The 72,089-nt window shown below is 33.8% G+C and overlaps 1 protein-coding gene and 2 pseudogenes across 1 annotated transcript; 2 read left to right on the top strand and 1 right to left on the bottom strand.

The window, feature by feature from the left end:
* The first annotated feature begins 2,918 nt into the window (after window positions 1-2,918).
* LOC128173901 (uncharacterized) lies at window positions 2,919-3,772 on the top strand (annotated as a pseudogene).
* Window positions 3,773-22,205: 18,433 nt separating this feature from the next.
* Window positions 22,206-31,563, bottom strand: LOC128172092 (uncharacterized). The gene is made up of 5 exons (XM_052837863.1): window positions 31,417-31,563; window positions 26,834-26,981; window positions 26,356-26,451; window positions 25,463-25,639; window positions 22,206-22,968 (listed from the first exon to the last, which is right to left on the bottom strand). The coding sequence occupies exons 1-5, from the start codon at window positions 31,528-31,530 to the stop codon at window positions 22,736-22,738; spliced, it is 768 nt and encodes a 255-aa protein (XP_052693823.1). The 5' UTR covers window positions 31,531-31,563; the 3' UTR covers window positions 22,206-22,735.
* Window positions 31,564-70,251: 38,688 nt separating this feature from the next.
* On the top strand, window positions 70,252-71,993 carry LOC128173899 (uncharacterized; annotated as a pseudogene).
* The last annotated feature ends 96 nt before the right edge of the window (window positions 71,994-72,089 follow it).

Below are 72,089 nucleotides of genomic sequence, written 5' to 3'. Positions count from 1 at the left end.
ATTACATATGTAAAAACACTGTAAAAAAGTTTTCCTATTCTTTGTCTTAAAGTAAATAATAATTTTAAACAAATATAGTAGTCCGTTCGAAAGTCTGTTACAGTGGCCTCCTGAATGCATCCACTGCTATAGTCTGAAATCCAACAACTTTACAGATTACGTTTCTAATATCAATAATTTTCATTATTAATATTATCTTACTATCTAATGAGTTAATATGGGTCTGATCAAGACAAGACAACGTATGTTAAATTAAGGAAGTGTGCGAAAATTACAGTAAGGCAAGAGACAGATAACCTGACCTATGGTTAACATGCGAAACGTACAGTGAGTCTATCAGAAGATTTACAGAAAAACCGACAATAAGAGGGGAAACAAGATGAAGAGAGTAGAATAAAAACTAAGAAGACCTTAAGAGAATTACTCTGGGAATCCTACTTGAAATTAAAAATGATCGAGGACAACAACGAGTTGTTGAAACTCCTGCAAGTGTGTTAAGTGATTCAATCAAAAAATATTAAAAATGTCAACTTGATTTCTGTGAGAAACTTTATTAGTCTTTAAATATTGAACTGTTTAATTCCTTTTCATAGTAAATAAGTTTTATGATAATTATACCTCATAGTCTTTCAATGTTTAAGCATTGGCCGAGTTCCTGTTCAAAATACATTTTGTTGCAATTACAATGGGACTCTGGTCCTTAGAGGTACAAAAACAAGGGAGGAAATGGTGTTTTCATATTTTTTTTTTATTAACAATCAACTAAATGGACGTGTGTTTAAATGATCAATTTATCATTAACAATTTGATATTTCTTAGTAAAACCTTTAGTCAATAATTTATGTATCATGGTCCTCTGGATTTTATGAGGATAAATGACGGTAACATCTTCCAAATCATTTAAAATCATTTTCTCTAATCCCATAGTCGTTAATTAAAAGGCTCGATGATTCGATGTCCTTTGACTTTTTGTACGGTCTTTCCAGTGTCTGTTTTAAACGCATAGTTTTTATGGTCCTCTCCGACAAGAATTTAGTAATATGTCCCCGTCTAATTCATCGGTCCATCTTCCTTAAGTATTCACGAAGGTGGGATTGTACTGCCCCTCTACATGTTGATAAATGATACTATCGGTATCAAAAGAACAGGATCTCCTAATTTTGATAATATGGCTTACAAATGCAAACAAGCATAAACTGTAGCAAAAACAGCTTACACTACATTTTAAAAGGGGCAGTCTTCGATAGAATCCTCTTTTTCCACGTTATTATTTAATATCATGTATCAATATCAATAATTTAATTCCTTTCACTTCAAGGGTACTATCCTGAAAAACAAATTCTGTCAATTATTTTTCTTAGGCTAAGTATTCAATTTAAGGTAATTGGAGGCGCTGAGAATTGATCTAACACAAATTAAAAATCATTTAATATTTATTCGTTTGATGAGATATCGGCGCTTCTGATTGGTTGAAAAATTTCTTTGATACCTGCATCAATAAAATTTTGGCCGGATCTACTTTTCACAACTATTCTGATCTAACACTATTTATAGAACGGGAATTTCCAAGATAAACACTGTCAACAAAATGTAAAGTTGTGTCTGTTTTATTGTCAGCAAACAAAATGCAACCTTGTGAATATAAAAGCTTGAAAGTTTAACCTTCAAAAATAAATAAAACACATTTGATTCACGAAATAGAAAATTAAGCGTCTTCTAACGATTTTGTCTGCTTGAGATCAATCAACTTTTACAACGAGGCTGGCTGTTCTTTTCCAGGAATATTATAACGAACATATAGGCCTATAAACTTTCACGGTACGTAACACTGCTGTTCAAATTTGGTAACTATAATTTTTAAATTTACACACGTACATGATCGGTCATCAGAATAAGCGTCGTAAAGAAAAGCTATGAGTAATGCATCAACTCCTTCGGCGCATTCCAAGCGGCAGATATACCATTTAAGTACATCACTGGCTAGCTAGTTACCACAACGTTTACAAAAGTCGCTTATGCATACTATTCTTTATCGACATATCAACTATTTTCGTTCACGATCGCCTCTCCTTGGATGGTTATGTCCAGTTGCATATTCCAGCGATCTCACATGATAACTAGTTTTATTACGAATTTTTCAGCATAGTGAATAATATCACAAGCTATCGCATGTATTTTCCTTTTGTTTTCAATTCAGCCGGTTCAGATTTTAACTCACTATTTGTGTTTAATCCATTAATTCAACTCAGTAGCTCTGCATCAGCTGAAGGCGCATCCATTTTGAATATTGTTGCTGTTGTTGTTTTGTATTCATACACGCTGCTTCATTTACATTATTTACATTTTTGATCATGACACTTAACATTTTTTCATTTGAAAATGTTTTATTAAATGATAAGAAATAAAGATAATAATTTTTCTATTGATCGACGTATCAAGAAAAAATTGACCGGAAAACTTTTTCATCAATGCGCTTCATTTCTTAAATAACTTGGCAAATGTTGGCTTCCCTGGATTTTTCTCAGTCTCTTCAGGATTCAGTATTAATCACTCACTTTTGTTGAGCTTAAGTGCGACATAAGGAAACAGTAATCTTCCTTCGTTACGATAGGATAACACGAAGAGGTAGAGCCTTCGAGGGGGTAAACCTGACATCGAATCAAACCAAAATAATTAGAAATCTCCTGAAAGGGTTCTTGCGGATGATTTCTGGATGACCCATGGGAAAATGTCTAAACATGTATCCATTATATATATATATATATATATATATATAAAAATATATATATATATATATATATATATATATATATATATATATGGGGGAACATACATTTACATAACTCATGTCTTTGACACCACCCTCATAGGCGCCTGTCAAATGCATTCATTTGAACAACCCCCTTCCCCCCATCTAGATGCCTAAATCTACTACTGAGACTAAACAGCATTTCCCGTTAACAAAAACCCCTTACCAAGCTCAAATTTCACAAGTTTGTTCCATTGGAAAATACCGAGTCATTCTTTTAGAGAAGCTGCAGGTCTGTTGCTCCCGGTCTGAAAAAATTTGGATGGACGACTTGGGAGCTACAGTGCCTCCCATAGTAAAAAACTGCAATTTACGGCGCACACAAAAATACTATTTTTTTTCAGACCGGGAGCTACAGACCTGCAGTTATCTTATAGACATGACTAAAATTCACACAGTTCATTTAAAAACAACAGTCTTTATAAAAACAAGGATATACTTTTTGTGGGTTCCTCATTTTTAATTAGGCACATCAGAAAGCAACAATGTTAAATTCCTCAGATCTTGGACTTAAACATGCTCATAACACTTGGCATGAGGTATGAAATGGTTTTCCCTTGTCGAAACTGTTAATTTTCAAATAGAGGACAGAAGTCCTGATATCATTGTCATTCACTTGAGATTCAATGATATTTCTTTTCGTAGCCCACTTCCTCTTATTAAGAAAATGAACATTGTTTGTTTTTCTTCCGTTTGTGCACTGAAAAATTGAAAAATTCAAATTTAATTTTTTTTCGGAAGTTTAACCTAGGAGATTTTTGGGTAGAATTGATGGCTGGGAGGGAGAAAAGAAGAAACTGCATATTAATACAGAAGTAGGAACATTCATTGAAGAGAAGGGAGGGAAGTAGTAGGACGAAATAAAATTTATTGAAAAAATAAATCGCTGTTTAGGGGAGATGTTATTCATTTGTCTTGACAAAGGAAAAGACATTTTATAAGAGGACTGTAAGGAATGTGTAGAAAGATTATGTTGATTTTATAATTGTGTATAGTAATGTTAAATTGTAAATAATTGTAATATACACCATTTAATTTATAAGGTTTGCATGAAGTTGGAAATTCTTATATGCGTCATATGGTGTGATTAAATAAAAATGGGAAGGAACGTAGTACATGTTATTAACATCGGGTTATTCGAGACACAACTTGGGTGGGTAGAAACTTTAAGTTACCCGTCAAATCAAGGTACTACCAACACTTCACAACACTGATATAATCTGAAGTGCCACGCTGCATTGATTTACGAATAATATAACGTACAATGTAACCATCGGTAATGGAACTGTTTAAAAGTAACTCTTACTACAAATTAACAAATTTCCCTACTTCATTTCCATATTGGGAATTAAAAAAAAACATTGATTCCTATGTCCCAATGTCCTTTCATGTTGAAAAAAAAATGTCCATACATCTTAAATATATTCGTGCGAAAATATTTTCGGTACAAGCCAACTTTTAACTAAATAAACAAATTCTAATCATAATTTTTTTTCGTAACTATCACTATTTTATTTTTTTGTGTCTGAAACATTAATAAAAGAATGCAATTATTTATTTTACCATCACAAGAACATTAATTAGTTTTATAAATGAAGTACTTCTTTAAAACGATTAGATAGAATTAAAGCAATGCCATACATCACGAATCATATTTGGTCTGAGATAACTCTTTGTGTCGAAATTAACATACACTAGTTAGTTCCAGAAATAAGAACAACGTGTGAATATGAAATACAATGGCACTATCAAGGTCGGTCCTTACTCACTCAGGATTATTGTGGGTAAAGTAAGGTTTTTTTTTTCATTAATCAAGTAGAATAATACCTAACGTAATAAAAAAAAAACCCTAAAATACATGTCTTAACTACTTACTTTTATCACTTGAAGTAGGCAGGGGACAGTTTTTTTTATACAATTCACTGTAGCCGAGAGATGCATGTCTTCGGAACTCTGTAACTATATTTTCCTCAGTTCCCATTCAGCACAAATACCATTAATTCACTCTTTTTAAGGCCAATCACCAATTTCTGAAGAAAATTACTAGTCAAAACCTGTAAAATGGTTTTTATGAGATTTTGACCCTTTCATATTTTGCTAATTTTTCATGATTTTTCAGCTTTTTAGACCTCCCCCAGCTAATTCCCTGCAGAGGGTTGACCTTCCGTACCGCGTGCATGTTGCACTATCACATGTCAGAAACTTACCAGTGTATAGTTTACAATGTCCCATCCACCTACTTTTCGTGTTATTTTACCTCCCGTCTGTAACTTGCAATTTCACTGTGTAAAGTCAGCACAACAGTCATAGCCGCAGGTTTCGCATTTTACTTCTGATTCTCATGTACCTAACATAAGGGGCCTACATATTGCATATCAATTTCAACAACAGACACCCCCTATAACTAATGATAATCATTAAAAATCATTTCATGAATTTTACCAACACTCATAAGCCTTCAAGTACAGCAACTCTCAATTTTACAAAAATATTGACCGGGGACTTTATTCGAAACTGTCCCTTGCTACCTAGAGTCTCCAGAAGATGCATACCCCATCTTCGATCACATGATTTCAACCAAAATCATTATTTGGTTCATATTAAAAAATAACAAAGCAAAACAAAGTTTCAAATGTTTTAATGTATCGTTTAAAATGTAAGAAAGTAATAACAAGTGTGATTATCATCATTTGATTGATTTAAATGAAATTTTATAATGAAATGTTACAAAAATGTATTTCAAAATTTTTACATAATCTCACATTTTGTAACTTATTATTAAAATTTTATAGTTAAACACCAATTTTTAAACTTTAAAATATTAAATTTATGTATACTGCAGCTAAAAAGCAAAACAAATATAGTACTTCACATGCTTCTTTTTTCTCTACGACCTTTAGAACACATATACCCCTTATCAAATGCAGCTAAAAAAAAGTGTCCCAAACACAATTTAAAAATATATCAGAAAACAGCCTTTCATTTCGTTGCTTTAATAAACACTAAAAGTCTTTTTTCAAAACTACATATATTGAGTACAGATTATTTTTTTTTGGATAAATAGTACCTTTCCTCTGCATATATAAACACAAACATACTAAAATCTCAGTACAAAAATTCACGATTTCCAACTATTAGACCCATTGAAGATCAAAACGTTTATATACTGGTAGACATTATATACACTTGACTGCTTCTATCAAATTCAGAATTATCAAATAAAAATGAAAATATTAGATTAAAAACGGTAAATCTGATCAAATATCGTTTTCGATTTTAAAACTTATTATATCCGCTAAATTGATGACGCGTCTGAGTAGGATCTACCTTAATCTTGCAAATAACATTGAAATATGCATAATACCGTCATATGCCCCGCGGATTGTCAACGTTATTTGAAGTTGATTGAGTTTTATATACATCACAATCAATGTAGTTTAGTTAATCAGAACTTCAAGAGATATGTTTCCAGGCTCGTGGTTTTTAGCTCACCTGAGCTGAAAGCATAAGTTAGTTTTTCTTATAACATTTTGTTCTTCTTCCGTCCTTCTGTAAACTTTTCACAATTTAAACTTCCTTTCTAAAACCACTTCAGGTCCAGTACAATCACTAGATTGAGCTACATGGCTTGATTTATCGACTTAGTTTTAATAACGTACCTGAAGTAGGTGTATTTAACTTCTCAATCATATTTTTGTCTTAAATTGGCATCTGTACTAAAAGTCGCACTCAGTTGCAGCAATAATTTTCAACTTTCTGTAAACATTTTATAAAAATATCACTCTTAAATGTTGCTCCTTTTGCGCAAATGCATTCAAAGGTTTAGAAGTTTTGGGACTATTTATGACTTTTTATGTATTACCAAACAACTAATTCTTAAATGAAAAAACAAAGAAGAACAGTTTTGATTGACTGATTGGTAATAATTCAGCGCAATATGAAGTAATCACAATTATTCATGACTCATCGCACATAACGTGTCACTCAGTTATTAAAACCCTTCAAAAGCAGCGATGTTTAAAGAGACAGTATATAGCGCATCTTATAAAAAAAACCGACTTGAAAAAATTGTCCTATCGGGTTCGGTATTTTTGTACTACTCATGAATGTATAAACTGACGAGGATTCAAGCGAAGAACAGGAATTTTATTTAAATGTTGAAACCCAGACTCCTACATTTCCATCAATGTGTATTGATAATTTTGAGAAATCGATGCTGGCATTCACTTTTATACAGGGCTTGAAACATATGTTAAATTTTATATGGTTTTAAGAACCCTAGGTCCAGCCGCATATTGTTTGAACTAAATCTATCACAAGGTTACAAATATCAGTGTTCCAGATAAATTTTTCCTTGTTCTTAATGTCTCAGAAAAAAACCGGTGTCAAATGTATTCTATACATGGATTCTTTTTGTGTCAAAGCAGTGGAGAGAAGTAGACATATGGCCACCAAAATCCCTTGTTAATTATTTCTGTCCATCAGATTTTAAATTGAAATTTCTTAATACTAGAGTTATAGTTGATGGTACTGAATGTCCGATCAAAAAACCAAAACTTCAAAAAACTCAGCAAGCCACTTTTCCGACTTATAAAAATAAGAACACGGTCAAAATATTAGTTGGTGCAAGCCCTGGTGGCCTTGTGTCATGTTTCTCCAGCTTATGGTGGGTCAACAAGTGATAGACAAATTGTAGAGCGAAGTAGTTTGTTAAAGAACAAGTGCACTTAAGGTATAGAGAATGGGCCCTTTTTCAGTGCCGTTTATATGTAGAAAATATCATCAAATTGCTTTTTTCTCATAATAGTTAAGCACTCATGGATACTTCTGATTTATATGCACGCTTAAATTTACCAAAATTAGAATACAATTTAAAAGATTGAGGATTTTTAAATGCCTATAAATAATCTAAATCCGGAAAAATCGAACCGAACCTACTTGAATTGTGTCTATTTAAATCAGAGGGAGGAGACATTTAAATCAACATTGCTCTGTTGGTGGATCGATTGGCGCGTTTGCTGAATTATGCTTTATGCATTATTTTACGTCTGAAAAAAAAAATCGAATGAAGCTTTGAAGTTGCATATTACCATAGTGACCAACAAATATTCCTGACCATACAAAGATGAAGGAAAGCGATATAAAACGTGTCAATGTTTTACAGTGAGCACATTTGACAAACGTTTACCTGGATAGTAACCACGTGATTGTTTGAAATAATTTATTCCATGCGTGAGTTCAAACATGGGTCACGCAGGTAATAGATTTCGCTTGCTATAGGAAAAACCTTGAAATTTTCATACGTTTTTCATTTTTTAGGTACCAGCCTAACCGAGTACAAACTTCTTACTTTCACAGGAGTTTACTAAATGTATAATGCGTATATTGTCTTTTCCACAAATTTGTACTCGGTTAGGCTGACAGTAAACAAAGGCTTTAAAATGAATGCCTGTCCTCGATTTACTATACAAAATCACGAATGTCTGCTGACCCCTACTATGTTTTAAAGCTTCGTGCTTTTCATAAACAATAATTTCAGCGCTAAAACTTGTTAATTCTTATGGAATAGATATCAATAGATTATGTTAAGGAAAAAAATATGCTTAATTTGATTCTTCATTTTTTCACTTTTCACCGGGGCCCATAAGTGCACTCGTCCTTTGTGTAATCCTGGAGACTCAATTATGGCCGATAAAGGTTTTAATGTTTGTACATAGAAATATTCAGATAAACATGCCCACATTTTTTAAAAAGAAAAACAGAATGTCTTGTTCAACTGTTATTCAAGATCGAAAGATATCCAGTAAAAGAGTTCACATTGAGCGCATCATTGGACTTGCCAAAACTTTCAAGATTTTAGTTGAACCAATGAATGGTTCAGAAACTAAATTGTCTTCATGTGTGTTTTATGCTGTGCAAATTCAAAACTTGCATTGTTCCTTCTTATGCCTAGATAAATTTATCTTTTGCAATCATGTTCTTGTTTTACCTCAATGTAAAATACCTGTATACTAGTAATAAATGAAAGTGAAATCAAAGTTATAACAAATTTATTTTTGACAATGACAATCCTGATATAACTTGAAATAACGTTTCTCCAAAAGTGCAGGTTTAAAACATTTCTCATTAAAGGAATCCAGTTTCTTTAACATCTCTGATATGAATTGTTCACTTCTGTCAACTGTGAAAAACAAAATATCAAGAAAAGTATACACAATGAACACACATTTTTGTTTTTCTGCGCAGAATAACTGTCCTTGAATTTGGTAATAGTAATCATGATTGGTATCCAGCGAAAACGTTGTACCATTTTGACGGATGTATGGAACTGTCTGTCTCTAAATTATGCTATTTCTAGCAACATACGGACACTTAACTTCGAGTCGGTGTCCTCGTCTATGATCCCAACAGGAGATGACGCCAAGTAAGGGTGTGCTAGGCTCACACATATACCGGTGGGATGTACTGTTTGTCCAGTAATCTCTTCAAATTTTTTTACTGCCACTTTTTTAAATTTCTGTCCATGCAGGATTGGTGATGTACGAAGCCGTAGAGCCTTAGCGACTAGACTTTCTGCCAACTTTTCTGGGTTCGTTCGTTCTGTCATCTTGCATATTCTCCCAAAGACTGATGAATGGATGCGCTTGCACCTCTACTCATGCCACAAATTACTTAAAGCTTGATCGGTTGTTTTCATGTTCAGAATCCTGGCTGGCTGTTTTCATGTTCAGAATCCTGGCTTCTTCCTCCGAAATATTCGTAACATTCAATTGTTGGAAACATTCAAAACTTCCTTGATGTTGTAAATAATCATGGTCAATATCAAATTCTGTTATATTGGCTGGAGGAAATGTTTGATAAATTGGGGTTTTACTTATGCCCTTAAATGACAAGCATACATTTTGAAACCAAAACTTGTATCCTGGATGGTTTCGGAATTCCTCTGGCCTTTGATCGAGCCCCTCTAGTAAATTACAGACTTCATCACATCCTGGCATATCTAAATTCACGATTTTCACCGGAGTACCTTTATGTGGCTTCACTCTGTGGAATGTCTGTAATCTTTGGGTGCACGTTTGTTCCGTCTTTATACTGCCGTGCTGCTTAAAACATGCACAAGCATATAACGTTGTTGACATATGTTTACAATGTGCAAATGGCCCCATACCAGCTGCACACTCTCATTGGCATCTTAATACACTTCAATCTTGAGCGATTTCAATATCTATGATATACAGAATAGATTTGGACATTTCTGCTCTTATGGCACCTCTAACATACCAGTGCGAATTGTACTCAGTTGTCCTGAGGTATCTAGTAAATCCGTCATTATACAAGTTTTTCGCCTTGGATTCAATGTTCTTGTTGAATTGGGACAAGTAAGTGGTTATTTCATTCAATGGGGATCCAGGAAAACTTTTATCGCTATTTAGGTCTTGATAGGAATCAGGATCAGGCAAATCCATGGTGTAATCCTGACCAGCTGGTTCTACTCTAGAGCAATGTGCATTGCGCGCATATGCCTCAAGTCTGCAAAATTATAATGTTTCAAACACTAAGCAAGTGCAAATTTGAGATATGACAAATTTTAATTCTAAACAGCAAAGAAAATACCTCTTAAATATGTTAAATTATCTCAGTATTTTTTTAATTGAATTAAATTAAATTAAACTATCTCAGTATAACTTGAATGAACGATAGCAAATGTCAAAACTAGTTTATCGGTGAGGAAATTCGAGTGAAACTAAAACATCGTTTTTTGTGCTGTTTGTTTGTTTTCTGACCGATCATACAAGCACACTTAATTTAAATAGAATATTTACATCACCACTCATCTCATCTAGGTTTTTATGAATAGAATACTCATCATATCACAGCAAACACGGAAGATTAAGACGAAGTATGAACGTGAATATCTACCCCTCAACAAGTTCTCTTTTCCATCCCGATTTCTTTGCTCCAAACTTATCTAATTCTAATTTGAGCTGAGGGATTGTCATCGATCCATAATTTTTCGCCATTTTTTATGTTTTGCCTTCTTAATACATGTACCTCGTCTAAAATCTACCATAATAATGATGCTGATACCGTGTAGAGATGCCATATCAGCTGTTTAGGTTGGGCGGACCGCTTTATCTTGTGGCGACCCCTTGCGGTGCTAAGATAAGATAACTCACTTCGGTTCCTAATTACATGTAATACTCTGGAACCCCCCACCCCTTACACAAACACTCCTTATGGAAAAATAAACATCAGAATTCTGATAACAACGAAAGCCTGAACAAGTACTTGCAACAAAGCAGAAACATTTTTACAAAACAACATGACACCCCAAAGCAAACTCCAAGAGTTCAGTCTTCTGGGTTATTTCCTGGCTGTTTCATAGTCTTCGTAATCAGGTTGTTTTTATAAAGCCAATAACTAAAGTATCAGAATTTATTGAAAGCACCTGTATGTTGGTAATTTATATAGATGAATTTCGTTATCGATTTGGCAGTCAAGATTTCATAAATGAATCAAGTTTCCAATATTAAAACTTTATATTTTATCTTGTCCAATTTTCCTGTATCTGTCCTTTTTAAGGTGTCCTTGTCTGGTAGGTTTTTCCTCTGCATTCAATTGTGACCAAAAACAGTATTGCTTCAATAAAGAAGAAATGGATATAGATGATGGTATAATCTATCTGACATATACCTCAGTAACAATAAAGAGTTTTTAATTCCCTCATGATCAAGCTATTTTAATGAATCAAAGTATGTTGACCTGTAAAAAAGACATGGTTTTTTTGGGGTACAAATAAGCGTTAATATCTATTTCATTAGGTAAATTATGTATACATACTCCTTCAAGCCATGATTTAGGTACACATTCAACACTTTCATCTTCCACAAATTGGATTACTGCAAACATGATTTGGTCATTTATCTAAAGATCTGGAAAATACAATGTACGGATTCTAAAGATTTTAATACATTACAAACAATTAGTTCAAAAGATACCTGGTACAGCGAGTAACCAGTATTAAACCATTATTAAGGTCTTCCGTTTCCAACGGAAGACCTTGTACTGATTCTGATGGGTCTTCTTCATTATTATTTTTCTTCTTCTAGACGTTTTTAAATCCTCAATAACTTTTTTGTTGGTCATTTGATTTCATACAAATTTTCACGGTATATTGTAAATTGAATTAGGTTTCTAGAGCACCAAAAAAATTGAAATCGCAACTTCCGGTTTTGAGTTATTCCCCTTTTTCTAAAATTTTAGGGGCGTTAGTTTCCAGACAAAGGCTCCGAAATGGTCCGTAGCAAATAATTTATAGTTAAAAATCTCTATTATTGACACTTTGAATATTGTCCTCTGATTTTTAGATTTTAGTTTCTTCCAATTATTCCACTCGAATTAATCAATCGAAATCTATGTTTTAAAAATAGCAAAATTTTTCTCATGTTTTAGCTTCGTAACTTTTTAGTTTGAAATATTTCCTAAATGCATATAGAACAAAAGTTGTGCATAATGTTAAGGGCTTTCATTTGACACCAATAAAAAAGGGCTGGCCCCTTAAATTAAGGGCCAGTAGCCCTCAAAAGATTTTGCTTAATAACTCAAAAACGGTTAGGATTTCGATATTGCTGTCGCTGAAAAAGTTGTTTGTTGGGATCTCATAAAGGTCGTTACAATGTTATTTTGTAAGTGATTTGTGTAGTATGAGTGTAAAAAGCTTTACATGTTACCATGTACCTGCTTTCATTTGGCAAATTAACGAAAGTCTTTGCGCGTAAAACTGGCAAAAAGTTACCACAGAAAGTATGATGGTTTATACAGGAGGCTTTAATTCATGAGAAAAAAATTAGAACACATGCTTCTTTTTTTTATAGAAGTTAAAGTCATTGTCGTTTAGTTCTTATAGTGCACAATCCTTAAAGACGAGAATCGAAACATTCTTTTTCTTTTCTAGTAAAACACAAAATACTTATTGAAAAAAAAATTCTATGCATTACATTTTAGTTATCATACTGCATGCATTTAAAATCCACCTTGAATCAGAGATGTGTATTATTACGTAAGCTATCCCTCGCCAACGGCCGAGAAAATCTGTCACCATGGTCGCGGCTGGACTACCTAGCGGTCAGCGGTTATCTAATACACGAGAGTTGCGTCTCTCATATATGAGTTAATTTAGCTGCGAACTGAAGAATTATTTCAGTTTTGATTACACATAAAGGTTTATTCTTCAATTGGATTAAACGATAGGGTGTCAATTAAGAAATCGTTCAGTTAATTAATAAAAGCAATGCCATTCTCAATCTAATGCAATATCAGACATACATATCAATGGTGGGTTTTAAGTAAAAAAAGAATTTCTATTTGATAGAATTAAGTCATTAATTTGCAAACTTTTCAAATCTTCCTAGGTTCTTAGCTGTGCGTGTGTATGCGTTAAACCTTTATGTAATCTATCCTTCGCCCGCGGCCGAGGAAATCATCCACGGCTGCACTAGTTATCTAATACACAAGATTCGCACCCGCACACTTACATGAATATGAACGTGTTTGAGTTTATATAGCCGTTAATACACTGTACACTGCTTTAATTTTATGTTATAAAAGTTTGTTCATTTTGTATTTAGTTAAATTAAAAAATGGAGAGTAAATTAAAAAGTCGTTCTGAAAATTAATAAAAGTGATATCACTCCAAATCGGAAATACTCGTGAGACATATTTGAATGGTTGGTTTGTAAGTCTTAAATGTTTTAAAAACTGTACAAATAATGTTTTCAATCATATTAAAACCTTTAAATGATGATCATCCCTAGCTCGCACATGGCCGAGGAGATCCCGCGCAAGTGACCTCTACATGTACCTTATCACGCGTGCATGTTTGGTATTTTGTACGAACACAACTATTTTTATTATGTTTTAAACTATTATATTGGTTTAAGATGAACAGAAAAATTAATTTTACTCGTACAGTTGATTTAGCATTGATTTATACGACAGCGTATAAGGTAATTTAAAAAAATCAAATCAAATTATGATCAAAGTGCCATGTTTGCGGTAGGTGCTGACACGATAAAAGAATGCCCTGAATTAAGGCATACGGTGATTATTTTAAAGAATATTCACATGAGTTTTGAAACAAGTTTTGTTTAGATTCTATCGGTCACATATTAATAACTTCTGTAGTGTTTCTACATGCATGGTCGTTAGTTTCATTGTGAAAACGAACTTATTTCTGTGTTGCCCACCCACCGCCCCGCTGCCAAGTGCTTTTTTTTAAAATTCCAGATCTGTCGAAAATCATTTGATAGTGACGTCTTCTTATGTGTAACATTTTCTCCTGAGCGTGTTTCTCTTTCCCACCCGTTTTTTTATTCGGTCAGTCTTTGTAAATTTCAACTTTCTTTATTGCGTAAATTCAATCGCCACGTGCTACCGAAAATCTTGTGTCACTTTGAACAGCGCAATCAACTCAGAACATATATAGCCCCAGCTTATTTATGGCTGCAGATCATCAATTGTTATGTAATTAATCAACAGTTCGAAGGGTGCTTTCTTCAAAGTGGTCAATTATCAAACAACAAGACTTTCATTTTCACATTAAAGGTGCGAGATCGTAATCTGAGAACGTGGCTATAATAAATTAACATGTCGAACACGCTAAACTTCTATTATATATAGTTATGAACAGAATAATGTATATTATAATTAAAAGTTTTAAGTCAAATGTAATTTTTTCTTGGGATAATTTAAGATGTTATGAAATACGACTACATTATGCTATGCAGGTGGTCGCCATAGAAATCATCAAAGTATTGCAAGTTAGGACAGATTAGTTTACTTGACTTACAGACTATAATATAGCGACATATCTGCCTCCAAAAAATATATGCGCTTCTCAAAGTTACACTTCAGTGAGATAGACATGTGTTCTTGGGGATTTTCTTTAATATGAAAATTGATTTAAAAAAAAGTTGTATTGAAGTTGTGTGCTATGAGGATGTCATGCAACTTAATTTACTTACAAGGTTAGCTACAGCCAGTGGAATACTAATTTTAGTTCAACAATGATTACCCAATCTATTAAAATACAAGATAAATAGAGAAGGCAAATATTGCTTGTGACATGTACGTAGTTTTTTGATATATCTTTATGATAAAGCAGAGAGAAACAAAAAAAATTAAAAAATAAAAACCACAAAAAACAAACATGGAACTTGCATCAAATTTACTTCATGTACATGTTTCCAAAAATCCGACCGAATATGCGCCTTTGTCACATTTAATTAAATTAACTGAAAATAAAAACCGTAACACCATTATTTTTATTGAAGTGTCCCCCCCCCCCTTTTTTTTAAATAAATACATACGTAAACTTTCTCCGAGAGAATAACTGTTGATCCGATAAAGGAGAAAAAAAACTGAATATTATTGCATCGTAGAGAGAAGTAATATTCATTTCTGTAAATAATGTTATTAAATTTTACGGTACATAGCGGTGTCTGTATATCAGGAGTAAAATTTAGACGCTCACTTATGCATAAATTCTCCCGATGATCTTTAATAGCTGATTATTATTTTAAATGGTCAAGTCTACTCGTATTATCAAATAATATCAGCCCTGAATAAATTTTCAGAGATGCCATCAATTTTGGCTATTTACCAAATTTTGACAGCACGAAACAAATTTAAACTTGCACATAGTCTTCAAAAAATTAGAAAGATTTATTTACAGAAGTTACGTGTTTTTTATGCACGTTTTAACGTACATTTCCGTACATGAATCATGAGTACATGTAATATATAACAATCCATGCTACCCTAAAAAATTTAACTCGCCATTAAACTTCTCATTGTTTAAACCCCTGTCACACTGGAGCTGCGTCCTCACAGCGATCCCGCTTCGTAATTGAATAATGTTAAACGCCATGGTAAACAAATTAGAGTCTTCTACAGCGCCGTAACAACTCTACGGCATCTTCGTTCGCCGCGGTGGGATATCCTAGCCTAGAACATTTTAGAACGCCATGCGACGGCGCGCACTTTGAACATGCACAAAGTACGCGCCGTGGCTCTGCGTTCCGATAAACACGCCGTAGAAGTGGAGTAAGGTCGCCATGACAGCGCCGTAAAGTCTCCAACAGCGAATGTACACGCAGTCAGCGCACAGAGCACGCTGTGGATGCGCGGTAAAAACTCCTAGCACGTCATGAGCGCTCGGCGGATACCCAGCGAGAGGGCAGTCAATCGCCAAGTAGAACTCTGTGGAAACGTAGTTGGGAGCTCTGTAAGAACGCCTTTCTGAATTTTCCTTGTGATCCTACGGCGATTCCATGAATTTTACAACGCCGTGAACACGCCACGGGAACGCAACTTTTCAAAAAGTTTTCAAAACAATTAATATTACACAAACTGTGTTCGACAAATAGTTTTCCTAAAACATTTTCTTCCTGTCTTTATACAGGCTTTCAATCACAGCACGTTTTTATAAGAAAAGCAGAAGTGAAATTTTAGTCATTAGTCATTATAATCGTTTGACACCAAATCACATAAAGGACGAGTGCACCTATGGGCCCCGGTTAAAAGTGAAAAAATAAAGATTCAAATTTAGCATATTTTTCCCCCAAACATTATCTATTGATATCTATTCCATAAGAATTAACAAGTTTTAGCGCCGAATTTATTGTATATAAAAAGCACGAAGCTTTAAAACATAGTAGGGGTCAGCAGACATTCGGGATTTTGTATAGTAAATCGAGGACGGGCATTCATTTCAAAGCCTTTGTTTACTGTCAGCCTAACCGAGTACAAACTTGTTGAAAAGACAAAATACGCATTATACATTTAGTAAACTCCTGTGAAAGTAAGAAGTTTGTACTACATTAGGCTGGTACCTAAAAAATGAAAAACGTATGAAAATTTCAAGGTTTTTCCTATAGCAAGCGAAAGGTATTACCTGCGTGACCTATGTTTGAACCCACGCATGGAATAAATTATTTCAAACAATCACGTGGGTTCTATCAAGGTAAACGTTCGTCAAATGTGCTCACTGTACAATTGATACGTTTTAAATCAATTTCCATCATCTCTGTATGATCAGGAATGTTTGTTTGGTCACTATGGTAATATGCTACTTCAAAGTTTTATTCTATTTTTTTTTCACACGTAAAATAATGTATAAAGTATAATTCGTCAAACGCGCCAATCGATCCACCAACAGAATAATGTTGATTTAAATGTCTCCTCCTACTGATAAAAATAGACACAATTCAAGTAGGTTCGGATCGTTTTTCTGGATATAAATTATTTATAGGGATTTAAAAATCCTCAATTTTTAAAACTGTATGCTAATTTTGGTAAATTTAAGCGTGCATATAAATCAGAAGTATCCATCAGAGCTTAACTATTACGAGAAAAAAGCAATTTGTTGATATTTTCTACATAAAAACGGCACTGAAAAAGGGCCCATTCTCTATAGATTAAGTGCACTTGTTCTTTTCATCTCGCAGCAACAACGGAAGACCTACTCGTGGCTTTGCCACGAGCTCTGCTCTAGTTTTCCTCTCTTTTTTTAAATATAAAGAGTTTTAAGTAGTTTACGGTAGGAATCACGTCTACTGATAATACTTGATAATGATGATGCAAATTAAGTGATGATGATTTGTATTAGTAGCCGCTCATACATGTAACTACCAGTATTAGACTTAAGCAACTCTATTTGCATACCAATATTTCATTTAAATTGAAGACATACAAAATATTATTAGCAATAAGCAACAAAAATAAAGTTTATATAATAAAGCACATACCATTTGTGGTACCATTTTTTTGATGTTCTGGTTGTGTTTCAAGAGAATAAAAACAAATTTGTTGCCATGTTGCGAAGGCACCTCAGACGCCGTATGCAGCATCAATGGTTTGTATTGTGTAATTTTGATTTAAAACATTTGCATATCCAATGCTATAAGATTCACGGGGATAAATAAAGGAACATTCGAGTGAATAATACACTCTGCAGATAAATGCCTGTTTCTCTCTGCTGACAGGGCGGATAACTTCATCTGTTCGTATCTATTGTATACCATTATTAGGACATTAGACCATTATCTTTTTAACTTAAATATAAGTTGGGATGACATCTGTTTCCATGGACTCAAAAATCCTCTTCACTTTTTGAGCTGCAGAAGATTGTTGCCTCCGGGTACTTTCCGTTTTAACTGTTGCATATAGTTTTCAAAAGGCCAAGACGCACATTTCTCTAATTAGCCAAGTATATCAGCATCAGACTTTAAGTGCAACAATGCATGCACATTGTAGACACAAAAATCTCTCCGTACAATCAGCGGCAATTTTTAACAAAGTAACAAAGTAGGCGATGTGCATGAGTTGCGTAATGCAAAACAAAGTCCTCATACTCTAGACTAGTTATTGCTACAAAAATGGATATGAAATGTTCGTACGCGTTATTTGATAAAACACCTCTTAATGCATATCGTCTTCTATATAAAAGAAACTGGCGGAATTCAGATGCTTTCCATCTATCCACTTTCTCGAGATCTCTTGGTTTTCTTGCAAACTCTTGAGTTATATATTACACAAATGAAATGAGTTCGCACTAATTTGAGCAACTAGATAATTGGACAGTCGATTATTAGCTCTCGAGCCCTGCATCAAAGTTATAAGAATTTTTTTTTTCATTATTTCAAGGATCATATACATTGGAAGGTCAAGGAATGGCCAGCAAACGTGTTTGTGCATGTGTCCTTCCTATGTTTGGTTACGGAAGGACTCATGTGTTCGGTACACAAGATGTTCAGTTATTCGGTAGGTAAACTGTTCAGAATAGTGCCGCCCCTGCCCCCCCCCCCCCCCCTTGTTCACCTTTGAAACATCCAGAATACATCCAAAATACTCTGAATACTGTTTGACACACTTAACAAAAAAGCCTTTGCTGGTGCAATGCATAGAAGTTTGCTTTCAAAATGGTCTTCATTGATGTCAATCTTTCTTTTTTAGCTCACCTGAGCCAAAGGCTCAAGTGAGCTTTTCTGATCACAATTTGTCCGTTGTCTGTCGTTGTCGTTGTTAACTTTTCACATTTTCATCTTCTTCTCAAGAACCACTGGGCAGATTTCAACCAAATTTGGCACAAAGCACCACTAGGTGATGGGGATTCAAGTTTGTTTAAATGAAGGGCCACGCCCTCTTTAAAGGGGAGATAATTGAGAATTATTGAAAATTTGTTGGTATTTTTCAAAAATCTTCTTCTCAAAAACTATTTGGCCTGAAAAGCTAAAACTTGTGTGGAGGCATCCTCAGGTAGTGTAGATTCAAGTTTGTTCAAATCATGGTCCCCAGGGGTAGGGTGGGGCCACAATAGGGGGATGAATTTTTACATAGGAATATATAGAGAAAATCTTTAAAAATCTTCTTCTCAAAAACTATTGGGCCAGGAAAGCTCAAATTAAAATGGAAGCATCCACAGGTAGTGTAGATTCAAGTTTGTTCAAATCATGGTCCCTGGGGGTAGGGTGGGGCCACAATTGGGGGATAAAGTTTTACATAGGAATATATAGAGAAAATCTTTAAAAATCTTCTTTTCAAAAACTATTGGGCCACAAAAGCTCAAATTAAAATGGGAGCCTCCACAAGTAGTGTAGATTCAAGTTCGTTCAAATCCTGGTCCCCGGGGGTAGGGTGGGGCCACAATAGGGGGATGAATTTTTACATAGGAATATATAGAGAAAATTTTCAAAAATTTTCTTCTCAAAAACTATTGGGCCAGGAAAGCTCAAATTTGAGTGGAAGCATCCTCAGATAGTGTAGATTCAAGTTCGTTCAAATCATGGTCCCCGAGGGTAGGGTGGGGCCACAATAGGGGGATGAATTTTTACATAGGAATATATAGAGAAAATCTTTAAAAATCTTCTTCTTAAAAACAATTAGGCCAGAAAAGATCAAATTAAAATGGAAGCATCCTCAGGTAGTGTAGATTCAAGTTTTTTAAATCATAGTCCCTGGGGGTAGGGCGGGGCCACAATGGGGGGATCAATTTTTACATAGGAATATATAGAGAAAATCTCCTTATCAAAAACTATTAGGCCAGAAAGCTCAAATTTAAATGGAAGCATCCTCAGGTAGTGTAGATTCAAGTTTGTTCAAATCATGATCCCTGGGGGTAGGGTGGGGCCACAATTGGGGGATCAAGTTTTACATAGGAATATATAGAGAAAATCTTTAAAAATCTTCTTTTTAAAGACCATTTGGCCAGAAAAGCTTTAACTTGTGTAGAGGCATCCTCGGGTAGTGTAAATTCAAAATCACAGTCCCTAGTGGTAGGGCGGGGCCGTGATGGCGGTTTGAATTTTTACATATACATGTATAGAGAAAATCTTTAAAAATATTCTGGGAAAGTTTTTCGGTCCAAAACTCGGTTTTAGTGTGAAAGCACAGGTTATGCAGATATAAGTTTGATGAAACCATGATACCCTAAAGAAAAGTGGGGCAACAAAATAGGGGGGGGGGGTATATAGGAAAGAGAAAAATCATCTTACAGGTACAACAACAAAAGGGGCTTGGTATTTACCAAAAGAAAGAGGTGGATAAAAATTGGCAGATTTTCAAATTTTTTTTAGCAAGATCTACTGTACTTAGTTGTCAAGATATTTTGATACTGTAATGCTAATTTGATCAGAATTAAGGCAATTGTTGCTCAAATGAGCGATGTGGCCCCTGGGCCTCTTGTTTTTAAATATCACACTAGCTTTTGCCCGTGCGTACACGGGTTGACATAGCATATATGATATAGGACATTTACGAAATAGATACATCGACACGTCGTATATTGTTGACATTTGGATAACCAAGCTTTAAGCCTACAATAATGCTATTTATTTCACTACACTTTACTTAGTTGGAATAATGTACCTGGGGAAAGGCCTTCACCACAGTTAAAATGCCTCCCATATACCCGTAATGTCACAGAAAAATGCAGAATCGCCCCCAAACGACTTTGTAGAAAATTAATAAAAATGCATTGAAAATAACAGACAAATTGTTCATAACAAACCATTTTGAAGCTATTAATATCTTTCTTCCAAAAGTCCAATTCTATAATTGCAGAATTCAACATTTCTTCAACAATGTTTTTACACACCATGTTGAGACGAAACTCTTGGTATTTTTTATATAGTGAATGCACTGTGTTAGAGTTATCTCCCGTAATTTCTTTGATGAACAGGAAAAAAAAATCCAATGAAAATTTACACGCATTTGTTTTATCCTCCGAGTTTCTCCATGCAAATGTGATATTGTGAAAACATAAAATAACGAGCCTGCCGTGATTTAGGGTGAATATAATGCGCATGCGCAAGATTGTAAAATAGAAACAAATCAGATGATTTTCGAAATTTTTTGAGGAATTTTCGTTGATTTTTAATTAGCGAAATTTGATTAAGAAAAAGTAAAAACAAATTGGTAATTTTCAAGTACCAATGATGTTTAAAATATATAAAACAAAAGACAGTACTCTTCCGATAAATCAGTATTAAATCCCAAAAACTCGAGTCCATTATTTTAGTATAGTAGTATAGATATGTAAATATCGCATTATACATATGGAGAGTGAGTTATATAAATTCAACTTTATACAAATCACGCTGGCATATTTAATCTTGAATATTTAATACCAAACTATACTCGCATTATGGGACTGTAACTCGCCTCTACGTCTTTGTGTAGAATAGCGCGCAATTGGGTTTTACAAAACTTTGACCACAGGGCTTATCTAATCTCGAGAACATTGCAGAAGTAGGATCGGCTGTGAGAGGCTTGGCCATATCATCCCGCCGTGTCATTCCATTAACTCTCAATCAAATGAGAGAATTAGGGAATTAAATACCTTGTGCAGTATGAATGAATGAACTAACTGAAATGTCTTTGTTCTAAATATTGAGAAACTTTTGGTAGAAAAATGCACTTCTTATTGAGTATAGGTTTTTCTCAACTGAGTTTAAAATTGATTGCATGTATATAAAGAGTAAAATGATGTCACACGGTATAAATACTGTTAGTTAAGGTAACTTTAAGTCCTAGTAACATGTACAATTCAACAGTTTTTCTATCACGAATAAACGCTTTCTGGACTTAAACATCCGTCTTCAGGAGAACATACATAAGTGTGTTTAAAATCGCGGAACGGGAACGGAAAAATACTATGGCGTTTATCGCTTACTATTGTATAGATTGGACACGCACTATTTACTTTGTATCATTCATTCATATTTTATGCATGCTTATTATTAAAAGGTTGCTTAGCTTTTTGACATCATTCTTACGAATATCTGTCAACTAAATCAATGCATTTAATTTGAATAATACAGTGCAAAACTAAACAATGAAATGTACATACATTGTGTTTAAATAAGCTCTTAAAATTACTTTTTAATTATTTTCCATTTGTAATATTGTTGCAGTAATAATGTAGGGCAGTTGGTTGAAGCGTTTGGTTGTTGTTTTTCATGACGCCAAAATTTCCTTTGGATTTATAACTTATTTTCCAAAATTCAAACATGATGTACTTTCATCCGCATTGAATTTTTTTGTGATCCATACTATTTAAAAAAAATATTAATAGCATTATTGATATAAAGAAAGTGACCTACGAACAACATCTACTATCATTGTTGCGAGGTTTTGATGCAACATATGTTTTTTAAAGATCATTCAATCGAAAACAGAATCGTTTTATTAAATCACTGCTATTCTAATTTGGTTAGAATTTCAAAACAGGTAATATTGTTTATCTTTGATTCTTATACCATTCATTTTCATTAAGTTTTTTTAAGGATTGATTATTCATTTTTAATTTGTTATGAAATAAAATTGCAGAAAACAAAAATTATAAAACAATATCCGAACTTATTGATCCTAAATTTCACACACAAATCTATTTGAAGTCGTTGTGGGTTGAAGTGCTTCGTACTGAAAACCGCCGAGTTGAAGGGTGAGACTTAATCTGGTAGATGTAAGAGAATTTTGGGAGGTCACAGTTGAAGGCAGGTAAATTAAAGGGTTTCCACTATCATCAAACCATGTTAGGGAAGCACCTGTTCTGGTGCCTTGTATAAACCAATAAGGTAAACCCCCGGCAGCGTACGTACCTAAAATCAGGTAAAAAAAAAATTGAAAAACTCTTTCAATAACAAGTATGCGATACTTAAAATCACTGAACAGATACTTCATGAATTTCCAGTGAAATAAGAATTACATTTTTTTTTATTTTTTTGAGAACAGTTTAATTCGATAAGTTGAAGCATGCGCATGAGTATGTACATGCAATCTGGAAACAGTCGAAAAAAATACAGCTCTTAAATTATTAATTCATTTTAGAACATGGATTTAGGGAGATAAGATTCACAGATCATTGTCGTCAAATTAGTAAAAATTAGCTTTAGTCATGATGACGGTAACACGTTGTAAATGTCCAAATATTGTTTTATGTTGTACAATAAATCAATTATCATCTATTATAACCGTAAGTTGTATTTTTTAATACAATAAAAAAATCTAGAAAATTGCTCACTTAATTTAAATTTCCTACTGATATGAAAGGTTTCATTGAAATTTAATCTATGACGTCACACTATATATTCCGTTTTTTTAAATCAACATAGCATCAGTTTTAGCAAATCATGATAATCGCTCTAAATGACAACTTGTGGGAAATTTGAAACAATATCGATTTGAGACCGTTCTTTGACCTTTGAAAGCCAACCTCAAACGGAGCATGTCTATTGAAATTTTAATGCGGGTGTTTTTGTCGAAGGAATATCCGCGTAGGATTGTGGAAATTGTTTACAGATGTGTCTGCGGTTGTTATTTCGACATGGTAGTGCCGACTTTAAAGAATGTATTTTGAACATCCCGATTACAATTATAACATACTTACATTAAATTAAGTGAGCGAAGACCTTGCCCTTGGAATAAAAATTTACTGAATTTTTCAACTTTGAATGATGGCAGATTAACAGCTGTCTTTTTCTTAAAATAAGTATATGATTGTGCATAGAGGTATTTATTCTTTAGATTGACGTGTGAACCTAACAATTATAAATTTTGTTCAGTTGGATACTTGAGTAACATAAAGTCATAAACCAGCGTTTTCTTCAGAGCACTGTGTACATTGTTTATGTAAGAAAAACCGGTGAAGATGGTGCGATGTCAAAATACCATTTTTATCCCCTTGCGCAACTTGTTGCGAAGGGGATTTAGCATCGCTGCTGTGCGTGTGTGTGTTTGTATGTGTGTGTGCTCAGCTTTGAAGCAAGTTTAAAAGACCCTTTGATAAATATCCTTGCACGGATATTTATCAAACTTCATACCTATTTGGCATGGTAAGAGGACTAAATCAATTAGTTAAGTAATTTTAAATATATCGTTAAAATAACACACTTTTAAACAGAAATTTTATGTACGACTTGACAATAACTACTTCCGCTTCACTTCTGTTAAACCGAATTGAAAGTCAGCAGTTGATGTGTTTTGGATTTAGATCAAGTACAAGTAAAGAAAAAGTAGGTTTTGTAGAAATGGAGGGTTAGTAAAATGCAGTCTACTAATTTACATAACTATATATTCTAAAGTAATACATCCCCCACACAATAACTCGTGTCGCGAGGGGATGCTCCGATGGGGTGCTCTTGTTTTGGGTTTTAATACAGCGGGGTTTTACATCATGTCGGCCTACAGTAAATACGATTTCTTAGTTTTCAAACGTGCATTAAAAGCTAAAATTTGTAGTTTTTTTCGAAACAGTATAACTACATGTGATAATTTAAACTTATGAATTAAATATGATTTTGACATTCCTCCCCTTAAATAAATAATCATGGTTTTATTAAAGAAATAAGCAATCATTATGAGATGATAATTTTAGTCGGGCGTGATCAAATCCAATAAAGCCCGAATTTATAAAATTTTCAGCTATCATACGATCAAATTATATATATATTTGCATCTACTATGTGTGAATCCCTCTACTTCTTACGGACACTTATAGTCAATTCATAGCTCTATAGAAATATCCAGACTGAAATCTACACGTCCCATTTATTGATTGGTCGAAATCTACAGGGGCTGATACTGAAATCGACACGCCCTGTTAATTGATTGGTCGTGACCTACAGCGACCTAAGGAAAATCACGGACTGCACAAAATAATCATGACGATGTCAGACTCGCAGAAGACGATTTGGTTTGTTTTAGGTAACGTACTACGTTAACAGTGATTAAGTGAATTTTATTTACTTTTTATAATCAATTTTTTTATTAGTTAAAAAAAAAAGTAAATACAAATATTTATAATAAATAAATATAAATAATAAAATGCGTTCTTCCATGATTCATGCGGATTGTGAAGGTTGCGATCATTGCAGAAAAAAATACATAACACGCTAACGCGGGTTATGTATTTTTTCTGCAATGTCGCCACCTTCATATCCCAAATGAATCACCAAAGAAAGCGTTTTATTGTTAAAATAAACAAGCAAACCCCGCTGACGTCCACATTATAAGTTATTTGAAGTTATTGGACTTTAGAGTACAAAATCACAGGCAAGGACCGAGAAATGTAAATATAAGAATATAGAAACATACGTAATATAGCTACGAGAGCGTTTGCCTCTGCCTCTGAGTTGATCAGGAGTAGCCTCCCTCCGTCGTTGACACACGCTTGTTTTGCCTGGTCGTAGGTTACAAATGAGGTGTCGCTCGTCACCACGCGATAACAACCCAGCAACGGGTCGGCCGTGTAACCCGGGGCCGTGCAGGAGTCTAGAGGAAAACATTACAGTAAAAAATAATGGGAAATAGTTTTTGATCTAAAACTGATTATGAAGAGATCTGCTATGGCCTTCACATTGACTTGATTCAGGGTTTCATTTACACCATTAATCAAACTCCTCTAGTATATGCCAAAAAGGGCAGATTGGAGAGTGTGTGTATATATATATATATATATATATATATATATATATATATATATATATACAATCTTAAAATAATTTTTGTTTGATCTGATATGATTTAAACACTTGATCTACGAACATCATTCAAAGTCACTGCATACCCTTTAATCAAAGTCACCGAGTGGTTGAAGCATTAGCCAAATTCTAAACCATTCTCATAATACAGAGGGTTGGACAAATCTTGTCATTATTTGCAGACTATATAAATTTCCTTTAGAAGAGCTTTGTATAAAGCTAGATATTAAAAGATTTTTAAATTTTAATGCAGTAATATTTGGGAGTTTTTAAAATAACCGATATGCAAAAAGAAAAAAAAATATTTATTAAACGTTAAGTAGATATAATGATTTGTAAATGACAATTAAGCCTAAAATGTGTTGTTTTTAATATATACATTTTAATGATATCAGCACCGTGAAAAAAGTACTTGTTTATATACTTTGTACTTTGACAAGTTCGTTATGGTTATTTGTACTCAAAATCTGCAACATTATGACAGTAAAATAAAATGTTGAATTATACCTTGCACAGGCACAGGCGGATTCGTGGGGAAGTTGACAACGAGGACAGCGGTAGTCAGCAGGGCAAGGTCAGTGTAACTGAAGTCGTAATTTCCAGCTATATTAAATTAGTAGTATATAACTTCAATTTCAATCGTAATAACTTTATTTTCATATTGTTTACATCCTCCAAAAAAGTGTGTGTGGGGGGGGGGGGGGGGGGGCAACTCTATGATAATTCAATTTTTTATATGTAAATTTAAAAAAATTAGTTGCTGCGAGAAAAAAGGGGGGGGGGGGGGCTTGAAGGTTCCTTATTAAACGATTAGACTCGAGTACGTAATTCTGCGAAAGTAAATTATTCTTGAAAGTTTGTGGAAATAGAGATAAACACACTGCAATGTTAACAATCTAGCTTGATAGCTATACTCTTTCCCTAAGAGATAGAGGATGGATAGGAGAAAAACAGCCATTTTTAACTTTATCTGTGTCATACTCACACACTGAGGCGGCCAGGGCAGTCCCCACCAACACACTGCTCAGCAGTATACGGTTGTTTGTCGTCTCTGCGGCAGTTGTTATCACCGTGTTGAGTACCACGATGTATAACAGGAACAATTTCATCATTTTACAACCTTTGCTATTCATCTGCAATCATATCTATATACGTCACTTATAATAGAATTTGTTTGTTGCCGCTCACCGATATAACGTAAATAAAGGTGCAAAGGGGGTATTCAAAAAAGGCTGCATGAACACAATATTCATCATGTCTATTTAAAAGTCTTAAATATATTTTAGTCATAATCCTTCACTTGAAAGTTCAGTCAAATTATATATATATATATATATATATATATCGTAGCCGATGTTGAAGTGAAGAAAATCTCCACATGAAGACTATATATATATATATATATATATATATATATATATATATATATATATATATATATATATATATATATAATCTCCACATGAAGACTATATATATATATATATATATAGTCTTCATGTGGAGATTTTCTTCACTTCAACATCGGCTACGAAACTACTTGTCACGAGGCATAAACAAAGCCATCATTTAACAGAAAGTTGACGTTTGATTCGTACACAAATATCTCCAACGATATGGCATGGCCAAACATATAGCGTGTTAAAATTGCAAGCAGTTGCAATTTATAGTTGCTGAGAAATCTTTGACGAAAATTTGTTTTAAAAATTTAGGCTAAAAAACAAAGTCGTCATTTAGCAGGAAGTTGACGTCCGATTGGTAAAAACATATATCCCACAATATGGCATGCCTAAACAAATAGTGTGTTAAAATTTCAGGCATATGTAAAATCAAGTTGCTGATAAAAATGCGACAGAAAATTTGTTTGAATATTAAGGTTGAAAAAACCCAAATACTTCTTTTAAAAGGAAGTTGACGTCTGATTGGTGCAAAACTAGATCCCACGATACAGCATGGCAAACAAATAGTGTGTTAAAATGTCAAGCATCTAGCTGCAATTAATAGTTGCTGAAAAAAATGCGACTGCCACAGATATTTTTGTTATGGACAGACAGAGAGACAGACACATAATGGTAAAACAGTATTATCTCTCCTCCTTCGAAATGGATGTATACGTATACTGTCAACAGATAAGTGGCAGTAATGCAGACTGTTTTCGTTAATTAACTGAAGCCTATGTCTATTTGCAGTCGGTCACTGCTTAAACTAGATCTGTACTCATGGGACTAATACCTCCACTAAGGCTTATTTCAAATGGGACAAATATGAATTAAAATATAGCAAGTAATATATATTTTCGAACAATATAGGTTTGCTACGCATAAATATTCAATGATTGCAAAAAACGTAAAATAAATTACATTTCGCTATAAATATTAACCAATCTGATGGTATTATTTATTTGTTATAGACAAAGAAAAATATTTACAGAAACCCCTCCCTTTGCAGTAAATTAAAACATTCATGCAACGATTATGCAATTAGTTTTCATTAACGTCCTGTAGGGTTACATCATCAGTTTATTTGACCACATTTAAACAGCTTATACGGATCATTATTCAAAATAATGATTTTTTATAGTGTTTTTCCTTATAGATAGAAACCTACGCCATGGCCCAGTTTACAGATACATGTAATCAATTTTCACGAAACACATGTTCCTCTAAACCATGTCTAAAATCAGCCACATTAATTTTGTCTTCGATGTTGTTACTAGCTCCTAAGAATGTTTCATAGACAAACATTTTGGATTGTTACATATGGATTACATTAAAGGTCATATGAAACGATGTTTAATATGATTTTCTTTCATAAATATAAAGCTTGGTATAAACAAATGTTAAAATACGTGACGTAAGATTTTTTTGCCTTTGCATTACTGAGAAATAACCGTAAAAACTGAGCACCCGCAAAAATTCTTCCCCGCTTATCGTTCTTGATTTTGTGAATTTATGACGTCACAGACGTCTTCAACGTTTGCCTCGTACATGTAACTAATTTTTAATTAAATGAAATAATTCGACAGCTTCTGTGTTGATGTATTGTAAACAGTTATGATCATGATGCATGTATTTTCGTCGTAAGTTTAGGACTGGCGTGAAAATAGGGTGCTCATTCCGTTCTGTTCCGTCGAATACCAATATCCACACGGGTAATCGTATTTTGCGCAACTGAACGAAACCAGATTATTAACTAATATAAGTCAAGTACTGCTGACATTTTTATTTTAAAGATGTTACTTGGGAATGAGTTTTGGTTTTTTTAAATCTCTAACTAATTAAGAATATTGTAATGTGTAAATATAAGAGTAGCAAGTAATATTTGTATATTTTTCTTTAAACAACGAATTTAAAGATCAATCTTATTTTGAAAGGTAAGGAATAAAAACAAAATTGCTCATTTTATGAATTTCTATGTTCCCGTTGAATGATCTTTTCTGGTTCCATTCCGTCCCACAAAGTTTCAATAGCCTCTGGATATATTTTGGTTAACATCTACATAGAAAGGCAAAGGGTATCCGTGTTCGCCTAACGAAATAATGTTTCAACTTAAAGCAACGGAGCGTGTACATTATGGAAAACAATATCAGTAAACATCCCTAACCACGTGACCTGTTCTACTATCATTTTCATTCCGCCTTACCTTACTGCCCTCTACCTTAAATCGATTTCGGCAATAGTAACAACATCAATCCCTCTAGCCATAGATGATTTAATACGTGGCGATAGTGGACTTAGTTACACAGGCGCGTTATGTACAAAGCGGTAACGAAGGTTCATATATATGTAAATGCAGGTCACATTTCAGATAGATAGGTTAAATCGGTTACTAGTATAACATTTCTTGAAGTGATAATATTGATACCCTTTAGAGCAAACACGAGACTCTTTTTAAGACGTGCTTATTATTTTATTACGCATATATATATAGCAAGAAATAAAAAATGAAAGTACTGAAGTACTGACGGGAGTTGGTTTTATCGATTATCATTTATTTTAAAATCAATTTATCTTGCATGGCAATTAGTTTCTAGTTTGTATTTGAATTACGCACTTTTTTATATTATGATTTTTTAGACTTTTCCGACAAGAATTTCGAGAAACCCCATATGAATCATGTTGTGTACTATTTAAAGATACATTTCAACTTCTATAATCTGTCCCGAGTTTTTGCTTCCACCACTTTTCGCTTGATATTTCGATAATCATATATATCTTTGAGTTCAAACTATGTTCATCCACTAATATGAAAAATGTCCAGATAATCTGTTTTGAAACGCCCCTCTACCGCTTCAGGTTTTAAAACACTTCCCAAAATAAAAAGTCTACGGAGATTTTGCATTGCATCAGCCATTAGTAAGCCAGGATGATAACGTTGAAAAATTGTGCGAGGTATCAAGTACTTCCGAAAGGAGAAAAGATGTAAACATTTCCCATTATAAATCTCCCTAAGAAATCTGTTTTTGTTCCTGTGAACTTCTATGAGTGAAAAATGATAATTTGTCAATGAAGATATCTTGATATTTCCCTTTTATCGATTTCAATAGCATTTCTTTCACAGGTTTGTGTATTTTTATTAAAACGAATAAAAGTGATGAAAGCAATAACTTGGGACAGACTTAAGTATGTATTAGTTAGCGAAAGAATTCTCAAAATTTTATGAATCCAAGCACTATTGATATCGAACTCTTGTCTCGTTTAACTAGACGCTCGGCTGTCTCCGTAAATAACAAACAAGAGAGCCCCCTCGCTGCTTGTCGCAGATTTACGGAGACAGTCGAGCGTTTAGTTGAACGAGACTATATTAACTCTGGCATAGGAATACATGAGACTACAAAAATATCTAAATTGTTAGTAGTATATAAAATTTGACTATTTTCAAAGTGTTTATAGATAAGTTTGCTTGAAAAACAATGCTTCAACATACATTAAACGAATTTTTTTTATTATTATTTTCAAGTCTTGTCGGCGGTGATGATTTGTGCTTAGGTCCAAACACCGTTTCACTTTCGGTTAGCCAAAGTAACTGCATAGGAGAGTTGATTAAAATCAACCCAAAAATGGTTGAATTTAACCCCTCTTTAAAACACATTCCTTAAAAATACTCATGTTTGGTGCATATATATTGCATATATGTTTTGCAATTCACTTTCAAGATTTACAGGTTGATCTTAACGCGAAGAATGACTGATTAATATCCTATTAACGTGGTTTTGATAAATGTTCAATAGCTGTCAACAATTAAACATGTAAGTGCGAAAAAATACTGATATATATACAAGAAAAGATATATTTGATTCCATTTAAACATGTAATTGCAAATAAATACAGTGTACTTTAAAAATTGGTTGTGCCTTCACGAGTCAAGGTATACCCGGTTTTTACAGTAGCTTTGTGTTCTAGCGTTAAATCGTTCATAAGTTGCACAACAGTATACACATAATCTATTTATTCATTACAGTGAAATCAATTTTACTTCAATACTTATTTTGCCTACTACGAATACAAAGGCCTAGTAAAACATAATTCAAAAAATAAATGAGTTATTATTAGTTTAACTAAGTCTTACCTTCGTGTAAATCAGTGTATAGAACAGGTATTGCGGTGGGTAGAAGGCTTGGGTCACAGGTACGTTATGACACGACAGTATGTATGTGATCCTGTCCCGAGGGGGCGGAGCCATAATTACACAAAATGTCAATCATTTTCACTTTCTCCAACGATATCCTATGTTTTCATTTATGCGTTTACATTTTTTGATGGGGAATGGCGGTGTATATGTATTTTTTTTTTAAAATGGGGCAATGGTATATTTTAATCATTCATTTTACACTTTTATTAGGAATAAACGGATCATTGAGGTCTTCCGTTTCCAACGGAAGACCTTATTGTTTTTCTTAGAATTCTTTTACCCTATTATTATTTTTTTTTCTTACCGATTTTGTGCACGCGATTTCTCGGAAACGGCTCAACCGATTTACGTCAAATTTTCAGTTCTGATAGGTATTGATCTGAACCTTGTTGGAAATTTTTGTTGTTGATGATGTCACTTCCTGTCTTGAGATATCGTGGATTTATCAGTTTTTATAGGGGTATTTTGTACGGAGAACTCCTCTTTTACCATTTAAGATATGATGTTGAACCTTTCAGGGCTGATAGACGAAAGACTGAACTAGTGTCTAATGGTCATTAATCATCTTTATCTCAAAGAGCGCCGAAGCTCGCGCCAGCTTGAAAATTAAGATAAAAAAGACGTCATGATTTTACTTGGTTTTCTTTGAATATCTCTTTTCTTGAAAGCATTTTGTTAAAACATGTAGAACAAAAAAACTTAATTAAATCAAGAGCTTTCATTTCAGATCATGAAAAAGGGGCTGGCTCTTCAAACTAGGGGCTGAGGGGGCTTTAAAGTCTTTTAATGATAACTTTTTACCGTGAAATATTTTGTGATGCGTTATAGAAGCAATTATGTTTATTCTTAGGTTATTAACCTAATCAAGGCAATCATTTACTCCTATGTTACGTAATTAGGGATTTTAAGGGGTCAGAAGTCCAAAACTTTGATGTTCAATATCTCAAAACTAAGAAACATTTGGATAAGCAATATTTAACAAAAGATGCTCAAATATTGAGCTTAACAATCTGAAACCATAATTTCCTTGTTATGCGGTCCCTAAAAGTAGTTACAGGGTCGGCCCCTAAAACGACCCTCTCCAGATATGTAGTTGGTAACAATCTGGTGAACTCTGAACGCACCTATAATTTCCAGCAATAAATTTAGAGGTGGATCAAGCATCTGTAGCATCGTGTAGAAAGTACTCAATATCAGTTTTATCGGTGACTCTTTGGCTGATTAGTTTTAATATTTTTTTTGCTCAGTAAATACACATGCAAGTTCCATGCTAAATTAACTGTCACATTGATCCAAACATATATGCAAACGTTAGGTAGGTGACAAAAAATTATAAAAAAGGAAAAGTCTAATCGTTATTAGATCTACGTGCAGCCCCGTCATTTTGTAATGAATAAATAAAAGAAAAAAAAAATTAAACTGTTAATTTAAAATATCTACATGTTTTGGTTATAGTTACATATGTGGTCAAACCTTTAAATAAAATTGGATAACACACACTAAAAAAGGGGTGAGGGCACATGTCTACAACGCGTATATAGCGTACAAAAATTAAAAAGATTAAAAACAAAATTGATGTCAGAGAGGAAAATAATTAAAACACAGATAACAACAAGGAATAAAATGAGAGATAACACAGACACACAATTTATTGTTTACTGATTTTAATGATCATTATTAATGCTCAGTACATGGTAGTTTGTTTAAGTGTATAAGCCTAGGAAGGGAAAATTTGAAAAAAAAAGTTTAATAACTTTGGGTTCCTTGCGGCGGTAAAAGTTTTCAAACAAAGCCCAAGTTTTTTGGTTAGGGCGAGTTCACAGATTGCACTTATCAATGATGACAGATGTGTGGTTCCTTCTGCGCTCGCCCCAACGGTCACACCGTAAAACATATTACATGTATGAAGTTTAACTTTTAGGGTTTAAAATATCTGACGATTTTGATAGTTTACATGCCAGGAAAACGTGAAAACCGGCGTCATTTCAAAAACTGGAAATTCACCGCCCCAAATGGTGACGAGAATGCCTCTCCAGTTTGAGGGGGTAAATTTTCAGTTTTCTAATGGCGCCGGTTCTGACGTGTTCCGGGCATGTAAAATATCAATATCGTTACAAAAGCCAGGAAAACTCAGATAATTTTTACAAGCGTGTGCTGTATTTTCAAGGTGTTTACAAATTAACAGATTTATCAAATTTAAACAGGCGGAATATCCCCCTGATAAGAGAGAAACCTGTAGAAAATATTCTTAATTTGTTTCTAATAATTCACGATTATTAAGGCATGTATCAACAAGGGAGGCGGCACTGGGCCCTATATATGATGGAAGGCGACATTTATTTAAATTCAAACATTAAAAGATGAAATGCAAACAGAACAAACTGAACCCTAACAATTAAAAGTTATACAAAGCTTACAAGAAACATATGACATTGATCAATTTTTTATGACGTATTATCTTTACCCCCTAGTACAGTACATGAACAATACGTTTTTGATGTTTTTAAGGATAGAGAATCTTCAGATGGAGTTTTTTTTTATTTCCCTCATAATAGCTCGTTCACAGAGGTAAACGGATCATAATTAGGAAAAACATACAAAGACAGTTGCAAACTCTAGACTTAGTCCTCATCATTTGAAACTTATAACATTTCAAATGTTTAAAATTAAGTCAAGTTTTTCTATTTTGAAAGATCAGATATGGGAGAACAAAATTTAAAGAAAAGAACAATAGTTTAGGTCTGGTTTACAATACAGCAACAATAACATTTAAAACTACACTTGTAATCTCAGTTTACTGATGTTTGGTTTAAATGTGGGGTTTAAAAACCCATTTTTTTTAAAATAACAGTTTAGGGTTTTTAATCCCATAAAATAGATGTCATGGGATTTATTATCCCACATATGCATGGGGTATTTTATCCCATTTGTTCATTATATAAAATTACTATTATAATAATACTTTACCAATCTATTAAAAACCGTACTCACAGTACAGACAGTATGAGGTGTTGTTAACTAAACCAATCCAAGCAAATAAATCAGATTCTCAATGATAAGTTACTCGAGACTGATTTATTCATGTTTGCATTGGTTTAATGACTCTAAATTTTCTCTTGCATTGAATTATAATCCACATATGTTGGTATTGTCTTCCAAAAATGCCTTTTTTTCAAATGACAAGTGTCAGCATCAGAGGTATGCTCTGTCATCATGTGCCTAAAAATTAACATGAAAACTATGTAAATTATTTTTAAAATTATAACTAATTCAAAATAAGAATTGCCCTGTTATTGTAAAACTCTTTTAAATCTGACAGGTTATAAATATATATCAGTTTGCCAGAAATAGCAATGTAAAGTTGCTAGCTAGCTCTCAGAGAAGTTCAAACAGTTTGCAGTTACTACTATAAGATATACCCAATTTAAAATGCCATGTTAAATGTCAACATACACTTGCCTCGGAAATATATATCTTTACCACGCTTCGCGCTTGTGTATACAACAAATATTTTCAGTTTTAAAACTTCATTGCCAGCAAAATTTTTGATTGCAACATTACAGACTACATGTAATACCGTCCTAGCTGACCAAATCTTGATAAATACCACATCTTGCTATTGCAATGTGAAAGTCACAATTAATTTAGGATAACTTATGAAATTGATTAATATAAAGTAGACTTTGTGAGAATTCATAACAGGTACTTTCCAACAATTGACATTAGGTTAGTTTAGTTTTCACCTGAGCTGCTATATATTTTCCTTGAATTTTTAAAAATGCTAATTTTAAGCATACACTAGCTAATATGGAAATATTATACAGATTTATTCAAACAACCAAAAATTAAAATCACTTGCAACCTGTTCTATCACAAAGAGATCCATCATATATTTGATGAGTAAATTCAATTTATTTGAAAATTGCCTAGGAAATATTTGTAAGGTATATCAACTATGCAATCGGTCTTATATCAGACATTAAGCAGATTCTATTACTTCACTTCAGATAAATATTTTGTGGGATTTTTTACCCCATTATCATTAATTTAGTAAATATGGGGATAAAAACCCCATCTGATTTTTTTCGGGAATGGTGGGTTTTTTCCCCCATATATAATTTCATGGGGTTTTCTGCCCCATGGGGTTTATTGCAAAACCCCATGGGGTTTGCATGGGGTTTTCTGTGGGGTATTTTTTTCAAACTAAAATCCCATGGGGTTGGAACTTTTAAGTTCAAATATCTAAAAAAGTATTTTAAAATTGTTTCAATTTTTTTCCATAAATTTATTTATAATAAAAAAAACCACCATTTGGTACTAAACTTTGGTCGATATTGTGAATGGAAAAGGGTGCGCAACGCCAGAAAAATGTCTGTTGAGTCACGTTATGTCCGCCGTCACGTTATGTCCGCCGTCACGATATGTCCGCCACTTTTTTGAAAAAATCGTCACGTTTTGTCCGCCATCACGAAATGTCCGCCACTTTTTTGAAAAAATTGTCACGTTATGTCCGCCATCACGAAATGTCCGCCACCTTTTTGAAAAAATCGTCACGTTATGTCCGCCATCACGAAATGTGCGCCACTTTTTTCGAAAAAAATCATCGTTATGTCCGCCTTTACAAAAATTCCGTATATTCCCCCAAAAGTCATTACCATATGTCCACCACCTTCAAATTTCAGAGAAATTGTATTAAATGAATGCACGTCGCTAAAAATGTCAGCATTGTTTTTGGAAAATGTATGGGCTAATGTCCGCCACCAGTTTTGAACACACTACTCTCTCTATTATTTCTAAATATAATATTTGCTATCCCATTATGTAATATAATGTTTGCCATTCATTGATCTGAAATTATTTTCAGAATAAGAATTATATGATCGTATTAAACAATATACATAAATGTACACACTATCTCATAACGTTGAAACGTATGTCCGTCAAAAATTCGAGATCGTATCATGTCCGACGCGAAAATTTATTGCATAATGTCTGCACATAGGAATGCACGTTCAAATCGTAAGTCGGAACATTATGTACGCCGCATTATATAGACTATTAGTTCGTTTAACGCACACGATGCACACGCTAAAAATTGTGAAAAATCTGGACAAAATGTCCGCAAACAGGAATGCATGTTTAAATCTTATGTCCGACATTATTTAGTGCACTCCAATTTTCTAAATGTCGTTTTATAATGTCCGCCGCTTTAACTTTTGGAGAAAACGTACTCTGTCCACGCTAAAATCTGTGAAAAATTATGCATGTCCGCAAACAGGAAATGTGTCGTACCATTATGTCTGCCATTAAAAAAAATGATCACTTCTTTCTTTAAAAAGTCGTAACTTTTTGTTTGTCGCCTATAAATTGAAAAAAAAATCGTTTGTATGCCCACGTTATAAATTGTGGTGTAATGTCCGCCATCATGACTGCATGTTTAAACCACAAGTCGTTATGTCCGACATAAAAAAGTGTTACCCTTTTTTTAAAGTTACGCCGCATTAACTTTTGAAGAAATCACAAATGATTATGACCACGCTAAAAATTGTGGCATAATGTCCGCCGACTGTAATGTATGCCATAGCATTATATAAGCAATTTCAAATATTCACATTTTTTCCAAAAGTCGTAATATTATGTCCGCCGTTATATTTTTAAAGGGACTATATAATGACCAAGCTAACATTAAAAAATAAAATGGCATAACATCCCTAACACGAATGTATGTTTCAATCGTAAGTCGTAACACTATATCCGCCATTTAAAAAGTGCTATTTTTTAATCGTCGTAACATTATGTCCGCCAATGAAATTTTAAAGAAATCGTATTATGACCACGCTAAACATTGAACGTTGTTCAAAATGTCCGCCTACCTAATTGTATGTCGAAACATAATGTCTGCAATTAAAAAAGGTTGCCTAGTTTCTAAAAGTCTTTACATTATGTACGCCGCATTTAAATTTTAAAGAAATCGTATTATGCCCACGCTGAATATTGTGAAAGAACGTGACAAAATGTCCGCCAACAGGAATGTACGTTTAAATAAATATCATTAATAGTTATGAGGATAAATATATGACAAAATCTGTATTACGTCGTACATGGAACTGAATGCAGACGTTGTTGTCTTAAATGTTATGAAATGAATTTTTTGTTTTTATTAGGAATTCGAGATTTTTTAACTTGATGGGTGTGCCATTTTTGGCCGTTGTTAGACATGTTCTGATTGCTGTTAAGAGGTAGCTTTTCGAAAAATGTGAAAGACCCTTAAAAGGGCCGTTTATTATCTACTCCAAGTAGCGACTTTTTACTGTCTTGCTTATGGAAAGCAGGAATATGACAGTCCCAGCGTCGTTAAAATGGATTTCGTCTGGTAGATAGTGTCTGGGAAACCCGACGTCTATTCTGATGAAGGTTCTGCCAAGGATTTTTTTCATCTTATTGTTGACGGTTCTCCTCTTTCCGTCGAATTCCTCACGTTGTAGAGAAGAACGGAATTTTCCCCTGGAGACTATCTCCGTGAAGAAAATATCGGGTTGTCGGGAGGCGAAATCTCTTATTCTGTGGAAGAGGCTTGTCAGGCAGTCGATGACAGTGGACGGCTCTGCTCCACTGGAAATGTCGTTACCCCCCAAACAAACGACAACAATGTCCGGGCTGTATCTCGCCATTTTGTTTGGGCAGGGCTGGGAGGCTGTCATTCCACCAACACCGAACCACTCTACTTCAAATGGCATGGCAAAGTCTGCAAAATAAGAAGCTCGCTTCACGTATGAGGATCCGAAGATGGCGACTTTCATCGTTAATATAAAAAATAAAATGCATGTATCATAATTTTAGCAAACGTGGGACAATACAGGCGATTGTATAATTATCACCTCACATTTATTTCCTCATAATTAAACAGTAATGACAATCGCTTCTTCTACTATAAGCGATTATAATTATCGCCTACATTTATCTTATTATTTTTTTTTAAATTTTAGAATATGATTATATCTTAAGTTCAGAGATGCTTAGGAAATTTGTGGTTATCAGGCATTCGGTAACAAACATTTAAAAATGATTAACCGGGAAAAAGACATTCACCTATAGTTCTCTTCATTACTTCTTGATGGTTAAAAAAAATATATATTTCTTTAGATTTTATACGCATCTGCATGTCAAAGTATTTACTATAACGTACGTAAATTAGCGGTAATTTAAAACTTACAATGTAGAGGTTCTATGTTCGAATTTCCAGTATGACGATTTTGAAAATGTATTATAAAGACATGGGCATCATCAAAAACTACTGATTACATGAACAGTTCTGAAACGTTTCAGAGACTCTAATATGAAATCTATGACATTAAGGGCATTTTCAGTATGCATTGAAATACACGTTTCAATATTTAACCATCTAATCATTTTGAGTAACCAGACAAAAGCAAATAAATATAGTACTGAAAATCTTGTTTGGATAAGAGGGAAAACAATGAATAAAAAACTAAATAAAAATTACGGGTATGGTCTGGAAATCAACTCACTTTACCTTGCTAGTACATGCACAAGTCAAGTAATAATATCAGGAGATTTCTGCCAGATTAAACTGTTGCCCAACTCTTGCCACGTGGAGGCATCTCCTATTAAGAGTCTTTGTTTTTTATTAAATGATTAAACAGAGAGAGAGAGAGATAGAGAGAGAGAGAGAGAGAGAGAGAGAGAGAGAGAGAAAACACTTTCAACATTGCTTTGTTTTGAAAGTGTTTCCTTTACTTCTACATCGAAAAAGATAATGGAATAAATAAATAAATAAATAAATAAATAAATTCATTTTGTTTACATATTGTCCTTTATTTGCGCGACACGTGGCTCCAACTGGAAGCCAGCTCATAAGGAGACAGGCCGTACCACATGTTTACTGTTGTTATGTTATTTGCGCGATTGGTGGCTCCTGGAAGCCTATTTAGAGAAAATAGTATATTGTTAAAACAAACATTTACTTCAATTTTTTTTCTAATTGTAAATCATTTGAGTTGATCTGTAATCGGCTCATTCGCTCGACGATTAAAGTAATCATGATTTGGGAAATTATTATTTTTTTATGAATCACTTTAAAACATCGCATTTATCGATAAATCTTTTCGATGTGGCGTGCATAGATTTTCTTGAAAGTTTTGTTGATAAATACCAATTATATAAATAATGCTTGTTTAGGAGGGTGACAGTTGAAATTACTACCCCGAGAAAACCATTGTAACTACGAGAAAACGTAACTGCTTTTATTATTATTTTTTTATTCGCATTTTATTTATCAAACACATATTAAGTACTTTTTTTTTTATATAGGAATGACGTAATAAACATACAGCGATAATGATTCTTGTAGTCATAAAAAGCAACAACAAAAAACGGACCTGCTCAAGAAAGTGTACTTTAAATTCACTTGATTAAATACTGATAAAAATGATGTTTTATGTGTATTATAAGTTTTCTTGCACCTTTACTCACGTGCTCTTTTCTAAATTTCTTGTGACTCGGAAAGACCGATTCTTTCATTTTGGAGTTTCGAATGAAAAAGGAGCGAACGATAAATGAATGCTGAACGCAAAATTAGCGTTTTGTGAACGGTGAGCGCGAACGAAGCGAAGCGGGGAGTACAATTAAACAAACGATGAGCGCATGGAAAAAAATGGGAAAGTCGAAGTATCAGGGATGTTTCAATTCAATGATTTGTCGGGGTAATATGACGAAAAAAAAATAATTTATACGATTTCAAGCGTATTATATACGTACCATTTGTAAAACTTATGCAGAATCTTTTCGTAATGGAAGGACTTGTTTGTCAAATTGGCATACGCTAATGAGCTGGTTGAAATATTAAACAATTTTTTATATTTTACTTCTATCTATGTCGGAATTCTAGCAAAGCCGATAAAGAAAGGTGTCTTTTGGGTTGTTATATTTACATCAACAGCTGTGACAGTAATACGTTCATCCATTTTTGTTTTACATCGGTTTACTTCGTTTACCACAGTAACTACAGTTTAAAGTTGGTTATATCGCTCCTGCGAATGTGTTTGAAATGTTTTCTTTATCGTTGCTAAGTATGTAATAAATCCAGAGGTGCTCGAATGAAAGTCCACGAGACTTCACCAAGATTTGATCAGGTCCTGTGAGATTCTACGACGACCTGCACGCGCATATTTCATGCGCATGTTACAATTCGTTGTGTTACCCGTTGCCAAGTGTGTTGCTAACGCTGAGGGTATAAGAACGGATTATGAACTGCATTTAAACCAATCATATTTCAGTATTTAACATGAAAGACTAACCAAAAGTCGTTACATAATGTCCACCGCCTTATGGAGAAATTTTATTATGACCGCGCTCATAATTATGAAAAATTGTGGCTTGATGTCCGCCAACTGGATGTTATGTTTCAAGCGTTAGTTGTAACATTATGTCCGACATTAAACAAGTTCTTATTTCTCTCAAAGGAGCAGCATTGTACTATGACATTACTAAAATTGTGAAAAAGTATATGTCGTAACGTTATGTCCGACTTTAAAAAAATTTTCTTTTTCTTTCTGAAAATGATAAAATTAATAATATTATGCTTGCAACGATAACGTTTCTGATAAAATCTTTGTCCGACGTGAAAAAACTATTTTAAAATTGTGGCATAATATCATTTTAAATATGAATAAGCAAACCCCACTTTCGCCCCAATTATACGTCATTCGAATTTACTGGACTGTATAATACAAATTCGATTTGCAGAGATATTACATAAAAAAAACACTTAAAAATATAAATATTCCTATCAAACTGAAAAGGGGGGGTGTCGGTTTTGACGCCTATGCATATATTATTTTTTTTAGAATGTTGTGACTTTATCATAAAGTTTAAAGCTGCTTAGTTTGATTATATATCAACAACAAACGATCACTTAGGTGGCAGGGGACAGTTTTTTTGATTCAATTCATTGTAGCCAAGGGATGCATGTCTTCAGAACTCTGTAACTAGAATTTCCTCAGTTCCCATTCAGCACAAATACCTTTAATTCAAATCTTTATAAGGCCAATCACCAATTTCTGAAGAAAATTATTAGTCAAAACCTGTAAAATTCTCTACATACTAGTTTTTACGAGATTTTGACCCTTTCATATTTTGCTAATTTTTCATGATTTTTCAGCTTTTTAGACCTCCCCCAGCTAATTCCCTGCAGAGGGTTGACCTTCTGTACCGCGTGCATGTTGCACTATCACATGTCAGAAACTTACCGGTGTATAGTTTACAGTGTCCCATCCACCTACTTTTCGTGTTATTTTACCTCCCGTCTGTAACTTGCAATTTCACTGTGTAAAGTCAGCACAACAGTCATAGCCGCAGGTTTCGCATTTTACTTCTGATTCTTATGTACCTAACATAAGGGGCCTACATATTGCATATCAGTTTCAACAACAGACATCCCTCTAACTAATGATAATCATTAAAAATCATTTCATGAATTTTAGCAACACTCATAAGCCTTCAAGTACAGCAACTCTCAATTTTACAAAAATATTGACGGGTACTTTATTCGAAACTGTCCCTTGCTACCTTTAACATACACTAACATTCTCTGAAAAGTCATCTTGTCTTAAAATTAAAAGGCTTATGCTATTCTGAGAAAAAGTACACCACATTTTGACAATTCCATTGAGGTTTAAGAAAAATATGGCCATTTAAGTGAACCCACCATTTCCACTTTCCTCTATTCAACACAGATTCATAGGGCTCTCCATAAATAAAGCATCTTTACCTAATCTTTTAGAGGTCAACTGTTGTTCAACCCCCTTAAATAAGAAACCTTATTCAATACTACATACATTTGCTTGATATTATCATGATAAAAGCATCACATCACTTAGAAATCCCTCTACATGTATACCCTCCCCCTATTTTTTGATTTTCACAAGAAGGATTAGTTTGAACACTTTAACCTAATATTATGAAACTTTTGGCAGTTTCCTTGAGTGCATTTCTTACACATATTTGAAAACAACCATCACTGATATTTAAAATTGATCTTTTTTGGTAAATGGATGATTTGTAGCATTTTTATTCACAAAAAGTCATGTCGCCCTACATGTGATTTCTTGTTTTCATGAAAAACTAAGCCTAAAATCATATTTAGTGGATATCTTACATATTCTGGTTTCTAGTCTCCTTTTAACCTTGCTAAATTAGTAAGACCTACAAGTGTGATGTGTGCGTTTAATTAAAATGAAATTCAAACACACCCGGGTACCTGGGGACGGATGAGAATTCCATGAAAAATGTTCAAATTTTGCATGTTTTTCTACATTTTTGATGCATATATACAATAAAAGGGTAAAAATATGTTGTTTTTTATTCATTTCAAGAGTAATTATCATAGCAGATGTTATTTCAAGGTCAAATGTACATTTACTTATCCTACATGTAATGGTAATGGAGTCCATTGGAAAGAGGGGGTCGCTTTTTCAATTCTGTAAATACATCTAAAATACCATTTTTTGATAGGAAGGAGCAAAAACTTGAGTTTTTTGACATATTGTATACTTTGATAACTGCATTTGTCTACATGTAAAGTTCATTTGAAATAAAAATATGCTGTTTTAAAAAAATTGGGGGATATAAGTCAGGTGGCTTAATGTTATTTCATAAAATCAGACAGCAAAATGGCTGCAAATTCATAAATTTAATGATTTAATTGATAAAAACTGTTTTAAAGTATTTATTCTTATCTCAGTAATTAACTTAAGCCTATTAATTGTCATCAGGATAGGAAATACCTACTCTCTTAGCCAATTTACTCTAGTGGTGGTCATTCTACACATTTAAGAGGGAGTTACTCCCCTTGAATATTTTAGCTAATAAATCATGTAATAACATCTATAGCCAAGAAAATCATCCATTTTCACAAAATGAATTACTTATGGTACAAAATCCACTCAAAATTACAGTTAAAGGAGAAATATGAAAATACCATGTAGTCTTGAAGGTGGCAGGGGACAGTTTTTTTGATTCAATTCATTGTAGCCAAGGGATGCATGTCTTCAGAACTCTGTAACTAGAATTTCCTCAGTTCCCATTCAGCACAAATACCTTTAATTCACTCTTTATAAGGCCAATCACCAATTTCTGAAGAAAATTATTAGTCAAAACCTGTAAAATTCTCTACATACTAGTTTTTACGAGATTTTGACCCTTTCATATTTTGCTAATTTTTCATGATTTTTCAGCTTTTTAGACCTCCCCCAGCTAATTCCCTGCAGAGGGTTGACCTTCTGTACCGCGTGCATGTTGCACTATCACATGTCAGAAACTTACCGGTGTATAGTTTACAGTGTCCCATCCACCTACTTTTCGTGTTATTTTACCTCCCGTCTGTAACTTGCAATTTCACTGTGTAAAGTCAGCACAACAGTCATAGCCGCAGGTTTCGCATTTTACTTCTGATTCTTATGTACCTAACATAAGGGGCCTACATATTGCATATCAGTTTCAACAACAGACATCCCTCTAACTAATGATAATCATTAAAAATCATTTCATGAATTTTAGCAACACTCATAAGCCTTCAAGTACAGCAACTCTCAATTTTACAAAAATATTGACGGGTACTTTATTCGAAACTGTCCCTTGCTACCTTAATACAATCTCCAATATACTTAACACAAAGGCATGTATACTTAGCACAAAGTCATGTACATTTCTGTATGTGTATGTATACATATCTCGTACATCCGACGTCCGACACATATTCTCATATGTATTACAACTTTATCATTATCTCGTAATAAGTTAAAATTATTGTGTTCAACTTATTTGTACATATTACATACAACTGTATTTTTCGTTATTTCGACTGAGTATTTCGATTGTACGACATGATATCTCCTTATAACGACTTTATAACTGCTTATGACTACATGTTATCGCGTACATAAAACAATTATTTCGTTAATACACTGCACGGCTCATTATTTCATGATGACGTATCGTTTTGTAGGCATGACACATTTTTCGACATTCAGATTTAGTATCTTGTTTATCGGACAGAGTATCTCGTTATTACGACATATTATCTCGAACGTACGACATATTACTTCGTTATCACAGTGTACGACTTAATACTTGTACATATGAATATTTTTCGATATTTCGACTGAGTATCTCGAATATTCGACATAATATCTCGTTATAACGACTTCATATCTGCTTATGGCTACATGTATTCTCGTGCATACAAACAATTATTTCGTTATTACACTGCACGACTCATTATTTCATTTCGACTTATCATTTTGTAGGCATGACATATTTTTCGTTATTCCGATTAAGTATCTAATTATCGGACTGAGTATTTCGAGCGTACGAGATATTAACTTGTTATAACGACGAAGTATCTCGTTTTTACGACATGTTATCAAAATCGTACGACATATTACTTCGTTATTACAGTGTACGACTGATATATCGTTAATTTGACTGAGTATCTCGAACGCACGAGATACAATCTCCTAATGACGACTTCATATCTGCTTATGACTACATGTTATCTTTTACATACTACATATTATTTCGTTATTTCATTACACGACTCATTATTTCATGACATAATTTCTGTTATTCGATTTAGTCCTTCGTTTATATATATATACGACATGTTATCCCGTACGTACGGCATAGTACTTATCATTGCGAATAACGACTTAGACACTAGCTATGATTGAGAATCTCGAAGGTGCGATATTTTTTTCGTTATTACGACTAGTATTTCATTATTACGTAATGTTATTTCGTATGTAGGAATTTGTTTCGTTACAACAGTATGTGACTTATCATTTTGTACGACATATTATATTATGTTACATAACTGTTCGCGTACGTGTAAAATAATTTGAATCAACATTTTTAACATGTTCCATTTTCTACTCGTTGTTTATGAAATAATTCTATGAATTTGATAAAACCAAAGACATAATCGTCCTTAATTAATACATGTATCTGCTTTACATAAATAACGTCTGACGTACACTTATATTATAGTCTATAGTTTTATCAAAAAATGCTACACGTTTTCACCTACATGAACTTTTCATTCTACACGTTTTGTACAACTTGTACAACAATATGCAGAAATTATGACCTAATACACATAAAATTAGAGGATTCCCCTAGTCACACGTACTTGTTGAAATGCTTAACCGCTCTATTATCTCGCTTTGTATCTTATACATGTACAGGTACGTTCGACATAGTTTATGTCGTTTGTAAAACTTATTTTATGTCGTAGTAATCACATACTATCTCGTACGAACTACCGCTCTAATATCTCGCTTTGTATCTTATACATGTACAGGTACGTTCAACATAGTTTATGTCGTTTGTAAAACTTATTCTATGTCGTAGTAATCACTTACTATTTCGTACGTACTACTTTTTTCTCGTACGTACATGTACGACATATTATCTCGATTGTTATAACGACTAAGTACGAGGGTTGTCTAAAACGGGGCTTAATTCATCTGGAGTGACCAGGGTCCGCCGAGTTGCTAATTGCTCTACACAATTAAATAGACGGAAACGATAAAAAAAATATTGGAAATATACCAATTTCGTCTCAATCCATCGTTTTAGAACTCCACAAAAAATTATTCATTCATTTTTATTTTCATATTATCTCTGAAGTCGTATAACTACATGAGGCTGATATATTTATGATTGAAATATGTTACTACGTAAAGTCTGCTTATGCTTTATACATGTAACCTTAGAAAAGCATACTAAATTACTTAATTTGTTAATGAAGGGACAAACTGATAGGAATCATACCAATGTCCCATCGCAACATCATCATTGTGCTATCGCAACATTGTCTTCGTGTTATCACACGAGATATCGCAATGTAACTCGTGGCGCATCGGAGTATCGAATTAATAATCTTGTTTATAGAACTGTGCCCGCATCTTATGATCGATAATATCTTGAGATTAACCATTCAGTGTTCGTGTCTTAGCAGAATACATGTTGTATTAGTATATCATGCATGTTAATGTTACCGTAAATGAGGCGATATGTTTCGTCCGATATTGGTCGAATCGTCTTCTCGACTGGCGCTCCTGAGGTCTTCCACCAAAAGGAAACAATGCTAAATAGCAAAAGTAGACTACAAAACAAAAAATAAGACATAAATAAAGCATAAAAAGGCCATTTAGAAAAATAATTAACTGAAGCAAATTCTGTTAGAATTAGGTTAAAACCATAGGGACGACAACGAACACCGACTGATAGCAAAAGGTCATTCAAAGACCCTCGTGAAATAAAAGTAAACGTACATGTATATAGCAGACAAGAGAAGTTATACAGTATAGACAGACAAATTGACGACAAACATAATAGAATTAGAAAAGTCTGACCTGATCTGTTAACTGGAGTAAAATTATACAGATAGACAAACAGACGACAAACAAAATGTGATCAGAAAGGCTCACCTGATCCGTTAGCTTAGGTGAAAGCTATACAGACAGACGACAAACCAAATGTGATCAGAAAGGCTCGCATGGACCCGAGGCCACGAAACTTAGACGGGATTTTTTTTTATCTCAATCTCACTTTTCCACAAGAAATATATAATGGAATAAGGGGACTGAGATCAAAATTGAGCCCGTCTACGTTTTATGGCCCTGGGCCAGATCTGTCAGGTTTTTTTTACTGACAGGCAAACGGACGACAAACATAATATTATCAGAAAGGCTCACCTGGTCTGTCCGCTTAGGTGAAAGCTATACAAACAGGCAAACTGACGACAAACAAAGAGTTATCAGAAAGGCTCACTTGGCCCCGGGGCTATAAAACTTAAACGAGATTTATTTTGATCTAAGTCTCACTTTTCCACTAGGAATATATAGTGGAAAAGGGAGGATGAGATCAAAAGTGAGCTCGTCTACGTTTTATTGCCATGGGGCCAGATCTTTCAGCTTGAGTGAAAGCTATAAAGTCATGCAAACAGACGACAAACAAAATGTGATCAGAAAGGCTCGCCTGATCTGTCAGTTTTGGTAAAAGCTGAAAATCATATTTATGATTAACACACACGAAAAAATAACAAAAGGTTAATGCGTGACCCTCCTGAAATAAAAGTACATGTACATGACAAATTAGGTGAAAGCTACATGTATACTCACAGACACACGGACGACAAACAAAATGCGATCAGATTGGCTTACTTGATCTGTCATTGACTGTCAGCTTTGGAAAAAACTGAGAATATGAGACTGAGAATATATATATATAAATATATAAATATATATATGATAAACAAAAACAAATATTATCTAAAGGTTGTTGCATGACCCTCCTGAAATTCAATGTAAAAGTACATGTATATAACAGATTAGAGAAGTTATACAAACAGAATAAGGGACGACAATCAAAATGTGATCAGAGAGGCTCGCCTGATCTGTCAGCTTTTGTGAAAGCTGTACACGCATACATAGGTAAACAAACGAAGAACTAAGAATGATCAGAACTTCAAGGCTCGCCTGAATTTTCAGAATGGGTGAAGCTGAAGAGAAAATATTATAAATATAGATATAAGACAAACATAATTGCATAATATAGTAAGGATATCGAATATTATGTTAATAATTATTCATTTCATTTATACTTTTTATGTTTAGAGCAAATTTTTACTGGTGACATTGAACTTTACAACAATCTGAGTTTGAGAACTCAACCCCTAAGTAAACAACGTATCTAATAAAAAAAAAACAACCTCAGATCTTATCAGTGCTTTAAGTAAGTGTTCTGAATTGTTTGTACCATGCAGAATCCTATAATTATGGTATCAAAAATGCGGAATTCCTACATGAATGAATTACATGTAGTGATACATGTAGCTCGACGTGTTGCACTGTACGAATACCGGTATATGCTTTGCTGTTATTCACAACAAATCCGGATGGTGTATTCTGTACTATTATTTTATTCGAACAAAAAAAGGATTAATAAAAATTCATATAGATCCGGCTTACTCGTAACTTGAATGGCAAAGCAAGCTTTTGGAAAAGCCGTTACTGGCATTTCACTTTACGACTACTATTCTTGAATAGAAAAATTCCGCATTAATAATGATTATTTGGGCGTTCTTGTAATGAACGTTTGATTTAAAAGCAAAGCTTTTCTTATGATTTTTTAAAAATTATTCTCTCTCTCTCTCTCTCTCTCTCTCTCTCTCTTAATTTGTTCCGAAATAATTAAATGTCCATTATGCACTAGTTGAATAAGTATACTTTTAAGTGGTAGCGATCAAAGTATTAATAAATCATTATTAAATTCGATTTTGATTTTGAAAAAAAATACAATGAGATCGATAAAGGAAAGCAAAATATGTTAATTGACACACTAGTCTACGGATTTGTTTTCAGATAGATGTAAATTTAGTACTTATAATTTTCGGCAGGTATTTTGAGACCTCGTTGATGAAAGTATTTTGCGCCAAAACAGCATTTTTATGATCTAAGTCAAAATTGCATCCTTATGACTTAAGTCAATTTATACAAGATTGGAGAAGTATAGTAGATAACTCACCAAGATGTATTAATTATAGAATTTTTAAATTTAATTGTTGATTTTACCTACAGATCTATGGATCACGTTTACAAAATTACGAACATGTTAGTGGCGTCGGATACAATTTGAAAGTGGGGGGGGGGGGGGGGGGGGCTGGACAAATCCTCAGAAATCTTGACGAGCAAAAAAAAAACACCAAAACAACCCTTCATCCCATAATCATGAAAATCTTAATCGGGGGGGGGGGGGGGGCTAATATACACTCAATCTGTTCATGGTATATTAGTGAATAATTATGTTTACTGCGAGAAAAAGTGGTGGGGGGAGGGGGGCTCAACCCTCTATAATGTTATGTGTCCAATGGTTGTGTCTAACTTTGCAAAAATAAGTGTGGGGGCTAAGCCCCTCTAGCCCCCCCCCCCCCCTCCCGGTTCCGACGCCTATGCTTGTAATCACCGATTCTCCATAGTAACAGGTAGATGGCATAATATTGAAAACAATTTAAGAAAATGTACAATGTGTGACTCTAAAAGTATTGGGGATGAATTTCATTATATTTTAGAATGTACACATTTTGTAAACGATAGAAAAATGTTTTTGTCCAAGATATATCATGAAAACCCAAATGTTATAAAATTAAACGAGCTCATGAATACTTTTAATGTAGAAAATATAAAAAAAAACTTGTCAAGGTTTGTTAAGAAAATGTTCAATGCCTGTTCTTCCAGAAACCAACTTCAACAACCTATTGTATTGTATTAACTTAACTTTTTCCATCATTCTTACTCCTCCTGTACATGTGACCCTTGACTGTTTTTGTGTACAATTGCATATACTGATTTTGAACCATAAATACCAGTGAACTGGTCTTGAGTGAATAAAGAATTGAAGTTGAATAATTCTAAATAATTTTTTTATTAAGAACGCTCATATATATCTGGAATTCGTATTCTTAAGTATGTTTTTGAATTGGAAACTTTAAAGAAGGCTTTTGTCCCTAATGTCGGTATACATTGTGTACATGTATATGGCTACGACAAATCACAGGCGCGGATCATGAATGGCTTTTCTAAGGATGATAAATTTAACTTATTATTGTTAACAACTTGGACAATGCAAGGTTTGCGATAACTATTTTATGAAAGGGTTGAACTGAAAAATAAATACAGAGTGCACTGGTCTTCCTATCTTAAGAGATATTTTGCTTTTTGGGTTACTGTGGAGGTGGTTCTAATGCGTGTTTTCCCTATCCCAATTTACAAATTAATTTAATTACTCTTAAGTTCGACACACGCATAAACTAAACTGACGTGGAAATATTTCTCACAACGATGGTTTTACGAACATATCTCTTTTAAAAATATTTGGAAAAATGTCAATAGGCGCTTAAAACTCTATGTCTTAAAAAAAAGATTATATTTATTACATGTTAATAAAACAGTGATGTCAACGCCGAATATTTATTATTGCCATTTTAATCAAATATTTAACAATGAATATGCCCGTTGAGCGCCAAAAATCTATTTACTTCTTTTCGGGTTGTACCAGTCTGTCAAATATTAGATTATAAATAATAACTACGAAATTTATTTCTCGATGAAAAGGGGGGGGGGGGGCAATGGAGGTACTGTTATCCTTCATAAAAACAAATTAAGGCAAAGTGAATATATATGATACATAACGTTACATGTAATATAATATTCTCGGTCGGCTCTTGACATATCGAAAGCATTATTTCTTCTAATTTTTGCCCCATCTCCAAGGTTTTTTTTTTTTTTTTAAAAAATACCTTTTAAAATGTGGAAATTTAACTGAAGAATGAAAAGACTTCTAGTTTATTTCCTAATTTGAATTTACGGCTTTCGTTTATAAATCTTAATTTTTATCAACCTGTAAAATTGTCTCTCTAATTAATAATATCAGTACATTTCATTTATTGCTTACAATTATTTTCAACATTTTTTTACATTGTATTAAAAAATCATTTGATAATTAAATAAATTAATTTCCAATATCTTTAACTGTTTTTGGCAAGTAGAATTTGGTATGGGATAGCGCATTGTTTGACGGGGTGGGGTGGGGGATGTCATAATCACATCAAACGATACAGAGAGACCACCTTTCAGGTTAAAGGGGGATGTGTACAATATATTTGCAACACCTGTGTTTTTAGAACAATGAAGCCATTTTCAACAGACACCAGAGATTCACACCTTTTGTTTTAAAACTGGGCAATACCGGATGTGTACAATATATTTGCAACACCTGTTATTTTGAAACAATGAAGCCAATTTCGACAAACACACGAGAATATCACTATTTTAAATCAAAGACATTGTAATTGTACCTAAAATTTAATGATTTTAGCGCCATTACGTTCACTTCTAAACTAGTAAATTTTCATAATATATTAAACTTCAAATATAAATAATCTATAATCTATTGAAATTTGAAACAATTAGATCTGCATTTTCTTAAAATGTTAGTACATTATCATTAACGTGGACAATCGGCAAAAAAAAATTGAAAAATAAAAGAAACTATAATTATGAAAGAAAACTTAAAAACAGAAATTAAGAAAAACCAGACAATGAAAATTAAAGCGTACGTCTTGGAAGACTAAACATTATAATAACTTAATGATTGTTAAATTCATCCCTTCTATTAGAAGATAAGTGAAGATATCCATATTTTTAATCATGAGTTGTCTAAAGAAAGACTGTTTTATAAATTGTAAGCATTGTGACATTGTTTTAAATTAGATAAATTGAGTGAAGTCGAAGTTACACGATCCGTTACGAAATCGTTGCCTTATAAACATTCACATTCTGCTTGAAATTTTATGAGGCTTTATCTTAGATAAGATATCAAATTACTAATAAAACATAAACTCTTATAATCACAAATTGTTTTAATTATTCTACACACGACGATATTAATTAGGTGGCACTTACCTGATAGTCTTCATTCTTCTTTTCAACCTGTCACGGGTCGCAGCAGGGGTCAAAGTGTATGCGTGTGTTTACCTGCGGCCAGGTGCAATAATCAGCACGTTCTCTATTGGTTGATTCATTCACGTGATCATTTTAAAATTAATTTTAGAGGGATATGGATTACCTGAAAGACTCGATCCTAAATGCTAAATGGGGAATGACATTTCGTATAAGAAGTAGTATTGATTTTCACCTTTATCTTTTAATCTTAAAGTAAAAATAAACACATTACAAAGCCGACAAATTTAATTTTAAAACATGATCAGTTTTTTTAAGTGTACCTTCATCAGTGCGGACATAATGTGACGCTATTGTTGATTAAAATTAATGGCGAGTATGTTCAGTGCGGACATAATGTGACGCTCTTATTGATTAAAATTATTGGCAAATATGTTCAGTGACGGCGGACATTAAGATTATTTATGTTTAAGTTAGACGAATATTTCGTAACATCGAACTGTAAATGGCGATTAAAAGTAAAAATAATGAAATTTATAAGGAGGCGGACATAATGTGGCGATGTCAAAAAAAAGTGGCGGACATTTCGTGATGGCGGACATAACGTGACGATTTTTTCAAAAAAGTGGCGGACATTTCGTGATGGCGGACAAAACGTGACGATTTTTTCAAAAAAGTGGCGGACATTTCGTGACGGCGGACATAACGTGACGGCGGACATAACGTGACTCAACAACACTCTTTGTTTAGGTATGCCATATGGTGGGTATTTCATTTTTGTATAAATCGGGCATTAATTTCCTGTTAAATAATAACTTTCATATTAAATACTAGTAATATTTTTGAAAGAATTATCTCAAATTGGATATTTTAACAGACTCTTTATCTAGATTTGTCATATAATGGAATGCATTTTTACACAAATTCAACATCAATTCCTTGTCAACAGTTGACTTTTTTGAATTATTCTCACCAGAGCTGGTATTATCACTAGTGAGCATTCGTTCACAGATATCTTGTTCACTTTGGAATTTGTCTGTACTGTTATTTGTAATTATGATATATATTGACATTAATCTGTAATTTATAGTAATTATGGTTCAGAATGTCAATAGAGTTACTAAAATCATAAAAAAAAGTAACAAATCAAATGCATTTTGGTTTATTTACTCATAGACAATGTGATATGTAGTTAATTTCTAAAGGAGCATCCATCACTTAACCCTAGTCGAGATGGAATAAATCCAACATATTGTCCATATTGGTCTGGATATTTGTCTCTAAAAGTCCAAACGAAGCAGCTTGGTATGATTCGCCTCACACCAATACCAAGGCATCTATGATGCCACAGGATGAATTGACGGCATGCAGCATGACGCTTGCCCTTGTTGTAATCTTCCTGTGGCAAAGCAAGCACATCTTGCCTATACATCTGAACAATTTGGAGGACCAATTCATCCATAACAAGAAGATTGAAATCCTGTAAAAATATTTATATAAATATTATTTGAGTATCTCGTGCCCCATGATCTGCAATTATCACGTTATTTGAAACAGAAACTTCACTGCTACCACAAATTATACGTACTTGGAAATTCCTTTGTCTCTCCTGACGAGCCTGAGCTGCTAAATATCCTCTATGGAGTCCTCGTCTGCCTGAGTGACATATCTTGTTCCTCTTCCGGGTGGCTTCCTCTCCCTTTCCCCTTGTCTCTTCCAGTTCCACGTCGCACTAGGTTGAGCTGGAGTCGCTGTCCTATTTCTGTTCTTTTCTTGGTCTTTAACTTCTTACTGGACTTTCACAAGGACTTGCCTACACAATTTAAGATCTGGGTGTGAATGGATTACTCAGTAATTTACTGCTTATAAATTCCATACAATAAATGATTTATCAGCTGTTTACTAATTTCAACGGCTGTGAAATACAAAAAATAAATATTTTGCTGATCATATATCTGATGCTTACTAAAAGAAAAGTAAAATTATTAATTTTCGTACATAATATATCGATTCGTTATACTGAATGCGAACGAGACCAAACAAGCGACGAAGTTTTATTTAATCCCCTAAGGTGCCCCATATTTCCCCTATATATAGATCGTACATACACATTCAAGAGCTATAGTAAAGATATTGTAAACGACAGACGTTTTACACTTATAACCAATGATAGCATTTAAAGCTGCTTGGTCCGATTTTAAATCAAATTTTATGCACGCCTTTAAACAATGGTTATGCTTAGTATATGTATAATAATTGACATTGCAGTAGTTTTACCCGTCAATTATTCCAAATTTCAATGAAGAAAAATACGTTCAAAATTTGCTAACAAAACAAACGACATTAAAAGGTACCGCGTTAGTTCGCCTCATGTTAAAATTTCACCCCTGACGAAGAGACGGGTATGGTTGTATTACGAATTTGACATCGCTTTAAATAAAGGTCGAAATGATCAGACAAATTACAAATAAACATGTATACGTTTTGTTCGCCAATATTTCCAAAGTCTGCTTTCTTTACAATCGATGCATAGCATGCGGGTTAAATAACCCCAATCATTCGGGAGACGAAACCAAGCGGTTTCCTTTTCCAAACATTCCCGTGATGCATTTTGGTTTGTTTTTTCGTTTGCCCAAAGAGAAATTATTTGTATTTACTTTGAATATTTCTAACTTTGAAAGGAGACTGATTCTGCTGGTGTAAATAGGAAAAAGTCCATAACTTTCTAAAATAAATGATTTGTATGAAAAAAAAATTGATACTGTAATTACAAAAAAATCGGACCAAGCAGCTTTAAAACCTTTACCTTTTAAACGTGCATTATATGAGAGATATCCAAATTCGATTTATAAAGCATTCATAACAACTAAACAACCTACCTCTTCTTCCATCTTCATTTCCTGCGGACATGCGCAATGAAAATGTTTACGCACTTCCTTCATCAATATTAATGAGAATGTGTCGAAATCCTTAATGCAAATTACGCTTGATTTCTTTGTTATTTCAATGATGTATTTTGCAAAACTTTGTGGAATGTATCATTTATACCTCTCAACATTTTCCCCATTCGTAAGATCGTTCTTTAATGCGAATCAAATCGAATTTTTGGATGGATAGCTTTAATATTTGATTTTTTTGGTGACAGTTTTTTGACGGAATTATCCAGATTCAAAAGTTTCAATGTTTTCTCTTATTTTTAAAGAGCAGGTTCCAATAAGGGCCAAAAGTGGTGCCTAATATATGAATGCTTGGTTGGTAAACAAGACGAACAATGAATCTTTCACACATTATACAATTTACAAACTCTTTATGTAACGTAAAAATTAAAAAAAAATTTTTAATTAAATCCGGAGAATTAAATTTGTCACGCTTTTCTTTTTAAGCATTGACAGCATACAAAGTCAATATTTCCGGTGATTAGTTGCATCCTCTCTTCGGTGATTCGGGTGAATTTTTTTACCAGCTGGGCGATGTGAACGCAAGGTATTGCTTTGATATTGATTTTTTTCACCATTAACTTATACATGTGTTGAATGTTTATAATTAAGGTCTTCCGTTTCCAACGGAAGACCTTATTGTTTTTCTTAGGTTTCTTTTTCCCTATAATTAAGGTCTTCCGTTTCCAACGGAAGACCTTATTGTTTTTCTTAGGTTTCTTTTTCCCTATTATTATTATTTTTTTTTTCTTATCGATTTTTTTAAATTTTAAAGGATATTGACAATCGTATACATTATCGAAATGGGAGTGTTTGAGGAAGAATTCTGAAATTTCATTGATATTTTAAACGTATCGTTTAAAAATCGGACGGAAGACCTACTCGTTACTCGTAACGAGATCGTATCTAGTTAGGGTCTTCCGTCTTCAGCGGAAGACCCTTCTATTATTCTATTGTTAGGGTTTTCCGTTTTTCAACGGAAAACCCTTCTGTTATTCTACTGTTTCTTATTATTATTTTTTTTTTTATCCGCAAATTTTGTGTAGGCCATTTCTCGTACATTTGTTGTCTGATTGTTATGAAACTTTCAGGGTATGTAGACAATGTTAATATCTCGAGACGTTTTTTTCAAATTTTTAAAATTCACTTCCGGTTATGAGTTATTGCCCTTTAATTGAAAATTGGGGGGTCTTTTGTCCAGAGTTGATCTCGGGAACTACAAAAGATAGTTGCATGAAATTTAGCAGAATTGTTGGTAACATTTTATAGTTTTGCTGGCATGAAAAGTTTGGCAAAATGTTTTTTAGTTTTTAAGCTATTTGCCGGTAAAGTATAAGGTTTTGGGGGGTCTGAAATTTTGTTGTTCTTTGTATAATAACCTTTAAACTAAAAATATTTTGTTAATACATATAGAGCAAAAGTTGTTTAGAATAACGAGAGCTTTCATTTAAAATTAAGAAAAAAGGGCTGGCCCCTATAATTAGGGGTCAGCAGCTCATACACGTATTTTTCTGATAGCAAAAATCGTTATCATTTTATGAAAAAAAATTAATTCAGTTATTGTTAATATATTAGATAATGTCATTTGGTGTCAAATTTAAAAAGTTCTGTGCCCATTTTTTTTCAAATTTCATAAAACAAATATGTGTGAATCGTACATGAACGAGTTAATTTGTCTACATAGACACACAAGCGAACAAATGCCGTTTTAAGGCCCAGGCATTTACTGCATTACATTGTGTTGCGTCTTAGATAAATTGTTGTGATTCAATTTCATTTTTTTTTCATCTAGGCTATATCATTTATGAATTCAACTACTTATTTAACACGTTCTAATCGGCCACGCAGAACAAATGTTTGCAATGTTTGTCGCGGACCCGCGAATGTAAACAGTAACGAACGGCATTGTAGAAAAGAGAGAGCGTAATGCAGAAGATAAGTTGTGCATTTTTCGGTGTACACATGCATTTTCAAGTTACTGTGAAACATATGAACATGCACAGGGAACAATACTACATATTTGTATAAGGAGGGATATATTCTCGTGTGAATCGTTTACGAGGAAATTCTGACAGCCACACTTCTGTCGACCATGTCGACGGATGTGTATGTTTCCATTGATCAGCCGTTGATAAGCTACGAGTAATAAAGGGGAAAAGATGGACATTAAAGTGTGTGATCTATTCGGATGTTACTGAAGAAGGTGAGGCTTTTTATTCCTTTTAAAGTTTCTTGTCTATAGTGGTTAAAATGTCAGCATGTTAACTTAGTCTATAGATGTACATGTAAGTACGTGCACACTGTCACTGATGTATGTTATTTTTCTAGTCCAGACAATATAAATCCTTTTAACAGAATTGAATCCCAAATGTTGTACCTTTCACTTGTTTTTTTCTCCTTTTTACCAGAATTTTGTGTAAATTACAATTCAATTTATTGACAAAATCCACATGTGGCGAAAGTCATACATACAGTATACAAATATACATGTAGTTGGTACTGTACATAGATTTTCTTATGATATGTCCATCGCGTATGAATTTACAAATATATCTTGATGATTTAACATCTGCTGGGTTAAGAATTTTATAAGAATTACAGAGTTAGATGTTTTGTTATGGTGTGGGTGTTTGTTTACTAACGTGTACTTTTTACATTGTTTACTGGATGTTTAGACTTGCTCGAGGTTCATTGGTGACTGGAAAGGATGACCGAATTTATCTATTTAAAAAAAAATCAGATTGTGAATTTTCAACTCAAAATTCAAAGCAGGGTCTAATTAGAAACATATGTCATTGATCATATTCTTGTGCGGAAGACTCCAAATGTAGACATAAATACCCTGTAGACATACATGTAACATCAAGTAAATAAAATTGTATACTTCAGACTTCAGAGTTAAAACATGACTAAAAAGTCTTTAATATTTTTATGATGCCGATCAATGTATCATTAGAGAGGTTTAGCAGACCAACGGGTACCCGGTACATGTACTTGTACATGTAGTTTACAAGTTAGAACTATGCGTACCACTCTACCAGTTCACATAATTTTTCTTGTTTAGCAGTTTTGATGTGTACTTGAATTGTCCTTGTTAATGTTTAAAATGTAATTTTTCATTTATATTCTCTTTTTTTAATCTGACTACTGGCAGTACTGGCATGCCAGCAGTTCTTGTCGAGGACCATTTCTCGCTGGTGCAATGTTACATCATATTTTCGTATAAAATTTTATGTGTTGATAAAATGACGTAACAATGCACTGATGAAAAATGGTACTCAACGATAACTGATCGCACGCCAATATTGATTAATTACAGACAAAAACTGAAGGTTGCAAGTGTTATTTTTTATTGAACACCATTGTTTAAAATAACTTTTTATATATGTGACGGTCAGACCGGTTTAAATACCAGTGTTCAGTTGGTAGAGCACCTGACTAGAGATTCAGGGGGCCCAGGTTTAATTCCTGGTTTGGTCCTTCATTATTTCTCCCATCCTGTTACAATATTAAGGCTTGGACGTTTCTGTACTTAGCCGATTCGGTACATATAACTATACATGAGATGCGATACGATACATATCACGATACATTGCAACTAAATGAAAACATGAATAAGGGTTAAAAATTTATTCAATCTGTCGATGTATTACCGCATGTCCAAAGTTATTTTGATATATTTAAAATGAGCGTTGCACAATTTACAAATTACTTAAGTCTCATATACACTACTTTTTCATTAACAAGTAATCCAAAAGTTGTCCACACTCCAGATTTAGCTTCCTACAGGTTTGACAACTTTACGAGGTTTTCCGCCATCTTTGTACTTTCATATTAAGCGCGCAGACTAAAAAATAGCCGATATATGAAGCTCAGATATTTTTGGAAAATAAAACAAAGTCCGCATAGGTATCGTAATGTATTAATGGTAAATGTAACAATCCAAATATCGTCAAAATAAATACCATGATGCACCGGTGCATCGGTGGATCGTTCCATCCCCATACAATACTGGTGTTGTAACCAACCCCTGGAACTGACAGGTTAACTCCTGCCAGGGGAAGAGCCAGGGGTGATCTTTGAGGGTGAAGATCATTTAAGGGGGGGGATGTGATGGTCAGACTGGTTTGAATACCGGTGCCAGATACATGTAGCTCAGTTGGTAGAGCACTTGACTAGAGATTCAGAGGGCAAGGTTCGAATCCCAGTCTGTTCTGTCATTATTTCTCCCATCTTGTACATATATATCAGATCTATTCAAGTCAGTGTCAGCTACATTATGCATACACAATTTTACCCGCTCCTAAACCACAAACTTTCTTATTAGTGGATTCAGCTTACTGCTGATTGGCTGCTGTTGCAGCAGACTTATAATATATGCACGCACAAAACACAATGAACTTATCAGAGAATGAAAAATTCATCGAGTTACTTTCAACTGTTGGAATTTGGGTATTTTTTAAAAATGTATACTTGTGGCAAAACATATGATTATGTGGTACATACAGCTGTAGCTTTATGAAGAAAATTTTGGTTAGACCATATATACCTATCATGCAAGTAAATGATATTTACAAAAAACTTGCAATTTATGGCGCACGAAATATACGCTACTTTTATAAAGATTGACATACATGTAATGTAACACATTCTGTGAAAAATAATCTATTAAAAATTCTTCATTAAGTTTACTCATACATGTTTTATGCTTATTACACATAGTATTGTTTTTAAAAAATGTAATTTAAAAGAAAAGAAACCAAAACCCTCGCCAAATTTATTTGCAAAAAAAAAAAACCGGTAGAATTGATAAAACATGGTATACCAGAAGGAAATACATGTACTTTGAGCTAATTATTATTTTTTTTTTATTTCAGCTCAAAACAGCCTCTTGTTACCACATGGCTTTTACCGGTACCTGTTGATTCTTGTGGGTCAGCTCCTGAGATTAACCTGTCACCTCTATCCACATGCATATTCCTTGTGTTCTACAGACTATTTACCGGTAATTCAAATTAAATCCGATAATGCATGAACAATAATGGAACTTGAAGAAAGCATCATGCCATGTTGTGGTTTGTGTTTGATAAGAAATTATGAAAACAAAATTAAGGCTGTTTAAAGAAATTCATAATTGCTGTGAAAATTTGTTTTTCAATAAAAGTATGCAATTATGTTTCCTTTATTTTTTATTTCATAAAGATATTTAGATGTGTTTACATAATTGAAAAATCCCCCCCCCTCCCCTCTATTTAATTGTCTGCATTAAGATTACATGTAGGATATGTAAATGTACATTTGACTTTGAAATAACATCTGCTATGATAATTACTTTTGAAATGAACAAGAAACAACCTATTTCTACCTTTCTAAGGTATATATGCAGAAAAAAAGTAGAAAAACATGTCAAATTTGAACATTTTTCATGGAAATCAACTCTGTCTCCAGCTACCTGGGTGTTTGAAGTTTATTTTAATTTAAGGCAGATGTCTAACTTGTTGGTTGTATCTTACTATTTTAGCATGGTTAGAAGGAGACTAGAAATCAAAATAGAATAGATATTCACTAAATATGATTGTTAGCTTACTTTTTTTCATAAAAACAAGAAATCACAAGCAGGACAGCTGTCTATTTGTTAATTAAAATGGTGTAAATCATAAAATAAACAAATAATTAGGATCAAATTTTAGAATCATTGATGATTGTTTTCAAATATGTGTGAGAAATGACTCAAGGAAATTGCCATAAGTTTCATAAAATTAGGTTAAACATTTTTAACCATGACTTTTTATGAAAATCAAAAGATGGGGGGGGGGGGGGGGTATACATGTAAGGATATTTCTAAGTGATGTGAAGCTTTTATCATGATTATATAATGTAGATGCATGTTGTATTGAATAAGGTTTCTTTTCAAAGGTGGTTGAACAACAATTGACCTCTAAAAGGTCAGGTAAAGAAGTTTTACTATGGAGAACCCTGTAAATCTGTGTTTATTAATGGAAATTGGAAATGGGGGGTTCACTTAAATGGCCATATTTTTATTAAACCTCAATGGAATTTGCAATATGTAGTATTCTTTTTCTCAGAATTGCATTAGCTTTCTTATTCTAAGACAAACCGTCTTTTCATAAAATGTTAGTGTACTAATTGCAGTTAAAGGTACATGTACAAGGAATAGTTTCGGATAAAGAACCGTCAATATTTTTGTAAAATTGATAGTGACTGTACGTGAAGATTTACCAGTGTTGCGTAGATTCGTGAAATGAATTTTAATGTTTATCAATAGTTAATGGGATGTCTCTTGTTGGAATTGGTAAGGCCTAAAAAAAAAATAGTGTGTTTAGGGTAACACTGATGAAAAAATTAGGTTAGGTAGGTGGGGATTTTTTTTTATTTTATCTATTTTTTTTTTGGCCTGAATCCTAAGAATGTTTGTTTGTTTCATATTTAAAAACATATTTTTTATTGGAAATAAGATGAAATTCACAGTCGGATAAAATCAGGCATCTAAAAATGGTAGGATCGGGCCATTTTTGTAGGTTAGGTCGGGTTACCCGAAACCCACAACTTTTTTTTTTTTAGGCCTAAGCAATATTAAGGCCCCTAATTTTAAGTACATGAGAAGCAGTAATAAATTGTGAAACTTGCGGCTTTGACTGTTGTGTTGCCTTTACACAGTGAAATTGAAGGTTACAAACTGGAGGTTATATAACATGAAATGGAGGTGGATGGGATATTATATGCCTATTTAGTATGTACTGGGTATGAGGACAATAGCAAGTTTATTGTCCCCCAAGACAGCAACTATTTCATGAGGCAAAGCCAAGGGAAATAGTTGCTGAGGGGTGGGACAATAAACTTGCTATTGTCCAGATAGTCAGTTAATTGGTATATTATTGTACCGAAAAAAACTTTATTTGTCAGCGATGCAGAATTTCTTGATGATAAACAAATTAGAGTTATCAAACTTTGTATTTAATGCGGTGATCTAATTAGGTCAGAGGTGTTCCGAGTTTAAAAAGGAGGGAAATCAAATTCTGCTGATGAATGGTTTTGATGACTATTCACCATGGGCAGATAGCATGGATACTATTTCAAATTAGATAGAAAGCAAGTTTGTGTAGGCTTCTAGTGATCAGTTTGTCCGTCTGTCCATCCGAGATCGCTTGACCGGAGCATAGCTTCTCTCCCCTTGGCCCAATCTTGCTCATACCTCATCCACAGGGTTCCTTTGGGTTAAGGATGTGCTGTGACCTTGAACCATGTTGTTAGGTATAAGGTTAAGGTCATAGTAGAATTACATATATAACATCCTTGTCTTGGGCATATCTTCTCTCCCTTTGGTCCAATCTGGCTAATACTCACAGACTGTCTCTATCGTTAATCGATGTGCAGTGACCTTGCATGAAATTTCTAGGTAAAGGGTGAAATATCATATCGGATCATGCAAAAATCCTTTTTTCAGAGCATATATACTTTCTACTAACCCCTATAGGGCTCAGACTTCACATAAGCAGAGCTTTTGAGTAAAGGGTGTGTAGTGACCTTGAACCTATTTTCAAGGTAAACTGTGAAGGTCATAGCAGAATTATATTTAAAAAATCCTTGTCTGGAGTACATCTTCTCTCCCTTTGCTCCAATCAGGCTCATACTTCACCCACATGATGCCTTTGATCAAAGGATATGCAATGACCTCGAATGATATTTGTAGATCAAGTGTCAAGGTCATATCAGATCACAGAAAAATCCATATTTTAAGAGCATATATATACTCTCCTTTTAGCCCCTAATTGGCTAATATTTTGCCTAAACAGAGCTTATTGGTTAATGGCGTGCAGTGACCTTGAACCATGTCAATGTGAAGGTCATAGCAGATCTTAATAAAATTAGTTTTAGACAGTAGATTATTTCCCGGATATGCTTAATCTTGGTCAGATTCAACAAAAATGCCTATATGTTAGGGGCAATGAAACAGCTAAATGCCAGCTGGAAAAATTTCAAGTTATAGGTCAAGGTCAAAGCAAAATTCTCTAAAATAACATCAGCGGGGCCCTTTGAAATGTTCACCATCAATAGTAATTTTAAATAAAAATATTCACAGAGGAATAATAAAATTAAGTAAACTATACATCGATAAGTTTCTGACAATTGATGATGCAACAAGCACATAGTACGAAAGGTCAACCCTTTGAAAAGCAGTGTAGAGGAAATGTTGCTCAGAATTATGTTTTAAACAAAATTGATTTTTTACGGACATTTTAATTTTGCATTCTGGGTTAAGAAATTAGATGTTAGTTCCAGGTAAAGTTAACTTTTACCTAAAATGAAGTCAAATTTGTTAAGTCGTACTTAAAACCATTCGGATTTTGTTAAGTCATACCAAGAATCATTCGATTTTTAAAAACTTTTTTGTACCTAAGTTACTTTTGTCATTAGATTAAGAACACTGCTTCTTAGAGGTACTTCTAGCATTACTTTCGACATTAGCGGAAAACCCACTCGTTGCTTTGCAACGAGCTTTGCTCTAGTTTCTTTTTCTCTTTTCTTATTATTCTTTTTTTTTCTTACCGATTTATTTCAAAGACTGAAATAGTGTCTAATGGTCATTAATCATCTTTATGTCAAAGAGCGCCGAAGTTCGCCCGAGCTTGAAAATTAAGATTAAAAAGGCGTCGTGATTTTTCTTGGTTTTCTTTGAATATCTCTTTTCTCGAAAGCATTTTGTTAAAACAAGTAGAACAAAAAAACTTAATTAAATCAAGAGCTTTCATTTGAGATCAAGAAAAAGGGGCTGACCCTTCAAATTAGGGGCTGAGGGGGCTCTAAAGTCTTTTAATGATAACTTTTTACCGTGAAATATTTTGTGATGCATTATAGAAGCAATTATGTTTATTCTAAGTTCGTTAACCTAATCATGGAAATCATTTACTCCTATGTTTCGTAATTAGGGATTTTAAGGGGCCAGAAGTCCAAAACTTTGATGCTCAATATCTCAAAATGAAGAAACATTTGGATAAGCAATATTGAACAAAAGATGCTCAAAATATTGAGCTTAACAATCTGAAACCATAATTTCTTTGTTATGCGGTCCCTAAAAGGAGTTACAGAGTCGGCCCCTAAAACGACCCTCTCCAGATATCTCGAGAACGGTACAAAATTTGTAAACACTTTTTGAACAAAATGTGTTTGAATTGACAAGAGCTTTCATTTGAAATCATGAAAAAGGGGCTGGCCCTTCAAATTAGGGGCTGAGGGGGCTCTAAGGTCTTTTAATGATAACTTTTTACCGTGAAATATTTTGTGATGCGTTTTAGAAGCAATTATGTTAATCTTAGGTCATTATCCTAATCATGGCAATCATTTACTCATATGTAACGTAATTAGGGATTTTAAGAGGCCAGAAGTCCAGAACTTTGATGCTCAATATCTCAATATGAAGAAACATTTGGATAAGCAATATTGAACAAAAGGTGCTCAAAATATTGAGCTTAACAATGTACAACCATATATTGTTTTTATTTGGATCCTAAAAGGAGTTTTAGGACCGGATATCGAAACAAACGGTAACCAATTTATAAATACTTATAAGTGGTACAAAAAAATAACTTTTGACTAAAAATGAATGAAAAGGAGCTGATCCCTCAAATAAGGGACACCAAAGGGATAGATAGTCTTTCACCCATTACTCATAGATCCCGCCTCCTTTTCCGGATACGTTTCGTCGATGAAGGTCAAGAGTAAGGTCATTCCATATTCTAAAAATCGGACGGAAGACCTTCTCGTTGCTCGCAACGAGATCGTTTCTAGTTTACTGTAGTAATTTTTGGGAAATCCATGTCTAAGTTCTTGAAAAGGAGGTTGATTGGGGGCGGGGGAGGGGGGGGGGTGGTGGTGTGATGGCGGTGGTGGTGAAACACACTTATTGTTGATAAGTTTATCCATTGTTCAACAAACAATAATTGAATAAATAAAACATAGCTTCAAAGATTAGACGGGATACTACTGTAGTCATTGTATGACAGTTAAAACAGCAACTGGCAACTGTGGTGGTGGGATGGCGGTGGTGGTGAAACACACTTATTGTTGATAAGTTTGTCCATTGTCGATTGCGGGGGGGGGGGGGGGGTGGGGGTGGTGAAACACACTTATTGTTGATAAGTTTTTCCATTGTTCAACAAACAATAATTGAATAAAAAAAAACATAGCTTCAAAGATTAAACCAGATACTACTGTAGTCATTGTATGACAGTTAAAACAGCAACTGGCAACTGTGGTGGTGGGATGGCGGTGGTGGTGAAACACACTTATTGTTGATAAGTTTGTCCATTGTCGATTGCGGGGGGGGGGGGGGGGGTGGGGGTGGTGAAACACACTTATTGTTGATAAGTTTTTCCATTGTTCAACAAACAATAATTGAATAAAAAAAAACATAGCTTCAAAGATTAAACCAGATACTACTGTAGTCATTGTATGACAGTTAAAACAGCAACTGGCAACTGTGGTGGTGGGATGGCGGTGGTGGTGAAACACACTTATTGTTGATAAGTTTGTCCATTGTCGTCCATTGTTCAACAAACAATAATTGAATAAAAAAAAAACATAGCTTCAAAGATTAAACCAGATACTACTGTAGTCATTGTATGACAGTTAAAACAGCAACTGGCAACTGTATAATAGCTTCTGTATTCAGAATGAATTTAATGTTTTTATTACATGTTAAGCTGAATGTTTTTTGTTTAAAAATCTAAATGAAACTTTATTATTCTTGTTTAAGATAAATGGAACAGACATAAAGTACAGCCAAGTAAAAGGAACAAGTTCATCGCAAGAAGAAGAATTTTAATGCTACCACTGTCCAGAACTACCAAGTCTGCTGTAACAATGATGTGATCGTATGTGAGTGCTTCACCGGCTTGGACAATGCTCGAAAATCCCCCAAAAAGGCCTATTTCCATAAACTACGACTAGGGTTACATCAACAACAGCCAAGGGCACTTCTTATTGATTCAAATGCACACATCTCTACGACTTGACTATAAACCTCTGCAGAACAAGACATTTTAGCTGTAAAGTATTCTCATTTCAAAAAACCTATAAACTATAAAAGTTCTTTTTTTATGTGATCAAATACCAGTATATTACAATGTCTGTCTGTAAGCTGGAATCTTAGAAAATCACATGGTTTTGACTTATTAAATGATTGATTAGACCTTGCAGATATTAACTTTCATTTTCCTAAATAATTTGTTTTACCGGTACATTTATTTGCAAATATTGCATAAAATATTAGACTCCAGGTAACATATCCTCCCACCTCCAAGTTAATAAGTGTTGGCTACTTTTTTTTCCATTTTCTTTGTTTAAACATTTATTGATAACTTAGTTTTTATTTGCAGCATTATATGAAAAAGTAAGAATCCAATCTTATATGTAAAAACACATTTGGAGATGAATGCATGGGTCATAGAAATCATAAGATACACCAAACAATATTCAATTATGTCGTATATGAAAATATATAAAGACAACATATACCCCATGTATTACAATTTTTATATAACACAATTACTTGCAAGAAAAGTTGTTTCCATGTGGATTTTATTTTAATCTGTGTTATGTAACTAATATTGGAATTAGCTTTTATATCATAAGTAAAATGCTGGTATTTATGAGAATTGTAAGGTGAATGATCTGTGTGATAGTTTGTATTTGATAAATTCATTCTACAAAAAGCAAGTAAATGTACATGTAGTAATACTTGTTTTACTTCATGTCTTTGATTTAAAAATATTAATATAATAGGTAAAGTAGTGAAATGTAGGAAGGTAAACCGTGTGTAAAGAAGAATATTCATCAGGAATGAAGTGTGTTGCAATCAGTTATTTTGTAAATCGCATTCATATTTTTAAAAAAGTAAGATTGTTTTTGCATTTTTAAAGGGAAATTTGAGAGGCAATTAAGGTACTTCACTACACCCAGACTTATACTTTTTAAGACACTACGTCACAAGATGGAGAATTAAATGTTTTGTTAAACTGTTTGTATCAATCGATTCAGATGTGTATCTTCATAGCTCAGTGGTTAAAGTATCAGGCTTGTGAACCGCAGGTCATGAGTTCGAATCCACCTGGGGCTTTTGTTTATGCTTAATGAATGACATTTTTGAAAATACCATTTTTTATCTAAAATTGCACATTTTTTCGCCTATTTGATATATATATATACCTCTTATCCATCATGCTTTCTATCATTATCAAGTAATTTTCTGCTGATTTGAGAAACCATTTCAAGGTGTAGTGAGGCACCTTAATCAAAAAGAAAACAATTACAAATGTAAAGATTTTTATGAGAGTTGTTTTTTTATTTTTTAAATAAAAGTCCCTAATAAGGGAATTGCCATATAGATGTTTCTCCATTATTGTATATTGGTTGTATTTTATTTATAAGTGGAAACAATTTCAGTTTTTTGAACAAAATACATTTGGAACTATTTGAAATTGTTTTGTTTTTACATAAAGTAGAAACCTTGCTGAGCTTTTGTGAAAGCAAACATATAAAAAGTTTCAGTAAGTTTCCGTCGCGGACACCCTTTGTAAACAATATGTATCCCAATTGTATATGGATGTTGAAACTATGTAGAAACTTCAAGTTTCAGTAAGTTTCCGTCGTGGAAACCCTTTGCAAACAATATGTATCCCAAACGTATCTGGAGATTGCAACTATGCAGAAACTTCAAGTTTCAGTAAGTTTCCGTTGCGGAAACCATTTGGATTCGTGGACAGCGTAAGTTTCAGCACTGCGGAAACTTAATGAAACTTGAAGGTTCCGTGCTAAAACCTGTCGGGAACTTAAAGTAACCTTAAGTTTCCAAAGGGTTTCCGCAGCGCTGAAACCAGATAGTTCATCCAGTGAAATCTAGTTGAATAGCCAGCAACGAAATAGACAGGCGAACTTATAACATGCATTACAATGTGTACTAAAAAATGTTATGAGCAGATATTTCAATGAATTTCTTTTTTTTCATCAACCACTTTGAAAGTTTTTCCTTTGCCTGTTGTAAATTGCAAAGGGTAATTCTCAGTGTTTGTATTTATGGAATCATTCTCTTCCATTTTATTATTTTGGTCAGTACTATTTGTATTACATGTATCATAGATCCTTTAAGACATATATGTTTAACGTTAGAACGATACCCATATGCTGAGTTCATTCTTTGACACATATGCCACACTTGAGTATTAACTACTCTCTTTCGAACACCTCTCCGCCATCTTGAAAGGATTTGAAACCCCGGAAACCGCACTCGAATGTGGTTTTAGGTTTCCTGGAAACTTGTTTCAGTTTAAAGCCAATAAATACAAACACTAGTTTTAGTTTAAAACTAGCTCAAAACCAGTTTTGCAAATAAATGAAAAGTTTGCAAAACCGAACTAAAACCTAAAGTAGTTTTTGATCAATAAATTCGCCCTTAATAAAATTTCGGACTCTATTAAAACCATGAAAACTAACTCAAACGGACATCTAGAGTTGGAAACCCTTGATCCAAGCTTTTGGGTCTATTGCAGGAGGTGCATCTCGTATTGGTTATAGAATAAATGATACAGTCAACAGGCGATTCCACTGGGTAGTATTCATTTCTGCATACAAAAGTGTTAAAATGATTTCACGACATACGAAAATTGAGAACTCAATTCCAGTTTAATATTAGTTGATAAAACTGGTGAAATAACGTAACGATTCATGCACGGGTATTATCTTCACATCACCGAATACTGCGACATTATGTGTTTCGTCGATCTCATCAAAAGTTTGCAATTTTGCTCGTTGTTTAAAGAGATCATTTTGCTGTAGGTCACTCCTTTTGTTCTTCCTGAAATACGGTTGAAAAGTGACTCGAGCTCTCCAAAACATTTTGATTCTTTAGCTACTAGTATTACTTTAGAAGGAGGATTTACGTGAGCTGTATGGTTCAGCTCTATCATCGAATTTAGAAAATCTTTCATGCATGAGTTGTTGAAGCATAAGGAATGACATTATAACATCAAGTGCCTCATAGATGCATGTTCGCATCAATCGTTTCAATTTGTTCCGGATCTCGCTTATTAGAATTGTAGTGTTCATAAATTCCGTTGGTCTATCCTACAACAAGTTAAAAGCTGTCAATGTGACAGCAAACCAGGATTTCTGTTATGTAAACTGTATCCATAATCCATGTAAACCCTTATCCAGTGAAATGGAATACCCTACATGTATATGCAACATTTTGCCAAAAAATGACTAAGTTCAAAAGCTGCTATTTTTTTCATAAATTATCGGAAATCAAAATCGTAGCACTATGCACACCTCCGATATATGTACAATTGATCTGCAAAAGAACAACTTCCTATCTTGAGAACTGTGGGAGGAGTTATCCGTGCAATGAGGGTATCCTATATGCAATATTTTGCCAAAAAATGACTAAGTTCAAAAGCTGGTATTTTTTCGATAAATTATTGGAAATCAAAATCCTAGCAATATGCACAGCTCTGATATATGAACAATTGATCTGCAAAAGAACAACTTCCTATCTTGAAAACTGTAGGAGGAGTTATCCGTACAATGAGGGTTCCCTATATGCAATATTTTGCCAAAAAATGACTAAGTTCAAAAGCTGGTATGTTTTCGATAAATTATCGGACATCAAAATCCTAGCTATATGCACACCTCTGATATATGTACAATTGATCTGCAAAAGAACAACTTCCTATCTTGAAAACTGTAGGAGGAGTTATCCGTACAATAAGGGTACCCTTTTGGCAGCCGTCCGCCCGCCCATCCGCCCGCCCGCCATTTTCACCATTTTAATAACCGGATTTTTCCGTTGGAAAACCCGGTTAAAAACTCCTCCTTGCGTTAAATACTGCGTCAATTTTCTTCTTATCCTCGGCATTTTGAAATTTTAACCTATCAAACACACGGAGTACATCAGACCCCCATACACGTTAGGAATGTCGCGTACTGCAACTAGTCATCCTTCTCATGTAATCCCGTGGCTACTTTGTAATTTTCCTCAAACTGATTTAAAGTGTTCCAGTTATTCGCCAAATCACCTTTCATATCTAATGCTCTATTGAACTGAGCTAAACAATTTGTGGTCTTTTGTTGTCACCCACTGTGTGAATGGCACACAAACAATATTTATTAAATGCACAATAATGTTCGTTAAGATAGTACTACAGTACTTTTTTCCGGAGACATTGACAGTCACTCAAGCTTTGTACTCACGTTTGACACCATTGGGTATCTTAAACGATAACATGCTACAGACTCAGTCAGTTGGCTGACATCTTCGCTATCCATGGGTTTCTAATCCGCTCTATCGATCCCTTGGCCCCATCATGCTATCATTCTGATTGGGGTTTACTAATGTGGATCCCATTTTGGAACTGCAAGGCCACAAGTCAGTAAAGTAATGGACATCTCTTTGATCATACAGGAAGCAGAATAGAGGCCCCAGCTCAAGAAAACATTCATGGTCATAATTTTTACTGACAGTTTACTAGATTCTTGTAATATTTCATTTAGCATTGTATAATCAGGCGATTAATTTAATGCTGTATGAATCACTGATTACATAACAAGCACGGTATAAATCCTCTTCCTGATTTAAAAAAAAAATCTTACAATGAAGTCATTTTAATCTTTTAGTTATCCCCTCGCGCAACTTGCGATATCCAAGATTATTAAGTATAATTTTCATATAAAATGATAAAGGTGGTCTCATACAGGTGATACGTCATAAAGGTGATGCCTCGTCTCGGTGAGCTTTGTAATCTATGATTACCTATGTTACGAGTTTTCTTATAAAAAAAGTTTGTCATATGTTTGTACGTTGGAAATCCGATCCTGTAAAATATACATGCATGTATACATGTTTATTTATTTTTAATTATTTTCAGATTAGTAGTTATTCGAGTCCTTTCAGACACACAAGCTCTACATCAAGCCCGGTTTGAAGAGGAAGAGGGAGAGTAAAAGGCAAGGGGAGATCAAGAGGAGCAGTGGGACGAGGAAGCTGGAGAGGAGGGGCACCAGTGAGTGGGAGAGAACGACACGGAGGAGATTAGGCTGTTGATGCTCTGGCAAGGAGACAAAGTAACCTGGAGGTAAATATCTTTCATCCCTGTGTTCTTTTTTCAAGACTCATATTGAAGATATCCAATAAAGAGAGGAGAGACCTGCTCTTCAGGACAGCAAGGCCACATCCAAAGTTGGTCCTTGACCTCGTCAGCACTCCACATGGTGAATACCACTCTCAGCCGGGAGGAAATTCGCCCAACTGGTGTACCTGCCAGAAGTGTAGGAAGATGCCGACAGAAGCAGAAAGACTTTGCTGCCGGAGACCGCCCTACAACTGCCAATCAGACTTGCCGGTACCAATTTATTTTTTGAAACATTTTCACAAAAAAAGTATTCTTATTTGCAACCCGTCCCTTCCTCTCTCTATAAGTAATTGAATATATAAAGTACAATTAACTTTATATATATTAGTTTTATATAATTTGACGATAAATACTCCTGTGCATAATTTAAGGATTTCCACCTCTTAGTGTTAGATGAACGTATGTTTCAGATGGCCCAGGGAAGATGTCCTCGCCCTTCCCGTTGATGAGGATTACAACCGCGGGAAAAAGATATGCTGCCTACAGACAGAAAATCCTGTGGCATCATGGTCGTCTAGCAGTTGGCGTTAGGAGGGCGATTCCCAGTTGCTGTGTTTGGGCCATCAGGTACAAATACCAAGACAGATTTGGGCAGTATATCACGTTAAAATAATGTTTAATTTAGTTTCAATGATGAAATGAAAAAATACTGCAGACAGTAAAGAAATAAGAGGGGTTGAAATAGGAGTTGGGTGTCATTTTTTAGTCTTTATGTCATACCAGTCTGTAGTATGTAATAGTTGATGGTCTAGTAAACAGGTTCCCTGTGTCTAATATATGATTTGGTGGGTTCACCTCTTTACAGGTTCCTTGTGTCTGACTGTATTGTTGATTGAGAGATCAAAGAGGGAATATATGCGGTATAGATTTCATTTTATCTCACTATTCTTATGTAGAACTGTTGCCCGAGAGCATAGGCCGAGAACAACATC

The sequence above is a fragment of the Crassostrea angulata genome, chromosome 2 (assembly GCF_025612915.1).
Source record: "Crassostrea angulata isolate pt1a10 chromosome 2, ASM2561291v2, whole genome shotgun sequence".
NCBI lineage: Eukaryota > Metazoa > Mollusca > Bivalvia > Ostreida > Ostreidae > Magallana > Magallana angulata.
This window is presented reverse-complemented; position numbering and strand designations above follow the sequence as displayed.

Bases quoted from the DNA above. Each gene is read 5' to 3' on its own strand.
- LOC128172092 (XM_052837863.1), bottom strand. From the start codon at position 31,530: ATGGCTCCGCCCCCTCGGGACAGGATCACATACATACTGTCGTGTCAT. The intron at 26,982-31,416 runs GTAAGACTTAGT...ATATGATTGCAG, and splicing joins ATACACTGATTTACACGAAG to ATGAATAGCAAAGGTTGTAA. The intron at 26,452-26,833 runs GTGAGTATGACA...AATTTAATATAG, and splicing joins TGCCCTGGCCGCCTCAGTGT to CTGGAAATTACGACTTCAGT.